This window comes from Perca fluviatilis, chromosome 1 (assembly GCF_010015445.1).
Source record: "Perca fluviatilis chromosome 1, GENO_Pfluv_1.0, whole genome shotgun sequence".
Classification (NCBI taxonomy): domain Eukaryota; kingdom Metazoa; phylum Chordata; class Actinopteri; order Perciformes; family Percidae; genus Perca; species Perca fluviatilis.
In genome coordinates this window covers 34,131,982-34,204,070 of record NC_053112.1, presented here as the reverse complement: position 1 = coordinate 34,204,070, position 72,089 = coordinate 34,131,982, and the positions used below count along the sequence as shown (strand labels likewise).

General features: G+C 40.8%; 1 protein-coding gene across 1 annotated transcript; it reads right to left on the bottom strand.

Annotated features, from left to right (window-relative positions):
* Window positions 1-21,979: 21,979 nt before the first annotated feature.
* Window positions 21,980-69,243, bottom strand: mtnr1aa (melatonin receptor 1A a). The gene is made up of 2 exons (XM_039817092.1): window positions 68,774-69,243; window positions 21,980-23,496 (listed from the first exon to the last, which is right to left on the bottom strand). Exons 1-2 carry the CDS (start codon window positions 68,943-68,945, stop codon window positions 22,628-22,630), a joined length of 1,041 nt encoding a protein of 346 aa, XP_039673026.1. The 5' UTR covers window positions 68,946-69,243; the 3' UTR covers window positions 21,980-22,627.
* Between the last annotated feature and the right edge of the window lie 2,846 nt (window positions 69,244-72,089).

Genomic DNA, 72,089 nt, shown 5'->3' with positions numbered 1-72,089 from the left:
AAACACAGCTAAGATACTTTTTATAAATTGTTGCCAAGTCATGGCAGATTACCTCACACATCTAAAGACACAAAGACTGGGCACTTTGGTCCCTACAAGGAGCTACAGGGATTATCAAAGTCCTGGCACTCCTACAGCATCAGCTATCAAAAGTTGAACACAAGTTGGGCCAGATATGCATCTGGACATGCAATCTATATGGTCAAAGAGCTTTTTTTGGTTGTAATTTTTGACATTTTTTTTTTTAAACAAAAATAGCTGCATCAATTAACCTGCAATCAAAAGGGTAACTTAAGTTTTAATTTTTTTACTCTGGACCCTATTTTCCAATGGTTTTGTGTCTATGTGACTGTTAGTAAAAACTATTTTAGAAATTGGTCCAGTATTGAGAAAGACCACTGCATCAGCAGTGACGAAACAAGCTGCAATTTAACTTTAATGCATAACTGTTATTCTTATTTTTGTTAAAGAGCAAGATTCTTTTTGTGAAAACATTAAACATTCCCAAATCGCTATCGCAAAACCCACCAGACTCCATTTAAATAAACAGTTTTTTCAAATTGTTATCATTGTAAAACACACTTCATTCAAAGTTGACAGTAACCAAACATCAAAAGTCTTCTTGGTTTGTCAGTTCACTGTTCCAACAATCACCACCTTAATTTGGTTAAAATTATGCTGGCTCTACACACTAAAAGTATTGTTGTAGGGCTCCTTTCTATAATGATGTCAGACACTGTATAACAATCTGAGCCTGTCAAAAAAAACAACAGCACTTTTAGTGGACGCAAATTGACGATGCACATTTGCCCTATATGATTACATTGCAGCCCGGTTAGCAGCTGCCAGTTAGTGTGTTCTTGCTCAATACTACACCAATTTAAATTTTCATCGACACCAATTTTTGTTCACATAGTCATGTGACTTACAGTAGACACCAATGCACAGGAAAATATGGTCCAAGTAAAAAAAAAAAAAAGTAATCACATTTTATTTATGTTTTCTTTATCCCATCCACTATTTGTCAAGAACCTTAGAAAGCCTGCATTTTCTCTCCAACCAAGTGGCCTTCCACTTTCATCTTCCCATTTCTATTTTTAGATCTGTTCCGTGTTGTCCAGCATAGCCTTTCCTTCCAGCGGCTTGTTACTTAGAGCTGGTGGGATCTGGGCATATGTGTCCCTGTTTGTTTCCGATGTATTTTCAGAGAGGTTAATGCGTGCTGACATCACATAAATGTCCTCTCATCCAACTGAGAATATGCCAACCATGCAGCAGCAAGCTGACTGCACACATGCACACACACTCACACTCTTCTATCACTCTGTCCTTACCTCCCATCTGAGTTGATCTTTCTTCTTTCAACAACACTCTGATCCCATCTCCCTTCTACACAAGTCTGTTTATGTGTTTTTGAAAATACAACTGCATATGTGAATGAAAAGTTGCATAAAGCCTTTTGTTGCTTCTGAGGGAGAGATAAGTCTTATAATGCTGGGTGGGGCTTAAGACTACAAATTTGAAAATTAAAAAGGGTCTGGGATGTGAGTTTTCCTCATCTCTGCCTTGAGGCCAGCAGCTCGAGGCTACATTAGCCGCTACTATCATAACACCCCCGAATCTCCAACCAAAGAGATTCCATTTTTGTTAGCGTTATTTCTGAACATACCTGTAGAGCAGACTATCCTCACCTAGAAAACAATAATGTAGCCTATGAATTTCCATGAGCACAATTCTAAGATGTACGAGACATAAAGGCTTCTGGGATCGGGTAATAACTCAAAATTGCCGAGAGCCTAGACACCCGTTTGATTACATTAGACTTGAGCGGTTGCACGGTTGTATTTGGTCTCGTTCAGTAGCCTAGTGCGCGGTCTCCTCATGACAGCCCACCTACCATGCAGCCTGCAACATTCACTTCTCTAACATTTAACTTAACATAACTACCAAGATAGTACTTGATTCTCCCGGTTCAGTGACACGACTCAGGTTAATTAACCGGCTCGTCGGTCAGTTTGTCAACACTACTCATAACGATCCACAATTATGTTTCTTGTTAGGCGGCGACCTCTGTAGCAATTGTGGTGTTTCTATGAAATAATTTAGTATTTCTTTGAAATAGTATTTTCTTTGTCTCTCAGGGAAAATACTTGTCAAATTGTAAATACTTATGCCAAACAAAATGTTGTACATAGCCATCTTGACAAACAAGCACATGTCAAGCAACAGAGTGCTTTATGTTGAAGGTGATTCTTAATCTTTGTATTTCCTTTTCTGCCACTTGTGTCAGGGCCAGACATACAGGGTTGTCTGAGCCTGAGGTGCAGCTACAATGAGGCTGCAAATAGACAGAGACGAACAATGAGACTCAAACTTTTCGCCCACTGCACTAAGGGCCCTATCTTGCACCCCACGCAATTGACTTTGTACACCGACGCATGTATCATTCCTATATTGCACCCGACACACAGCGGACTTTTCCCTCCACAGACACACGTCGGTAAATTAGGGAATGAATTTGCGCTCCCGGGGGAAGTTCAGCGAAAAGAGGAGGCGTGTTCAGGCGCAAACGTTCCCTGGTGCTATTTTGCAGTTTCAGAAAACAATTCCGCCACTGACCAGGAAAAACCTGGTCTAAAGTCAGTGGCGCTAGTCTAAAGTCAGTAGCGCGTTATTCAGATGCTATTTTAGGGGCGCGTGTTTGGCCATAATGTAGCGTGTGCACAACGCGCATACACCTTGCTTCCCTCATCTACAAGGACGCAGCAGTTCCCATTTTTGCAAACCATACATAATTACAAGGGAAAATATTACTGAAAATGCATGTGTTTGGATAGATCAGGAGGCACTTTACAGTACAGTCCTCAAAAAGTCGCAGCATTCTTTGTGGCTTTGAATCATTAGATCATGGATGTGTTGACATAAATGAGGAAATATTAGAGGACTTAAGGAGACGTGATGTTGAACTACGGTGGGATTGGACACTTGAGGGTCCGGGAGTGGCAATGCTCAATGTGCTCCTTCCTGATGGAGCGGGTGGACGGAGATGGAGTTGGGGGAGGAGGAAGGGACACAACAGGTGCAGGTGGTGCGTTTGGAGGCCCACGCTCCATGGCTGCAGCAATCCTCTCCAGACTTGAGGAGATGCGCCCGAGAGGCCGCAGCAACATCGACGGGCATTTATTACTTTGCCGCATCCCGGACAGCTCCCGGTGGCGTGCGCCAGGCAAATCCGCCGTCATAATAGCAATCCGCCATGGAACAAGGGAATGTGAGATGACGCTCTGATTGGTTTATTGCTCGTTACGCCCAAACCACACCTAGCTACTTCAGACCAACCCATTTTAGATTTGCGTCGGGTGCAAGACTCATTTATCCCGCCTGTATAATAGCAACAGCGCCAGAGATCCGCCCACAAAGCTACTTGCGTTTTGCGTTTCATACTTGCATTTCAGATCGTTAAAATAGGGCCCTTTATGTGTATAGGTGTATCACATTCTTTCCATTTCTGCAGAGATGGATTGACAGTTTAACATAAGCATAGTGCAAAGTCAACATCACCTCGCAACACAAAAGGACAAATCAGGTAACATATTCTGTCAAAAGATTTTTTTTTAATAGACTGGAAAGCAACAAGTCGTCTAAACCATACAACATTATAGGTTGTTTATTCCTACCCTCTAATATGAGCATTCCATAAATTAGCACCTCTAGTGATGGCAGACAATACAACCCACAGGAGCGTTTTCTGTCAACATACCTAAACCTAACGGTCACAGTTTGAAACACGTAATTTACATTGGTGCAGTTTGGTTTGGTTTAAGCAACAAAACTACTTAGTTAAGTTTAGAAAAAGATTGTGGTTTTGGTTAAAATCAGTACATTTGTAACAGTACTTCACTTCCGGTTACGCACATGATGCAGAACGTGATGTGGTTCATTTTCTTCCGTCTTCAGAGTCTCTAGGAAAACCAACATCCCCTGTTGTTTAAATTTACAATGTCTCCCAGAAAAACTTAATCAGTGTTAAAGCAGCATTGTTGACATGCTCCTGAAGAAGAGGGGACAATTATCTCTGACAAAAATTTGCTTGCATTGTTAGCATTCTCTTATTGTACATGTATCTTGGTATCTTGGTCAGACAAGCTCATTTTACCCCATCACATCATTACAATGAAATCTCAGATACAAACATTAATTAGCTCACCCTGTGGCAAAATAATGAGATATAATATCAAGTTAGCTCGCCCCATGTCTCACACTATCATACTCAGATAGTACAAACCACTGGACTTCTTTGTCTAAAAGAATACCGTACTTAAAACTGTTAAGTGGTCTCTTGACTTAACGTGTACTTGTTCCCTTGACAGCCGTGGTAATCTACTGCAATTAAACATGAAAGAAGCCATGACCATTTTCATCATATCAGACAGCCCAAAATTATTAAATGAAGTGCTGCTTCCACATATTATGGCTGGAAAAGTGGGCTCTTTCAGATAAACATAATGCCTTTTTGTCATGTAGTCACTTTAGTTAACTATGACCTTCTTAATATAATTTGACACAGTAGAGTCATTAAAGTTATTGCACAAATCAACAGTACATTACTTTGGGTTGTTCGCACACATAGACACATACAGGAATATTTACACACAGGAGCACAACACACTAACCTTTGAAGTGTCACCATTCACAATGGGGTATTATGGCAGATAGAGCCACCTGGACAAAGGAGGGGTTCTCTTGCTTCTCCAAGCAAGGGAAGGCATATGTCCTGTACAACACAGTTCATTAACTGCATATGTTACAATCCGAGCAGCACACCACATACCAGCAGTGTGCAGTAGCTCAGGTTCGATGATTAAAACAACTTTTCTTACACACAAAGTTTGTAACAACAAAATATTTGCATATCATTGAATTTGCTACTTTGTGGTTTTTATTTTGCGGTACAACAACCCAAGTCTGAACTTTACATGTACAGTATGCTGGCAAGTATCCTTTCAGCCAAAGTGAAAAAATCTAAGCCCCTATTACATCCAAGGATTCTGTCGCCGACTGGTTATTATAGTGGGATTTGGCGTATTAACATTTACAAGATTCAGTAGACAATGTTGTCAAGATTCTGACAAGTGAAGCTAGGGCAAATGTCATTATGATTTGACAATGTTGAATCGCAAAAGCTGCAAAGATATTCTATTCACATTCACAGATTTTGAAGGCATTTTATTTCCAGTGAGGCAGGCAAGGCAAGGCAATGCAGCATTATTTGTATAGCACATTTCAGCAACAGGGCAATTCAAAGTGCTTTACATAAAACATTAAAGAGCAGTTAGAAGACAATTAAAAACAATTTAAAAACATTAATAAACAAATTAAAAACATTAAAAGACAAGAATAAAATTGATAGTGCAGTATAAGAATAAAAGTTAACGTGCAGTATACGAAATTAAAGTTAATAAAATCGATTATTTAAAGAAAAGCAACATCAAAAAGATAAGTCTTTAGCTTAGATTTAAAAGAACTGAGAGTTGCAGCGGACCTACAGGTTTCTGGGAGTTTGTTCCAAAGATGTGGCGCATAAAAACTGAACGCTGCTTCCCCCTGTTTAGTTCTGACTCTGGGGACAACAAGTAGACCTGTCCCAGATGACCTGAGAGGTCTGGGTGGGTCATAATGTAGTAGCAGATCAGAAATGTATTTTGGCCCTAAACCGTTTAGTGAGGTCAGTATCCGGTAATAAGAGTAACCGTGAGAGAGCGGATACAGTGATATGAGCTCGGAATAAAATGACAGAATATTTCTTCTACTTAGCATGACAGATAAAAAGGTAGCAGTTTGAGCAGCAGATATAGCAGCACTAACATGGTATTGAAACAATTTAAAGTCACAAAAGATTGTGCCAAGTTGAGACAAGGTGACTTTGGATTTGGCAGCCACACTGGTATTCTACCCCCTTGAGAAATGATCTTGTATGTTACTCTGACAGGGGTACAATGCTATTTTGTTTGTTTCCTCAACATTTTTTTAACAGATGTGTGGTCATTTGTGTTGTATTTTTTCTTTGCCTACCTTGTCTGTAATTGATCATAGAAGGTGTTCATGTGCCATGCACTCCTCAGGGTGACTGTCTGGAGGTTACTCAAGAGTAGATTGTAGTGGATTTTAGGTAGTAATTTTTTTTATTGTGGACGCTTACAAGTTTAGTCCGTGCCGAGTTTGTGAAACTGTTGTTCACATCTGACTTCTAGCTTTCACATTTTTATTGACAATAAATCAAACTACACACAGGAATCAGTAACAAAAATTTGAAATTGGAATTCTCCTCACTTTTTGTGCAAGGAAATTTATATTATGATGTGCTGTCAACTTCAGAATGGAGCACATCGTACAGCCTATTAATGTTGATACAAGACCTTTTTCTCCCCCTTTTTGAACAAGCCTATATAGCAAAAAGATTTTAAACATCTGACCCAAATAAAAATGCAAAAACACAATTGTCAAGCTGTCAAGAGCATGCCAAACCAACAGGCAGAGATATAACCCTAAAGCCATGTTGGCCAATCAAAAGCCTGAAAAAAAGCTCCTACCAGCGCATCAATAGCTCCATAGCGCCTCTATTTCTCAATATGGTGGAAGAGTAACTGCACATGTATGTGTGAACATGTTAAAGGTGCTGTTTGCAAGGTTAGAACCAGCACTATTTTGGCCACGTCTGCCATTGCACGAAATGTTGCCTCATTTGTGACGCCTCACTAGGGAGATAACACTGACGTTACAAGCCAAAACTCTCTCCCTGTCTACATGTCAACACTAAAAACAGAATTTCTGAAAATCTACACCCTTTACACTTGGCTCACACTTAAATGAGGACAACATAATGACTGCCAATGAAGACATAATGAGCCAAAGTATCTTCAATTATAACTCAGCAGCAGTATTGTTTTAAAGATTATTATTTTTGTAGGCCTTTATTTGACAGGACAGCTTGGACTTGAAATGGGAGAGAGAGGAGGAATGACATGCAGCCAGGGGTCGCAGGTCGGAATTGAACCCACAACTGCTGTGGCAAGGACCGACCCTCTGTACATGGGGTGCACGCTCTACCAGGTGAGCTAACCAGGTGCCCCTCAGCGGCCCTACATTTCACAGATTGTAATTCCATATTCGTACGGCAGCTTCTGTTTGCTGATCATTACCCACCATGACAGTTTGAAAGATTGTTAAGTCAAGGTGAAGAAATTACCACATACCGTACATGTCCATCTTTGCTTTAGATAGCGGATATTTAGAAAATAAAGCTGAACTGTAGGTTACATTGTAACCATTTTCTGAGTGAAAAGACTCTCTCTCCACCAGCTACAAATTCCATACGGCACCTTGTGCATATGGAATATGTACCTTGGTGGAGAGACAGTCTCGATAAGAACTGAAAGAGAAATGAAAAATGTGGTTGTTTATGGGGTGCCGTTTGTAAAGCGGCTCGCGCTGAAAATAACAGCAAAATTTTGTCACATTTAGCTTCAAACAATGTTTAAAAAACTAGTATGAATTTTTGAGGGTCACTTTTTTGCACATTTACAATATTTGTCAACTTTATAACTTTATATATTTTAAATAGTTAAATCCAAATATTACATGTTACACCTAAATGTTGAATGTTAAATGTTAAATGTTAAATCTAAATGCTAAATCTACATCTAAATCCATCCATCCATCTTCTTCCGCTTATCCGGTGTCGGGTCACGGGGGGAGCAGCTCCAGCAGGGGACCCCAAACTTCCCTTTCCCGAGCCACATTAACCAGCTCTGACTGGGGGATCCCAAGGCGTTCCCAGGCCAGGTTGGAGATATAATCCCTCCACCTAGTCCTGGGTCTTCCCCGAGGCCTCCTCCCAGCAGAGGCCCAGGGGGCATCCTTACCAGATGCCCGAACCACCTCAACTGGCTCCTTTCGATGCGACATGTAAATGTTAAATTTAAATCTAAATCTAAATGTTAAATCTAAATATTAAATCTAAATCTAATTGTTAAATCTAAATGTTAAATCTAAATTTAAATGTTAAATCTAAATCTAAATTTAAATGTTAAATCTAAATGTTAAATCTAAACTTAAATGTTAAATCTAAATCTAAATGTTGAATCTAAATGTTAAATGTTAAATCTAAATGTTTCGAGATGCATTTTGAATTTGCATATTAGTTAAGTATTTAGTTTAACCCAAAACATTTAGATTTAACATTTAACATTTAGATTCAACAGTTAGATTTAGATTTAACGTTTAGATTTAACATTTAAATTTAGATTTAACATTTAGATTTAGATTTAATATTTAGATTTAACATTTAGATTTAGATTTAAATTTAACATTTAGATTTAGCATTTAGATTTAACATTTAGTAACATTTAATATTTGGATTTAACTATTTCAAATATCTCTAAGTTGACAAATGTTGTAAATGTGCAAAAGAGTAACCCTCAAAAATTCATACCAGTTTTTTAAACATTGTTTGAAACTAAATGTGACAAAATGTTGCTGTTATTTTCAGCGTGAGCCGCTTTACAAACAGCACCCCATAGTTGTTGAGGTATGTACAGTATAAATGTGTGTGTGCAAGACTTCCACAAAGAGAGAAAGATAGCCATATTATGGAGGATATTCTCCTCCAGCTAGCCCAGTTAACACTATTAATGGCTTCCCAGCATGTCCGAAAACTGTCTTTCTCCCTAATTAGGAGAAAGTGTCACTGCCTGGACCTTTGCTAAAAGGGACCCCGGCTGTGAACTGAAACAGTGCAGACCATGATCTCTTACTGGGGCTGCCCTTGAGCATTTCTCTCTCTCTCTCTCTCTCTCTCTCTCTCTCTCTCTCTCTCTCTCTCTCTCTCTCTCTCTCACCTCACTATCTTTCTTTGTCTCTCAACCCATCTTTTAATTTCTTTTCCTGTTTTATCCAGGACCCGAGGAGGACTTAATTAGTGCAGTCATTAAAAGTAAAAAATCGTACAAAGACGCTGTGGAGGCATGCGCTAATTCCACATTCAGACACCATCATCCCTCTGTCGAAGGGATAGATTGGTTGGTCTGAATATGCCACTTCATAATGAAAAGAGCTAAAAATAACTACCAAGTCATTTTTAATAATGTGATTTATCCATTTGAAAAACCACCAAGACTTCCTTAATTCTCTTTGAGATGTCAATGCACTTATCTGTATCTGTTTAATGTGGTTTCTGAAGACACGTGGGAAGAGATGAACTGGTGGGGACTTGCTGTGAAGACAAGACTCCAGGAAGTCACTTTGCCCAACTGTTGATTTTCATAAAATACAGTTACAGCACGTAACTCTCCCTAAAACCACAAATTACATTTCTGTTTGTGTACAGGTTAAATAAACAAGCTTTCATTAGACACTTTTAGAGATTTGCTCAGACAGTGCACAATGCAAGGTTTTTGATGTGGAGTGATTGCATACAAAGTCAATGACAAGACGTGAAGAACTTCCAGGCATTGCATCAAATACTGAGCAATTTCTATTCTATTGAGATGCACGAACATCACTGTACAGTACAGTACATCACAACAGTAACAAACAGTAACAAAACGCAAGGCCCTGCAAAGAGTGGTTCAATTGGCGACAACTAATAACTAATAGGCGCTGCCCTACCCTGTGTGTGTGTGTGTATGTGTGTGTGTGTGTGTGTGTGTGTGTGTGTGTGTGTGTGTGTGTGTGTGTGTGTGTGTGCGCGCGCAATGGCTTGTATCTGAATAGCTAATTTAATTCCGGCTAAATTACCCACTTATGAGCTAATAGCAGTAATTGTCTTTTTGGCTTCAGTGTGATGATGGCCTTTGCAGTTGGCTTCCAAGCCTGTACTGGCACTATGTCTGCATGTATTTGAATATTATAAAACACTGTTAAATAGCCCTAAAGAATGAATGCCCTATTTCAGTTACTGAACAAGCATGAATAGGGCATGGAACGTAACTGCTGTCTTTGTTAAAGCCTAGAAAGCAAAACAGACCGTTGCGTTCATGTGCTTTTGTGACTTGCCAAAAACAGAGTCAGCTGACGATAAGCTATCAATACCTTGTCTTCAGTTTATTATAGTTCTCAGGCAATGTGATTGCTTCATGCATGCTATGTGGATATTTTGGTATGGATATTGAAAAGAATATAGACATCTTAAGCAGTGCATATGTAATTTCCCAAACTTCTCATCAAAAGGTGTTGTTCATTGTTCTTTATAGGAGACAATAATTCACATGTGTAACAACACCAGTGCCCTTAGTGTAATCCCACCAGTTCCACTCACCTGATTCTTACACCTATCTGCACATCTGCTTCCTATCACCTAGTTAGTCTCTGTTGAAGTTAAAAAAGTTAAAACATTGGTGATGTTTTAGAGAAATATACTTTTAGGTTAAAAATGTAACCTATTTTATGTAAACTGCTGTGAGACTGAGTGACACTGAAGCTGATCCGAAAATTATTGTTTCAATACTGATTAAGCCTAATCAGCGTTCGACTGCCTCACCCCAACCCTGGCTTCTAAAGAATTGAATAAGTCATGTCTGTTATTTAGCATAGAGGTAGAAGCTCTAGAAGACCTATTGTTTAAACAACTTTGAGAGCCATCCCCTGTTGGGCCAGACTTGATTAGGACAAAGAATGAGTATTCCTGTAGTTTGGAAACAATTGACACCGACTTGGTAAGATCCTGTGAACGGGTGTGGCCTCAAGACACATTGATTGGGAAATAACACCTTTTCATTTGAAGACATCTGACCAATAAGGAGGGATTTAATTTGAGGAACCACCCAGGTGTAGGGAATAAATGGGAGATCGAATGACTCAGGACTGTTTTTATGTGACCCTCACAAGGGGAAGCATCCTTTCAGTCCACTGCTGGCAGTGTTTAATGTTTTATTGTTGTATTGTTTTTGTCATGTCGTTTTCATCATTCTGTTTTATTAAATCTCTTATTTAACTTTCAATTGGACCAAGCCTCTCCTTCCTCCTCAAATCAAACGAACACGTCGTTAAAATTTCTTAACATCTCCCAGAGGGCATTAAAGGAGAATTCCGTCCCATTTTTACGTTAATCTTGATCGCTATAAATATGCAAGTACTTTCAATTGAAAAAAACCCGACCTGAATCGGTCCTAGCAAACTGGAGTTGCTGCAGCTACCTCTACGAGCTTCCACTGAGCTAAAACAGCAGTTGTCGGGGCAGGTTTTAAAGTGCCTTTGTGCCTCTTAACAGACACAAAATGCAATTAAAATGTCTGTGCAACATGAACAGGGCCCTTACGTGACAACACAATGCGTTTTCAACTCAGACGTTGTTTAAATTCACTTACCCTGTCTCGATCCTGCCGGTGGGTAGCTCGCCCTGTTAGCTGCTAGCTGCCGCCCATGATAAGTGTGTTCAGCCAGGCTTCTGTGAAAATCATCATGCAGCAGTTCTGTGTGTATTTGTAGCTCATCCATTTTGTGTGTGATCAATCTGGTGTTGGTGAGTAGGAGGCTTGGCATTGTCAATCTGTAGTTCCTTTAGCCGCGCTAGCAGGCCAGACCGGGATTCTATAAATAAAATTGAATTGAATTGAATTAAGAGTAGGGCTGTCCCAGACGATTATTTTTTAAACTATTAATATAGCGATTATTTTTTTCGATTAGTTGACTAATGTAACGATTAATTTTTCGATTAATCTAACGATTAATTTTTTGATTAGCGATTATTTTCCCATTTCTCAATTATTAACAATTTACACAAAACAAATTTCAATAAGGTTCAAATTTCTATTTATTAAAACTGTTTAACACTGCACTGTTCAAGTAAAATTAATTTTTAGTGCAACCTGAAGCCAGATACAAAAATAAAAACTTAAAGTAAACAGAGCAAGTGCAAAAAGAGTAGCCTGTATTTACTTTTTTTAACAGTAGTAGGTAAAATAATGAATAAGCTCTTGTTTAACATCCAAGCTCTTCTTCCTTTAATTTAACTTTAATTATTTGTATCTAAAGGCTGGGTAAGCACTGTAGGGAGAAGTTGGACAGTTTTATTTTGTCTCGTTCCAGTGATTGGCACATCTTGGTGATGCTGTTGGATATGTGTTAGTGTGTTAGATGTATTTCCACTCACACACCCAACAACTGCTGAACAACGCCGACACACAGTCCTCGTCTTATCCACCACTCTCTCGCCTGTAGCCTACTACAGGAACTGACCCGAAGACCGACATTTTCGAGGCGGGGCGGCGTGAGATGAGAAGGCATGACACGGGAGGCTCCAGGCTGCAGCCATACAGTCTCAAAGTTTTCCCAAACTTGCGATCTTAAAGAGGCCGGCGGGGAACTCTTGTGGGTCGCAACCACTCGCCATACTCGTCCTTTCGTGCTGCTATCTCTGACTCACTCACTGGACCGTCGACCTGATAAAAAACTGCACGTAGGCGGAGGAGCTCGGCTAGCTTCAGAGCTAAGGCGGGGCTACAGTTTAGGTGTCCCTAGAACCTGCGTATCTAACAGTAGTTCCACATTACATTAGTTCCGCATTACATTAATTAATTTGCACGCAAGTTTTATTTATTTATTTTATTTAGTGACGCGTTGAAGCAAATTATTTTTGTCGACGCATTTACGTAATCGATGACGTCGACTATGTCAACGAATTGTCCCAGCCCTAGTTAAGAGGCACAAAGGCACTCTAAAACCTGCCCCGACAACTACTGTTTTAGCTCAGTGGAAGCTCGTAGAGGTAGCTGCAGCAACTCCAGTTTGCTAGGACCGATTCAGGTCGGTTTTTTTTCAATCGAAAGTACTCGCATATTTATAGCGATCAAGATTAATGTAAAAATTGGCCGGAATTCTCCTTTCACTACAGACGCAGTGAAGTTGAGAAAAAGGCTTTGCTGATGGCAAACCATAAAACAGATTTTTGTGCTTTAATTTTGGCTGACTATTTTACCCAAAAACCTCCTTGCCAGAGAACCGCAGTGTGAACCAAGTGTGTTCACAGTGTTTCCCTTGACTTGTTTATTACAAAGTTCTTCAATTTGCATAAAAGTTACTGACCGTAGCAAATGCAGTTGCATATTGGTAGTGTTGGTACCTACGGTAGTATTCGCTGCTGCCCCTCCCCAATGAGTGTTTTTAGAAGTTTTATTGCTTTTATTTGAGTCCAAGAGCCTGATCTCTGACCTGTTTGAGCAACTCTACTATCTCATTCAGTAGGGTGACCATGTTTTGATTTCCAAAAAAGAGGACACTCGGCCCAGCCTCGAGACAAATCCAGACAGGCTTCACAGAGGTTAATGAACATGCTTTATTATGCCTCAATGGTGCAAAAATAACTTCTAATAAAATAAAATAAAATAAAATCTGTAACAACCTGTAACAAAATAATAGCTCTCTTTTAAAATAAATAAATAATATGAAATAATGTTCTAAATATGACCTCTTCTGTGTTAGAAAATCCAGCTTCAACAAAATATCTCTTAATACCTTTTCAATGTAATAATATAAATAATAAAGACACTAAAACATATGTGCCAGCTTTGCACACGGGGCACTCCGCCTCCCACTTGTCCGGTCCCGACCAGGGCGGTACGTGGGACATTTTTTTTGCCGTTCAACTGTGAAGCTGCACTAGCTTGTTTTAGTCACAGAGCAAGGGAGAAGTGAGAGTGACGGCGAGCGAGTACGACTCTAGAGTCATAGTGAGAGAAACAAATTGTCTCCCTTGTGTTTTCTGACCATGGTGGAAAATCTTTAGCAGGAAACGCTTCGGCATTTTGTGTGCAATGCTGCTCCGCTGTCTGCTCTGGTCCCCTGTGTATGTGTGCGTCGCAGAGCCGCCCATAAGGCAGCCTCTCGGGAATTACGTCACACAACAAAGTACCGTAGTATTGTGTGCAAAGTGCCAGTCAGTTTAAGTACAAGCTTAATGGTCCCATGAAAAACAGTGAAAACCGGACATTTTCATGAATTTATAAACCCCCACCCCCACCCGGATGCCCCGGACAGTAAGAAGTGGACATGTCCGGGCAAAAGAGGACATTTGGTCACCCTATCATTCAGTGATTTGGACCGTGGTAAGACGGTGTCAGCTCCAACCAACCATTACATAAACATACTCGTGGGTGCACCCAACCAACAAAACCTATCCAGGCAGCAAGGCCTGCCTGGACTCAGTTGAACTTACACTTCAGGTACATTAAATAGAACAGGCATTCTATTGTGTTTCTCATTTTAACACAAGATAGACAATCAACCGTGTTAGAGTGCCTGGTAAATGTGTTTTCTGGCTTCCATTATTTACACCCTGCAGTGTCTTTTTTACATTTACCAGTGACTAATAAACTGTGCAATACAATGTGGTCAAATTATATTTTCGGACTTTATAAGATCATGATGTTTAAGCATTTACAACAGACCTGTTCGCGATGGATTATGGGAGCTTGGGGACACCACTTGTGCAAAATAAGCATTTCTGCATCTGTGGTTGCCTTTGGAGGAAATGGGACTGAAATGGGACAGTCCTTGTCGACCTGATATGATGTTTTCAGTCCAGAAATGGGGACTTATGATGATCTAGCCTCTGAATTGGAACACAGCCTATGCACATATGGAAGGGATGGAAACTCCTGACTTTGCAATTTCAGAAGGAACCTGCTGTTCCTGCCATGATTTAGTGTATTATAAGAGTACAAACATTAATTCATCTCAGCAAATTCATTCGACATCGACAGCACTTCAGTCAGAAAAAAAGATACGTTTTCTTTGCCTTGTCACAAGGCAGTCAATTACTTTAAGCTCAAAGTGAGTTCATCAGATTTTGTAATGATATGTTCTCTTAACTGTCCAGCATCAACATCTGTCAATTTTACATTGCTGAAACTATGGGTCTCTATCAGCTTGTCTATGTCTCACGCAAAAACACACACACACACACACACACACACACACACACATACACTCTTTTTTTTTTTTCAAAAAGCTTAAAATATTCTCACACAATTCATGTGAGGCATCAGTAAAATGAGAGAAGGAGGGGGTAGTGACCGAGTCCATAACTTTGAATAAAATTCTAGGGTTGGAATGATTAGCTAAAATTAAGTTAGAAAAGAACAAAGCTCTTGTCTCTTACTATTTTGAAAAAATGGAAAGGTTTTTCAAAACACAACACACAATTAGCACAACCTGAAATAATACTGAAAATACAGTACAGAAAATACTAGACTTACCTGCTGCATTTTTATAGTGCTTAAACCTGATTGGTGTGTCTACAAATAAGCAATCATGTGTTTGTGTACCTGATGGCTGTGTGTGGTTGGCTCCTAGGTGTGGTAATTTGACAGTCAGTGCTTTGGAATTGCAAGGAAGTGACATCATGATATACTTGTGGGTCTAATGTATACAAGTGTGTTTACTGTTTTGCAAATCACTGTGTGTATTGTTTTGCAAAAAGCGTGAGGCTGACATTGTGCTTATAGTGGTGCACATCTGGGCTGATGTTTTGCTCCTTGAGTGTAAGGTTTTGATAATTGTGTAATACGTTTGATTTCAGTGTGTAAGCAATCATCAAAAACTGTAAACTGCCTTTTGATAGTTGATCATCGCATCTTTCCAGAGTTCATGAAATACATTTAAACCATTTTTGTTCTCCGTTGATGTTCCTGTCTTCTACAGACTCTTTTTAAATCTTGGGTGGACTCGTTTAACCACGCCTGGTGTGATATCTTCGGCCTTTTCTCCTATATAGGGGGCAAGATAGACATCTAAACTACCATGCTGTTTGTACATTCAGAGCTACATACTTTTTTATTTCCATTTGATTCACTGATGTTATTGAGGTTTCAAACCTGTTGTAAATACTATGAAAAACAACATTTTACCATGGCATGGATACTTTGGATTTTTTAAATGTTATACAGAATATTTAACATCCTTTTGGACTAGTTCAGTAAAACAGTACATGATTCACCCACTTTAAAAGTAAAAATTTGGTAAGATGTTACGCATTATAGGAGATGCTGCAGACATAAGGCACTGTAGTGCCCTCCATAGTTCAATATCAAAACAGCCATCGTGCTTGCAATCCAGGAAAAGAGGGGAAGTCCTGTGAATGCTTATTTACTGTACTAATTCAATAAGGTGAATTTTTCTGCAGATTCTTCAGACTTTGTTTTTTTTCTCTGGTTGTGGGGGTTGCTTGGCACTACAGATAGTCTGGTGTAGTGGTGAACTACACTGCCTCCAGAATCCTGTAGAATCATGGGACTATATCTCAGCAGAGTTAAGAGAAATCTGAAACACACAAAAACAAACAATATATCTGGATTCATTTTGTTATTGTTATTTCTATATCTGCTAAGTCATGCATCATGATATTGATGTTGATTAAATGCATGTATACAGAGTTAATTCAACCAAAAGGGGCTTAATGAGATAAAAGAAATAAGGATTAGTCATCTCCATTAACAGTGCAAGAAGCCCTAGTGTGTTCACTGGAACATGCTTCCCTGGGATGCTTATGTGCATCTCTGAGAAGCATATCCAGCTGTCATGATAATCACAGATTGCCTATATTGGATTTAATTAGGCTACCCTGTCATGCAGAGGTACATACTTAAAAAAAACTAAAACTAAAAAATATTGGAAAATGAGTACAAGTTGAATTGTTCCAGCCGAACTAGGGAACCCACGCTATAGACACCGGGGGAAAGAGGCAGGTGTAGAATTTGTAAGAAGATATATTTACAACCTTAAAACCTAAAATGAAACAGTCACACAGGAATAAAAAAAAAAACTGAGCAGACGGAATCAGCGAGAGCAACTTTCTGTCAGTATGAGTGTGGCAGTGCTGAGTTCTTGTAGCCAGATTTCATAGTAGAATGGGAGGAAGCTGGTGAAGCGCCACTCAGAACCGGCACACCTGACTCTGCTTGGGTAATCATAGCCACATACACACACACACTGAGAGAGAGGGGAAAGGTTAAGCAGTGGTGGAGGCCATGACATGAATGGATGATATCATTTTATTAAATTGGGATGTTAGGATTTTTCTGGGACTTTCTGTACAGACTGTGAATAAGAGACAAACAGTGTATTGCTTGCTTTTTGTCACCGCTCCCTGCTGCTGCCACCAATAGATCTCGTCCGCTGACAGAAGAGCGATTTGTTCATGTAATTAGTAACACCTGGGCTTTTGAGTAAAAAAAGTAAAATGTAAACTGCTGTGAGACAAAAAAAAAATTCTGTATATACTGTATATCTGAGTGTGTGTTGTGTGTGTGTGTGTGTGTGTGTGTGTGTGTGTGAGTGTTTCATGGCAGATAATGACGTCGCCTAAAAGGTGATTGTTTAAATAAAATCTAATTATCTCGCAAAGTAAAAGTAGTATCACACTAATTAGGGCACACACATGTCACCTCACTCTATTAAGATGTCAGCCTCACACTCCCCTGGCAAGTGTTTCTTAAGAACACTAAAGGTGGCTGAACGGCTTCATTATCACAGTAGCATGCACATATGACTGGAGCAGCGAAGTCGTGTCCATTGAAACAGGTACCGCACAGGATGTTTAAATTCTCAAAGTAATAACAAAAAGGATTAGGACTAGAAAGAATGTCAGTATTGTAAGAGCCAATTGAAACATGATTCATCTTCGTGCCTTTCCTGGCAGTATCCTCTGATAAAATAACCCAGTGCTCACACACAATATTGTACACTCATACAAATAAAAAAGAATATGCTTGCTTAATGCCAACTACTCCTACCTAAATATAGCTCCAATTTGAAACCTATCCTCCCTCTCAAAGTAATATTTCCTACAATATCTAATATCTTCTGATATCTGTCTCTGCATAGATTTCTCATTCTGAACTCTCAAATGTCACTGTAGCTCATATTGAAATCATATAAGAGTTAAATGTGTCCCATAGAATTTTAACAATCCCAAATAGTTGTGGGTAATTAAACCAAAACAATCAGATGCAATGGTGCGTTCAGAGGCCTGTAGGCCTACTATAAGCAAGATTTGGCATTAACGAGCTAACTTCAGGTTCAACCCAAGGTTTTCTGTACCACGAAGGTGGATTAGTTGTTATCGGGTTCAATCGCCGTGGTAACTCATGCTGAACACCTAACCTGGTCGGGAGCAGGTTAAGTTGGAGATTAGAGACCCGGTGTTAAAGCACCGCCTACTGACCAATCAATACTCGATTGATAACGGCGTCACCGCTCGGTGCGAGGGGAGAGAGAGAGAGAGAGAGAGAGGGGAGGGGGAGAGGGGGAGAGGGGTGCACTCATAAAAGTTAAAACATTTAGAGGCCGACAACCCCGTTAACATTCACTGATGGGATCTTTATGAAAGATATAGATTTTAAGAGGAGGGAATTACATATAGGCTATTTGTCGGCTTCTTTAGCCGTGTGTCGCCAATACGCACATCGGTTAGAATTATGTTTTGATATTTTTTTATTTTCTCTCACGATCGCTTACCACTGCCAGGGTTTCAACTGAAATAAAAGGCTAAAGCAACGACAGTTCATGGAAAGCAAAAGTGTAATTATGGTCAGATCTTGTGCCTGACTGATGGGGAAGTGACCAGTGTAGTCTAATGTAGGCTATTATAGTGGGTATACTGTAGCCTACTGTATATTGGCCAGAATCTGCCTTTGGGGCAGGAGGGGGGCATATCATAGTGGGGGGGCCTGGGTTTCCTTCCCCAGGGAAGTTTTAAGCATCAACGACTTCATTTCCTGCATTCCGATACACTTTAATGCACCAATTTACAGTAAAAATACCTTTATTCAGCCTATAGATGTTAAGAAAAAAGCACGGACGACAATTCAAAATGTATCAAAAATATAATTGAAAGTAGCCTATGTTGTTACGTGTCATTGGGCATTTTTAAGTGGGCAGCCTATATAGAAATCCTGGAGCTTACTATCACGTAGACTACGCCACTGGAAGAGATATTGATAGGATAAGCGTTGTGATTTACGTAAAACAGCATCGGCTTTGCCTGTAAAACCGTGTTTGTGTTCTTCATATTTATGTAGAATTATAGTTTGCTCTTCTTGTTTAAAATATGCGACTCTGGTAGATGTTTTTGATTGGTCGTGGTGCGCAAACACCACCTCTTTTATGTGAACGCACGCGCCACTGGATTGGGAAACCCTGAGTTGACTGAACTAGTTGTTAACCACCGTCGTGACACGGGTTATGCGGGACCGCGGCTGTTAGGGTTAGTGAAGCCGGATAACTGAAAGAAATCCAGGGCCTGTTGATCTGGATTCGTAGTACAGGCCTCTGCTCTGCACCCGCTATTAAACTTGGGCGAGTACTGCAACGCAAATTTACGTCATGTCCTGATGCATTTTATTTGATCTTTTTTGTCTATAACTCAAAACGTTTAATTATGAAATATTGAATACAAATTGGTGATTGCTTAAAGGTTCATTGCTGAGACTTTGTTTTGTAGTTTTTATGTAGGTAAAAAAAAAATGTGTGTCTTTGGATATTGTGTAAGGTCAGTTTACAAAGAAGAGTTACATTTGTGCTACAAACAACGAAAATGGTCTCATAAATCAGTCATGAAATAACTTAATATAACAGTAAAAAAACAGATCGTCCTCACCCAGAAAACGACCGTATGGGTCAATTGTGCAAGAAGTTCATAACCACCCATAATTACATTTCTTGTTAGGCGGCCACCTCTCATGGCTGAAGTAATTATCCAACCTGTCCTCGACCTGAAAAACATAACTTTGGTGATAAAGGGTAGTTGTGTATGGCTTGAGACTGCAACAGGGGTGGTCACCCCCCTTAGCCAGCAAGTAAACCTTGAGTTTAAAATATTTTATCATAGTTACTGTGTGTTATCAAAGTCAAGACTAATTTAAGCTCAAATTAACACATTTTCCCACTCACTCTTGTGTAATGTAGTCATGAAGAGTAGTTTTGTTTTTTAAGAGATCTGCTGCTCAAAAGTGAATAAAGGCCCTAAAATTGACCCCTGGGGGACAACACAAGTCAACGACGTTGATGAAGTTTCCAATGAAAAATAAAAAAGCTCCTGTCTTGTAAAGGCGCTCAAGGCAGTGTGGTCTTTGTTGTGTTCTGCTTTTCAAAGGATTTGTTCTGCTAGAGCTTTGATCTATGGCCTTGCCACAGTAAAGCACACATTCTTTGTTCTTTTCTTGGTATCAAATCAGTAATGGAAGATGGGCCTAAGTCAGTGACATTGGTCATGTAACACCTGACTTTTCTCTACTTTATTGTTGTACATCCTGGGCTATAAAGATATGTGGGCCCAGATTACAGTATAACTGTTTGGGGGCAGTGTAAATCCCTGTAATTTTTTACATTTGGTCATCCACAACACTTTCAGTCATTTTATAACCCCACACAGCTCTTGGGATTAAGCAGATAGAGAAGGGGGGAAGGGAGTCTGCTGGGAGCTGGCTCTTTCAGCTTTTTGCTTTGAGGATGATGTTCAGCGGCCGTTATATAAGCCAAGTGGATTTCAAATACATAGTTGGGCCGTTCTCCTCTGTGATGCATGATGCTTTTGTCTGTGTTAGACTAACTGGGTTGCCTATGCATGCTATGCAACACACATGCAAAAGATGATGAGAAGTGCTTCCTATGCAGTAGAGTTTCCATAGTACACTGGCGCCCAACACCTATATATGTTCACCTTGAAATTTGCTTGCAGGCAGAACGTGATAGCTTCAGTGTTATCCTACCACAAATACGAGACATGCAAAACAGAGGAAAAATGTCTGACATCAGCCCTATTATATTCATTTGTTGTGTTCCATTTTGGATAAAATCACATTACTCAGGCAGATTTGTTGCAGAGCTGTCATAGTTAATCCTTGGCATAATTATGAATCTAGAGGATCAGCCAGACAACATAATTTAGGTATTCAGTGAAGGCCTAAGATAAAATTTTGAAATAATTTTTGTACTCTTAAATTATTTATTTATTTATGTATTTATTTTTCTGTTTTTATTCACTGAAATGATAGTAATAATATCTAGATAATTGTTAACTCACTTATTTTTGGTGGTTCAATATAACGGTCGTGGAAATGGACCAATCACAATTTTTCTTCTGTTGGTATCTGGGTGAAGGCAGGGCCTTCAGTAGCTGGACCGAATGCCTGTGTAATGCAAGTGAATGGGGGCATGCATTTGATAGGGACAGGTGTCTTAGCCAATCATATTTTGATGAGTCGTGGGTGGGATGATTTTCTCGCATCTTCCGGGCATTCGCGAATACCTTCCACTAGTTGAAGCGGCCCGCGAAAGTTGTCAGCGAGTGAGGAAGAAGACTTCAGTTCATTCAACGATAGAGAGTATTGATAAACCGTTAGAGCAGTAAATGGTGGCAGGTAGCCAAGAAGACTGTGTGGCTGTATTAACTTCATTTTCAAGATCGCCTTTTCAGGAAAAACATCATCCAGAAAGGTCAACAATCACCTACTTTTCCAGGATTAGTGCAAACTATCAAGAGCTACGAGAGGCATTTTCAAGCTAGCAGCTAAAGTTACAGTCCCTATCCGTGGCTAACAGGCAGCCCCTGCACCTACAAGCTGTAAGGCTACTGCTGGGATTGCGGCCTATCAAAACTGTGGTGTTTAGAGACCACCTTCCTGGTTTAACTGTGATGTACTGTACTTGCTTACACATACAATTTCCATCTGCACTGAGTGGTTATTTTGTTTCAATGATCTAAGTTAGTTAGTATTTCTTGCCCCCACTGAAGTTCTTTTTAGTGAAGCTGTGTACCGAGATCTCAGGAATTGCTTTGGAGAGTACATTGTTATGATAATGGTTAGGAGTAATGGTTAAAAATATGAAAAAGACCAAAGTTATAATCCAGAAATACTGCATGCATTTACAGATTTGCAATAAACTTGAATTTGTGAGTACATTAGACACAGGACTTAAACAGATACTCCATCAATATAAGGTTTTATTTTGTATATGAACAATTCCTGCATATCCATGCATACAGTATAATGAGCTCACAAGGTGGCAGCGCGCGTGAGAGAGAGAGAGAGAGAGAGAGAGAGAGAGAGAGAGAGAGAGAGAGAGAGGCTAAAATATATATTCCACTTATGTATTACAGGGTATAATACGACAGCAGCAACCCACATTGCAGTCCATTGGTAAAAATGTATGTATGTCTGTGTATATTTTCAATCAAGTTTTGTAGAATGTTTCTATTGGCCTGATATAATGTTGTCTTCATTTAACTGGAACCTGATGTATCTTACCATATATCTACATGACATGTTATACAAAATAAATACTTATATAATGTATAATACATTTATATCATCACTGTAAACGGGAAAACAAAACGTACGTCATATTTACTGTACTACAGTCAAACAAGAGACAAAGATAATATGCACCCCTGTTTTTACTGTGATTGTTCAGAGGTCCAATAGCACCATATGAACGTCTGTAGACAGCTCAGAGTATAGAAGCTGTTTTATATTAATATTTGGTAGTTTTTCTCACTCTGCCTTTTTCTTTTTTTTACTCTCAGTCACAGCACATCTTTTAATGTCCGCTCAGTATTCCTCTGAGTTCTGGATCAGACAGAGTCCACCTTGACCTGGTTATTGTTGGTCATGAGGGGTGACGGTTTACACTTGAGCCTCTCCCCTGCATCGTTGGAGCTGTCCTGGAAGAAGATGCGTGCTGTGCACACTGACACTACAATGCGCTTGTACTCCCGCCTGAAGTTCTGGTTCAGCACACCATACACAATGGCATTAAGGCAGCTGTTGAAGTAGGCCATAAAGTAGCTAGCCACAAATAACCACTCTGGGATGAGGGGAACCACCACCTCTGGTTTGATCGCTACGGCCAGACCGATGAAGTTGAGCGGTGCCCAGCAAACGGCGAAGAGCACAAACACTACAAACATGGTGATAAAGTTTCTAACATCATGTGGTGTTAGCTTGGGCCGGTTGTCCGGCTTGACTCGTCTCCTCACCTGTATGACCAGTATCCAAATGCGCAGGTAGCAGTATGTGACAATCATGATGGGTAAAATAAAGTGAAAGAAAACCACTGCGATAGTGTACGCTGAGCTGGCTGACTGCTCGAATGTGCAGGAATAAACCCGTGGGTCATACTGAAGTGAACCCACAAACAGGTTGGGCACGATGGCCACCACAGTCAGCGCCCAGATTAACATCACATAGCAGACTGAGTTTTTGTCACTGTACAGTTTATCATACTTGAGGCTGTGGCAGATATAACAGTATCGGTTGATGGCAATGCCGGTGATGTTGAAGATGGAGCCGATGACGCTGACGCCCATAAGGAAGCCGCTGATCTGGCAGTGAACGTAGCCCAGGTTCCAGCCATTGTTGAAGATGGAGGTGAGGACCAGAGGGTACGGGTAGATGGCCACCACAAGGTCTGCCACTGCCAGGCTCACCACAAATATGTTCCCTACAGACAAAACACACACCCACAGAGAGACAATGGAGGACAACATGAGTCATTGGCAACAGAAGCAGAGTGGATTGGTCATCCAAATGAACAAGACAGAGAGAGCATGAGTGACTGTACCAAAATAATGCCAATTTATTCATTCAAATTGGAATTGTCTGCCTGATAAAAAGGACTGTACCAATATTTTGGTTTCATATATAATAGTTTTAGCATATTTGCTTTCCTACCCCTTATTGGCAGCCCTTTATTTCAGTATGGAGAAAGCTATAGTACAAAAAGTATAGAACAAATGTCAACTTACAGAAGACATAGTAGAAAACATGATCATAGAAAAAACATCTGTAATGTCACCAAGGTGTTTTCTGACATGACAATTTCAAGCTTGGGTTAAGCTGTATTGCCATCTTTGTCAGATATCTTAAGCCAAAAACTCCTAATTTGGGAAATAAAGTGGAGTGGTAACTGCATTATCACAGAGCAATAACTTTAACAAATGTAAAACTTTCACACGTTTCATGTGATGATCTAAATCAATGTTCAAGGCTCTTTGGTTTAAAATAAAAGCACTGACATTTAAAAGCAAAAGCTTCCAGGCAGGAAGGGCAGTCCTTTGGAAATCCAAAAGCTATGATATGGCTGGCAGAAATTTAAGTATACATGATTTGTAAATATGCTAAAACATAATACCAGCACCTTTTGATACATCCATTTGTTTTTGTTGCTACTTAGTTACATAAGCCACAGGGAAAGGGTCTCAAGGCTGGATGTTGAGAGGAAATGCATCTTCAAAATTTGTCTTGCTTATGCGTATGTGCGCTTGTGTGAATGTATAAACACATTTGGTGGTTTTCTTTTGCGGGGTGCAACTGTTCCACCAAAAATAAAAAGTTCCTGCCCAAGACTATATTGCAGAGCCACTGTCGCTGCGTCCAGAGCTTAGCGCGACCCAAGGGGATTGTGATTGGTTCAATGAAATTCAAAAAGCTCAGAGCTTTTTATTTTCCTATCTTTCAATGTATGTGTGGTGTAGCCAGACCTTACGCCACAGCGCTGTGGAGATAGGTCTGGCAATGCAGGACTACTAAATAATGCATATTTGTAATTGCCAGCAAGGACATCATCTACAGGCCGGTTGGTATTTAAGGGCTCACAAGTGTATTCTTTCTTCCCAAGCTGATGGGGAAATTAGACACGGCTTGTTGGAGAACACACTGTTGCACATGGAAATACATGGCATGCCTTTAAGAGACAAAAGAGTAAAAACTCTGTGGAAACAGCCTCACGTTTGTGTGTGGGCATACACTGCTTTGTGTCTCCAGCTTTCCTTCATTATGCAGACCATTTTAGCATTATTTACCGTTGAGTGGCCTGTCATGATGATGTTGGAGGATCCTAACATCGATTTTCACAGCTGTCACTTATATATTAGGGTAAATTGTTGTATGTATAGAAGTGAGTACCATATTATAGTGCCTAATGACAAGTCCAGACCTAGTTGCCTATGTGACAACACCCTGTCAAAGATGACAAGATGCATTTACTGCATGTCAAATGGAAACTAAGCGCATCGTATATCTCTGCAATCACTGCACAGTCCCTCCAGCAGTTTGTGGCCTTTTTTTGAGATTGTTGCGGCCCAAAATGCCTGATTTTGCAGAAGCTTTTGTAATAAATTGCGATAAAAGTTGCAATGTCTTTTGTATTTTTGTTGCAATGAAGTTGCGATTTTTTTTTTTTGGTATAATTCTTGAAAAATATTTTTGTTGGTAAATATCAGATGTTCTTGGTCAGTGGCTCTCAGCGTCACATACTGACGCAAGGTCTGGCACGTGGGACTGCTGTGATTGGTTGAAGTCACGGGAAACTCCGGTAATTGGTCAAATTTGCGGTATAGTTGCAGTGAATGGTCAAAATTGCGAGTCACGCTGAATTCACAATGATTGGTTGAATTTGCGTTAATTGTTGCGATCACGACATCGCAAATTCCTGGAGGGACTGACTGCAGTGCAAGAGGCAATTTCATTTCTGTGCTGATGGACTGTCAGTATCAGACACACTCCCCCGACCTGCAGACAGACCTGTCATTCTCTCCTGAGCATGAGAAGCACTCTACTGATAAGCCCCATTGGGCTCCCATTGAACATACCAACCAGTCTACTGCCAGGGATCATAGGGGGCTATTCATTAAGTTTTGTCTTTTTATATCTGTCATTCAGCTGCCCTCTATAGGGTAATAGGTGCACTTGCTGTTGACACAAAATCCCATGTCTACTAGAGAGCTTTACTGTATGCATGTGTGTGCTTTTATTTTCATTTAATTTAATGTATTATATTTACAATGACAACCAGGGGCGGAGCCAGAAGTCATAAACATTGGGGGCTCAGCCCAAACCTAGGGGACACCAGGGCATGCTCACCCAGGGACATTTTCTTCTTCTCATTTAGGGCAGCTATATGCACAATTTTTAAGCTATTTGAGATATTAATGGAATAAAAGAATACCTAGAAATCTTACTATTTTTAAGTTACATAAGATAGGTATGGTAGGAATTTGGCGTAAACTGCATTACTAATCTTAAAACCTTTTTTGTTATATTATGCTGGAGTAGAGTTCACAGAATGAATGTTTAGCTGACAAATCTGCTACATTTGAATCCATCCCATAATAATCTGGACTGCTCTAATTGTGAATAAATGATCCCAAAAAGAACATTTACTCAATTATATTAGATCACTTTAGGGAATAGCATAGTAGTAGCATAGAACAATTGAAGGTATTTTTTCATTTTTATTCATGGTTTTTGAAAAAAACATTCAGAGCTATCTTTGTGAGGACCTTAGGAGTGACACCACTTTTTTCCTATTTAAGGGTTAAACACACCCTATGGAGTTGTCTTGTCTCCCCTGTGCTCATGTATGTACATGTAGTTGTAGAACGTGTGTGGGAGTAATAAACAAGATATACACAAAAAACATCATCAATACACTACTCTATAGTGCCACTACTGGCGAAAAAAGGCTACCTCTAAGACCTCTAAGATTATGGATATAATAATCTTTAGGTTAATAGTTGTGTAGGATTTAGGCATTTAATTGTGATGGTTGAAACAGATTTAGATTTTTTTCAGACAACTGGATCCAGCGAAAAACAAGCTGTAAACACAACACTGACATATATATCACCTTGTAAGGTTAACATACATGTTAGCTACCAGTTGCCTATTTACACATCCAGCAAACACAAAGGAACGATAACAAACAAAGGAATGATAACATTTATTTGAAGTAAGTCACTCTCCTTGTAGCTCGGTATTTGGTCTCCACCAACTTCAAATGGAAATATTTGGCACTTCAGTAGCTAAATGTTCCTATATATGTTCAACAGCCAGTCACTAACTTTGTCTATCTGGCATTTAGTGGCATACTGTGGGTTTAACAGGTTATTTTTGCTGAAACAGCTGCCTGATGTGACTGGAAACAATACGTCACATGCTACAGAACCAGTGTTGCCACAGTTACTTTGAAAAAGTAACTTAGTTACTTTACAGATTACTTGATTTTAAAAGTAATTTAGTTACTTTACAGATTACTTGATTTTAAAAGTAACGAAGTTAGATTACAAGTTACTTTATTAGTTACATTCAGCAACTGCCGACAACACCCCCACAGCCTCAACATAAAAATGACAACCGGTTTACTGTGAGGCAGCTCGGCATTGCCAGTAGTAGGGATCTGGTTTATTATGGCACGAAAGAGAGCCAGTCAACGGTATTTAAGGGCAGCATTTCCTCTACAACATAATGCCCGACCTACTTCAACTCTCCCCCACTTACTGGTTTTGCACCGAAGTCCAGCTTTTGTTGTTCGGGTGGTGGGGGGACCTCCTGATCTGTGCTTTGCACCACCTGGTGGGACTTGCTCTGTAAGTTTGACTGCAGCGCTGCGACTCCAAATGTTTCTTCAAATTTGACGTAGTGTTTTTGTAGCTAGGTAGCACTTTGTCGCCACCAGCACAGAGGGCTAGATTTACTAACACTAGCGCAGTTTGCGCTGCGTCCGTTTATGCGAGTTCGTTAATAGCGCACGCTATGCTTCCACATTTTGCGTAGTATTTATCAACCCTGACACCCATCAGGCAATCAGCGTCTTTCTCCGCCCACTATACCGTAAATTGCGCTGTAGCAAAGCGGTACTGGTGCTATGATATGGCTGAGTGCAGACTGCGATATTCCCACTGCTGATGCTATGACTGTTTGAAATGATCCTGATGCCAATATTTGTAATGTAGCGAGGAGTTTAACAACTGCTGGAATGGGATGTGAACGCTGAGTGGGAGATTCAATTTCATCTTTGATTTCTTCCAGTAACTCTAATATTGCATGTCTGCTTGATCTGTAACGCTAAATTATGTTGTGTTCACTGACAAAGTGTGATTCTTCTGTTAAAAATATTTTCAGCCTCGCCTATGTCTTCGTCTTGCTCAAATTGCTGTTGCCATTTCACCAGCGGCATAAAGGTCTACGAGGAAACTCGATTGCGGCTGGTTTAGACCTGCTTTTAAGAGGCGGAGAATTTCCCCCGCAGAATAGAGGCGCGCTCTTACTGACAGTCTTTGTAAATACCACGGAATATATAATTAGGTGCACTTTGGCGCTTATCCTCCCACCTTTTTGGGTGGAACTCCCACTTTCCCCACGACTCCCACGAACGCATATTGAAAGCGCAACTTGTCTCTTCTCGTTCATGTGGCAGACAATCTGCGATTTTACCCAAGTGCGCCCTGTTTGTAAATAGCCCGCATCGGTTACGTCCGTCTTTGCGACCAATTAGCGCCTGGAAACAGGCGCAAACGGCTTGATAAATCTAGCCCAGAGTGTACAACGAACCTTAATACTGCCGAATTTAGCTGACACAAACTCAAAATAGTGACTGTATTTCCAGCTAGAAAGCGCGCATCGCTCTCCTCCCTCCATTGTTGTTTACGTTTGTGTCGCTGTGTGGTACACATGAACTGTCGTCAGACACAAGAAGAAAGCTAAAATATATATTTTTACTAAGGAAAATGACAAAAATAGTAACGCACAGTGACTTGGATAAGTAACTTTAATCTGATTACTGGTTTGGAAAGAGTAACGCGTTAGATTACTCGTTACTGAAAAAAGTGGTCAGATTAGCGTTAAGTGGCATCACTGTATAGAACCTAGCTATAACACTCCCTTAAGCTGAAGGAAACTGCAGAATCAGGTGATAATCTTTTGTGGGTTATCACGACAGAGACCCCTTTCACATTACCAATAACCATTTGGTCTGCTAACATAAAAATATAAATATTGCAGCTTTATGTGCAAATGTGTGTAAGTCTCACCTTGTTTTATCAACCTTGTGGGGACCACAGTCTCACATTGACAATATGACAGCTTAACATCATAGACAAACCATAACATTTGATGGTTAAGGGTTGGTTATTGGTAAAGCTTAGGGATGGGGATCTAGTGATTATAGTTAGGGTTAGACTAGGAATTAATTTAAGTCAGAGCAAGGTCCTCCTAAATGACAAAAACAAGTAAATGTGTGTGTAAACTCATGCATACAGCCCAATGAGAACATGCCTTCCATGTTCAAAGAAGGTGTTCACACCCTCTAACCCTAACCCAACGTGTAAACTGCCATCTTTAAGGGGCTCCCTTCTCTTTCCTTGGCTATTCACTACTGTAAGATATATTTTACAGGATTTTAAACTCAATTCACACAGTATTAACAGCCTTGACCTTGAAAAGGTCATGTCATGAAAGGCCTACAGGCAGCTGGCTCTTTTGGCTGTTGGACTATCTCCCTCACTGTCTCTGTCATTTGTCCTGTGATTGACACATCACTCTGAGTTTTCATTTGGCTTGAGGAGAGATATGGCCTGGTGCTGTGTCCCTTTTTCCATTTCTGCAATCCCACACTTTCAACCGATTTAGGTCCAAGTGAAGCCCATCTGAGCATTTTGCCCACTGTAGCTCGTAATGAATTGGGACTTTACTGGCTAGCTGAAAAGATATACAGTGCATTTGGACAGTATCCAGCCAGTTCAACTTTGTTCACAATTCATGGTGTGGCAGCATAATCTCTAAAATGGAATATGGTGGGGGATTTTTGGGCTACTGTAACTACGTTTTGTGGTCTCTGTTCATGCTTTTAAGAAGTAGCTGAAGACTCACTTGTTTAAACTTGCTTTTTTCGCGTGTTTGTAAGTTTGTGTTTTTAATTCTTTTGAATTTTTATTTCCATTGGTATTTTATTTCTTTTTTGCTTGCTCATTTTACTGCTATGGGTCTTGTTTTAACAATTTAAGTAACGACACCTCTGAGTCTGTATCAGCCTGTCCTCCCATTTTTTCAGAGCATAGTTACTCCGGTTCAGTCAAGTGTAAAGTGAAGCGTCTGTGAGCAGCTGTACTGAGGTCTTTCCACAGACTTTCCAAAGGGATTTAAGACCTGGCTTTTACTGGGTCATACCAGGACTGTCACTTTCTTGTCCTGAAGACAATGCAGTGATATGGAAGGGCTTCAATTTCATATGGAGCTTACCGTAAGTGCAGTCAGGGGAGACTTCTGCTTTAATTGTTTATTGACTACTTTCATCTAATCATTAAGCTTCACCTTTTGGCTCTGCTATATTCACACATTTTACTTAAAAAAATAAAATCAGTTAACCACCTTTCCACTCATTATATCCACACAGAAACCACTCACTAAATCAGTGTACTTTAATTTCCCCCAATCAGCTGCTCCTGCGCTTCCATCTCACAATACAAACACTGGCAAAGCCACAGGGCTGACTAATCATCCTGTTATTCCCCATAATTGTGAATTAACCCCAAATTAAGTTAAAAACAAGAACTGAGCTTAATTTAATAAGACTGTGGATGCATAGTCATGATTGAATTGACTGTATATCCCTCCAGTGGGAACACAAACTTCAGGGTAGACATTTGGCTGCTTTTCTTTATCCAACCTCACAAGTCCTGTCCATCTGTGCTGAAAACAGCACCCATAGCAAGAGACTGCCACCGTCACGCTTTACAGCAGAAATGTTGTTAGACTGCTTGTAAGCTGTTTGTTTTCTCCAGTCTGCTTTGGATTACAGCTGATGAGTTAAATTTTTTATTATATCAGATAAATGTTTTGCTGCCAAGCAAGTGCTGCTCTGACTGTTTCGAAAGGCGCCATCTCAGCAAACTCTGTTCTGTCAGTGGTCCTTGGATTCCTTGTCACCTCTCTGACTGGGGCTCTCATGCCCAGTTGTTCAGTTTTGCAAGAATTATAGAATATATTAGCCTTGTATTTCAATCAGGAGAGAATTCCTTGAAATTATGAACATATTTATTGTACAGACAAACATGTAAAAGTCTCTGGAGATTGGACTCCATCGAAACCAAACGTCCTAAAGGGTTAAGGAAACCCAAACATATCCCCCGATGGAGTCCAGACACTGGTGGTGGTGAAAGAGCAGAGGAACCATCGACAGCCAAGCGCAGACGAAACCCAAGTCCGAGGGCTTGACCACCGGTGGCAGAAGGGGAGGAGGCGGGACGCACTCTATTTCCTGAAACGACAACTGCCAACCGCGGAAGAGAGAGCAGATTTAAAGCAGGATATCATGCTGTGATAGGCTGGTGACAAATGGCCGACCCTGATTGGTTTATCTAACAACGACACAGCTGGATCTGATTACTACTGACAAGTGACGCACCATGAAACAGCTGATCATTACGAGTGATGGAAAAGGTATATGAAGTCTTCCTTTAAGAATTTACGCTGAGCTTCATTAGATGTTATTAGATGTCTTTTTCTCAGAAATGCTCATTTATTGTTGAACTACAGTCTATTTTTTCTAAAATCTCTCAACACATGTTTTGTAACCATCCTACCTCAGATCTACACATTCCACTTTTCTACAAAAAACAATCCAATTCAGATCCTGTTTTCAAGTCCAGACAAAATCAAATAAAACTTAAAGCTTAACAAACCGTCTATGTATGTTTAGGGTCCTTTTTCCTTCCAAAGTTGTGCAAATATGTGTATTTCCTAAAGAAATCGAAGTCAAACTTCAGAAAGTCACTTAAACTAAACTTATACTTTAATCCCATTTAGTATGAATGTGACGCTTCTTCTTAAAGTGGAAGGAACAAGTTCTGATAATATTTTATCTGTAAGGAGAATGTTGGTGTTCAGTTTAATTTAAGATTTTGAGCAGTGTAGCATGCTGTAAGACTGAGGCTCCATGTGAGAAAAACCACCCCAGGAATATGAATACATTTCAATGTGTCAGGAATACATACAATTTATTATGACACTACATGTAGAGTCGAATGAACATCTCATTTTATGAATTTCAATTCCAAATGGCTCTACTTACATGGCAGTGCAAAGAATGGTGCTATAAGACAAAGATGTGGGTATTTTCCTGACCTTGAAATGTACTATGGTGCCAGGGATCAACAGTAACGGTTCCCCGGTTGCCCTTGGCAATAAGATTGAGTCAATTGGCAACTGTTTGTGGCCTCTGGTTGCCCCCTTTGGCAACCACCTGTTCAATATTTGTGTTTATTTCTGTTCACGTTAACGGTGCATCTTAAAATCTGGTGATAATATGGCACCGGTGCCCGGTATCTACCAGACAGAATAGCCACGCGGATTTCGGTGCCGCATTACGGTGCCACCTAAATGTCTGTGCTGCTCTCTGATGCTCCGAAAGACGTTAAAGGCAACAGAAGCATTGCTGCATGTCATGCTAGTAAACAATAATAACATGTTACACTTGGCAGCAGGTAACGTTAGCCTACCGTTAGCTACAGTAGAAACACGGTTACAGCTAACAGCTGACAGCTAAACGGTGTAAAATTGTGACTGTATTTCACTGTAGAGGATTCCAACAGCGGGACGTACAACCGTCTGCCGCTAAAGCTATGAGCTAAAAAACACAAACTAGCACTGGTCACTGCTGTTGTCAGAAAGACAACACAGACGGGACTAAATGTTGCGTTTATTGGTAAACTGGTAAACCTCGTGGTGCATTCAAAGTTATTGTAAAATACCCTTTTCTCATCTGTTTTTGTCTTTTAACAGCAATTTACTGGTGAAATAAGTAATTATTGTTTTTTGTGCTGATCTGAAAATGTATCTGATCCGTGACTCAAAATCGTAATCCGATCTGTGAGTTTTGTGATCCATTGCACCCCTATTTGAGAGGGATGGGAAATTAAATTGCAACATTATTAAAATGTGTTTAATAATGTGTAGTAACATAAGAAATGAATTGCTCCAAATATAGGAAGTTTAAAACATGGCAACCGTATTGTCAATTTCGGCAACGAAAAGCTGAAAGCTGACCACTTTGGCGTTGAGCCCTGGGTGCTTTGGTATAGTCACACCCAGTGCTTTGCAAATGATGGAAGAAGTGGCAGGAAGAGAGGGCAGTTCCAAGCAGACGAGGCAGCACAAGGCGAGGCATTTATGTTGCTTAAAATGGGTCTTTTATGCTGAAAGATGTCACGGCAAAGTTCAGTGTTATTGCACATGGTAATTTATTGTTTTCCTTATTAAAGCCCCAGACTGCTGCAAAATAACTACAAAAACGTTCAACGTTTCAGTGCACATCAAAATGTATAACCTGTTATTCTCCTGGTTAATTCATCTCGCCACTCTGAACCTCAAAGAACAAAACAAGTTGTTTCCTACTTGGATGTTTATCTCCATTTGGTGAGACCTCTTTCATCATGCACCACTGTCATCGACACAGCAGTTTAAATGGTATGACACAAGGAATGTGACTGACTGAGAGCGTAAAAATAAATCTCCACACCCATCCATTTGTGCATACCGCTGCACCTTTTTGAACATAAATAGCAGATGCACTTGGATAAACATGTTAAACTCAGAGCCCTTAATGATTTTTTTTTTTTTTACCTTTCTGCACCTTTTCTTTCCTTCTAAGAAATCATTCTTGGAAATTTTCTTTCATCATTACTTAGCTACTGACTGATTCAGCCATCAGCAACTGTGCGAACAAATTCGAAAGCCTTGAATAAATATATATGGATATAATGTGTTTTTGTGTGACTGTGACTTAGTGTTGGGGGAATTTATTGAGGTATTATGGAATTCACTCAAAATATATCCCAGCTACAGATCGGATTATCATGGCACCTTCGGGGTGTGTACACAAATGTGACAAAATGCACACAAAACAACAACTGTGATGTTGGAATTTTACTTGAACTGCATTAATAATAATCCAAAGAGAAAGAGGTAGAGACATGCAGAATAAAAACAGAGAGAGAGGGAGAGGCATGGATAATTGACTCTCGCCAGGTTTAATCTCCACCTTCTCTTACAGAAGCTATTCCAAGTGTCTAGGATTAAGTACAAAAACACAGAGCGTACAATACATTAATAACAAAACGTGTACAGTATGCTGGAAGACAAAATACTTCAAAAGACTTCTCCATTATTGTATGAACAAAGTATTTTCAGCTGCTGAGAGAATAGTGAAAAAGGAAGCATTTTTGACATGGAAATGAAAAGCAGCATTAGCACTGCAAATGTGGTTCTAGCTCGCATCAAGCATCACGGCTGTTTTCATAAAGCAGGTGGACACAAGTAGCCTGGAGATAATTTAAATGTCAGAATCACGTTTTAATCAGAACGGTTTGTTTTTCAAAGAATGACCCATGTTTAAATTGAAGGTTATGTCCTGACTCCTGACATCCATAATGTGCTCTTGTGTCATTATGTCATCAGAGGGAGAAGGTTTTCCCATTGGGTTGGAGATTCCTTCGAGATACTCCTAGGTTGGTGCACAAGTGTCCTTTGTCCAGCACACATTTTGAAACATTGGTGCATTTTCTGTCACCAATAAGAAAGGAGTTTTGCTAACATCTACACATTTCAGATCTCAAGTTAGTATTTTGTCTTTGCTTTATTTAAGGAAAGAATAATGAGCTTCTCTTCTAATTGGCAGTGTTATGATGTCCTGTGGGTGTTAGCACTAGAAAGCGAGTGAGATTTTAACAACATCTAAGATCCAGTGAGGTTTACCGCCAAACTGGCCAACCTTGTCAGCTTACCTTAAAAAAACCTAACGAAGCAGTCTCAATCCTAAATTGCCGGGCCGTTTTCTTACAGCCACCACTGCTATGTTGAGGATCATGTGTTGTGAAAATACCTGTCCGCCACACTTAATTTCTCTGGTAAGGGAGCAGAGATGACAAAACACCAAGGGTGGTGTCAAACTGGATGTCAGCCAGGCCCCCACAGCTGGTGGCCTGACACAGCCTGACAGGTCCAGTCACTTCTTCCAGATAAAGCCCCCTAGACAAGTTGTCCAATGTCATGTTGTCAATCTGATTACACAGTTGTGTCATTAACTAGTGACAAAACAGGATATTCAAAATCTACAAATGTTTGTCAGACCAGGCATGGAAATTAACTATATTTGCAACTCTGATATCTGTGTTAATCACCAGTATTGTCATATATGTACAAACATTTATCTTTCCGTCACACTGATCTTGATGATGGGGGTACTGTACTTTAGATCCCCTGAGGAGCTGTGGGTTGGGTGAACCATGTGGCCACAGCTCTTGTAGCTGCTGGTGCTGCTAAGGTTTACAGTACTCCAGCTGCTCCCAAGTGAGCCACACTCTGTGGTTCAGCTACAGCATGCGTTATAAAGTAGAGAAAAACTATTCATAGACAATGCAGCATATTCTGTCTTCTTTTCACTGTCTAAGATTACAAACAGGAGGACATAAAGTAGGACAATGCAGCAGAAACCGCTGTTTGAATAAAGGTATTTCTGCAGAGTTCCAGTCACATCAAACTATCATTAATGTGGCAGGTGCAGGTTATTTTGCTGACGCTAGTCTCAAGAGTGAATTTAACTTCTTTCATACCGAGGACATGTGAATGACGTGGGTCTTCTTAGTCACGTTTTCCCCCATGTACACCAGACTGCTGCTGCAGATTAATTTCTGGTTGTCATTGTATCATGTATTACTTTTCTTAACTCTGTAATTCTACTGCTTTTGTACATCTGTTTATGTGTAATCTAAACATTTCAAATATATGGCATTTTGGTGCAATTTCTCTCTCTTGTGCACTAAAATTAGAGTTATTACTCACTTTTTGACAGGTTTAGTGTACATAATCTACATGATTTCTGATACCACTTTAAAAGGTACAAACAGACCATTACTTCAGGAGGATTTTAGATTTTCCAGTCCTCCTGTGGAAGGTAATTTGTTTCTGATGTTGGTGTACAGTGTGACTAAGTACCTGGAATCTTTGGTTGCACAATTAATAAGTTGGGTTTTCTTTACAGTTTATTGATTCTGTCTCTTATTTGTGCTGAAACGGTTAGTCAATTAATCCATTAGTCGCTGCCAGATGGGTAAACTGGGAGAACATTTCTAAATTAACATCTCTATTTGTGTTTAAATTAATTTGAATTTGTCTTAGGTCTAATTTGTTCAAACATTTTGAAAACGCAACAGCCTCACTACTGATTACCTTTGTGATTTAAGACCGACTTTGTCCATTTTGATGACATTTCTTTGCACAAATACCACATTTTACAATCTTTGTACTGTGTTTTGTGAAGCTTAGCTTAGGGATTGACCGATACTCTTTTTTTTTAAGGCCAATACCGATACCGATTATTAGTAGTTAATGAAACCGATAACCGATATTTGGAACCGATATGCATTTACAGACAAAATGAAGATCTTGGAATGAAGTCAAAATTAAGATTTTGGAATGTTACAAACTCCAACACAAAACTTTGTTTAAATGCTTTGAGCAATTATTTAATGAATTAGAAACTTTCAACAAAATACACAATAAAAGATAGTCAAATAGTGTTGTGGGACATTAAGTCAGACTCAGTGGTGGGTGAAACCAAAGCAAAGGGACAGACACAGAGCTGTAGCGGAGCCAAAGTAGCGCACTTTTTAAATTAATTAACTATCGGTTATTAGGCAAATAAAACGCCAATACAGATAATCTGCAAACTACCAAAAAACGGCCCGATAATCGTCCAGCGCCGATAGTCGGTACATCCCTTGCTTAGCTTAGCTTTGAAAGCACGTTTTCTTCAAAAATTCCAAAAAAGCACCATTTCTTAAAACCAAATCGTAGTTAAAAAAATTGACAAAGCATCATTGTTGCAAAACAAGCCTTTACACATACAAACACAGAAACATGCACACACCGTTACAACCACAAAAATAAAGGCTAGCAGTTCAATCTTACATGCTTACATCCCTTCAAACATACAAAGAACAAACTGGAAGCAGAGCACGGCTGAACAGTATACAGACAAATTATCTGCTGAAAACAGATTTTTGAGGCTGTTCTGACCCCACCATGAAAAGGTACTTTTTAACCCCCTTCCATCCTGCCTCAGTTTTCCACAAGTGATTCCAGTCTGAATAGTAGAGTGGCTGTCTGAAAGGCAGACCAGTGCAGAGCGTGGTGGGGGGCTGATGGGTTGACCCAGATAGAGGGAGACAGATTTAAAGTTCAACCAGGACACACAGGATAGGTCTGAGTACAGTGTAATGGTGACCACTGCTTTTTTTCTCTTTCTGTATCTCTGCACACAACCAAAAACCGGTCTCCTTTAAAAAAAAAAAACACACCAATCACCGTGAAAATTTGATCTACAGTTCATACAGCAACACACCTCAGATTTGCAGTTTTGATTGTTTGCCTGCTCGCCACAGTAATTTAAGCTTCAAGCTTCAACAGATTTAATCTTCATCTCAACAGAAAAACTCAAACCTCGTCTGGTCTTCATTTCCAGATAGTGCTTCATTTCCCAACGACAAAGTGAAAATTGATGAGAAAGACAACAAAGTCATGTCAATTATGCAGGACTATACACATATCCAGCTCTGCAGACAGAGGGCTACTGTATGCATGAACAGAGGTACTGTCTGCAAAAGGTCACATGGAGGGTGTTGAAACTCCTGATTATGCTCGTAGTTGTGCTGAAACTCCAGCAGGTTAGTAGATAACAACACAGAGCCTTCGAATATTACACAGAGCCATGTTTGATGGCTGAAATGATAAAGTGAAGCCTGAAACTATTGCGGTACAGTACATCTGATCTGGTGTGGCCATATCACCTGACACTTTGACATTTTAAGTCAAGAACACATTAACAATGCGGTTTAAAGGAAGATCCCCTAAGGAACTATGTAATCAATTGTGATTTTGTCAATAAAAGCTATGAATACTTTTTGTATCACTTGTTTCATTATACAAATGGAACAACAGCTTAATACCTTGTAACAAAAACTGTGACAAAACTGAACAAATGTTCAGTCAGTCGTAAACAGGTAAATAGAGCAAGCTCTAGCATACAGGTGATAACTATTGTGTAGTGTTTGGATGTGTGAAGTGGGTGTGTGTTGAGGTCCATAGTCAGTGTAGTAGCTATAGTAGATGGCAGTCAGCACATCCCCGGTGTGGAGAAACAGACAGGAGTACTGCCACGGAAAGTAAGCAATGTACTGCTATGGACAGGGGCAACAGCAAAACGTAATTTAGCCACCTAAAAAAAAGGCGCACCTAAATAAACTATATTGGTTTGAGTGTACACTATATTAAGAATATTTTCACAGTTTTACCTTGCCTTTAGACAGACTTGTCTGACAGCCCTTTCCATCTATGGTCTCTTCGAAGCCACAAGAATCCTTTGGCAAATACAGTAATTTTACATGACATTTTCTTTTGCGGGGTGCAAATGTTCCACCAAATCAAGATCCTTCCAGAGTTCATTTTGCAGAGCCACCGTTGCCGTGTTCAGAGCTTAGCGCTGCCCAAGGTGATTGTGATTGGTTTAAAGAAATGCATACAACGCAGAGCCTTTTTTTCTCCTATGCCAGAATGTGTGGAGTGGCAAGAACTTAAACCTTGGGCTGTGGAGATAGGTCTGGCAATGCGAGTCTACCCTTGAGTGAATTCACTGATTGTGTATAATGCTGGCATGACTGGGCTGTGTTTTACAGTACAGCAATTTAAATCAACTATAGACATAAATGTATCCAAACCTTTACATTGCATTACATTACATTTAGCCAACGCTTTTATATTTCATATTATTTTTTTTTTTTGATTTGTCTTGCTGAGGGACACATTGGTTGATGTATCGCTTACAAACTCGCAGCAACTTAAATTGGGTGGCTTGGATTCCCATTTGCAATTACCAAGCAGCTTGATCCCATTACAAGATTGGATTGATCCCATTTATGTAATTTAGGTCCATGGAAGGCAAGTATTTAAGGAGTTATTGCCACTTATTATAAAATGAGCAGACTATGATTCAAGGTTATTGAGGTTATTCCAACCTGAAAAGCCAAACTAAACTGCAATAAAATCCTGGATGTTATTAAAATTAAAACATTAATTATGCATACATTATACACATACACACTGTAGATTTTAAATGGTTTTAACTCATTTTCATTTAAGTACAGTACATGTATTTTACTCTAGTGCTGACAGAAATGAAAAACACACTTTCAGTTACTCCCAAATTTATAAAATAAAGAAAAGGAACTAGCTATAAAATTATTTTATGAAATTATTTTAAAGCATTTTTGCATTGCATGTTAAAATGAAATAAAAAAAACCTTTTTCATGTTTTCAAAACAAGTAAATAAAGGTATTAAACAACAGGACCATTGTTCTGTTATTTATTACACTATTAAAGCAATAAAAACTGAATAAAAGGAATTCTGCAATATAATTTGATTTATTTGAAAAAAAGAACATTAAACTATAAAGAGCAGGGGCCTCGCCTTGTATTGCTTCCTGAATTAGGGAAAAAACAGATCACAATTAAATGAACTACTGGTAAGAGACAGGAAGAGAACATGCACTGATATCATATATGATGACTGATATGGGTGGCTCAGTGGTTGTCCACATATTTGCGTGGGTTTCCTCCCACCATAAAGACATGCATGATAGATAACTCATGCCATTGCCATTGAGGAAGGTACTGGCATTACAACTGGAGTTGGTTCCCGGGAGCCGGACTATGGCTGCCCACTGCCTCTAATTAGTTAGGATTAGGGGTGTAAATCACACGTTTTATTACGATACGATTTCATATCGATTATTTGGACAACAATACGATATTTACTGATATCACAAAGTCTGCCACAATTCAATTCAGAGGCCTGTGACCCTTACGATACAAAAGCCCATTTAACACAACCTATACATTTATAAATATTTACAAAAAGCAAATAAAATATGATTAGTCAATTTCTTTACTGAGCTCTTCCAGACATTTTAATTAAAATAATTAATAAAAAGAAGAAATATAAAGTGGGGAATTTCAAAATAAAGGCGCATCTTAAAGATGACGATATGTATCGATATTTTCACTTTGTATCGATGATATTGAATCAATGAGGATTTCATCGACATGTTGATCCAGATCGGTGTATCATTAGACCCCTAGTTAGGATGGGTAAAATGCAGAAGATACATTCCTCATATGTGTAAATATACTTGACAAATAAAGGAAATATTATATATAATTATATCAAAGACCAAGCATTAGTACAGCTTATGAATGCCCATCAACCTCCCTGACCTTCACTTAGCTGTCTGAACCTCAATACTTTCCTAACTGACAGTGAACTTGGCCACATATTGGAAAACACTAATGCAGGGCAGCTGCATATAGGGCTGGGAAGTGTGACTTAAATTTATATCACCATATATTTTGTATATTAGAGTAATGATTTACAATATATCACCATAAAATGTGATTTAAAGTACAAGTACAAATATTTATGCCTGGATTTAAAGTTATTTTCAGTTATACTTTACAGTGGTTGTGGAGGCAATCTCATACATGGTGGAAGTTACTGTAAGAGCTTATCACACTAGACAGCTGATTCCGTGCGTGTGTGTGTGTGTGTGTGTGTGTGTGTGTGTGTGTGTGTGTGTGTGTGTGTGTGTGTGTGTGTGTGTGTGCGCGCGCATGTCTGTGTGCTGTTTGCTCCACTTTCTCACAACAGCTGCTGTGCAATTTCAGGGTTTTGTTTTGGGTGAAACACTTCCAGCTTGATATTAGAAACCATGAATCCAGGGTTTTACCAGTACAGTACCTCAAAGCCATCTGTTGCCACAGCCAGGGGCGGACTGGGACAAAATTCAACCCTGGCACCGTAGCCACACCAGCCCACATTACCAAGCCCATGGAGCCCCACCCACGGACACGTGCATTCACTAATTACATTTGTGTACAGGTGGTGAAATAATATAAGCAGTACCTTATGTAACAGATTTTTAAACATTTAATATAAGTAACAAGGCAACGAAAATCACAAAATTCTGGTGGCAGGTAACAATTCAAAATACAAAATATAATGGAATATTATTATATTCAGTAGTCCAGTAAGGGGGCTTTCACATCTGGGACATGGGCCAGATACGACAACACTTGACCCCAAGGTCCAGTTATTTAAAATAGCATGAAAAGGGCTTTATGGTAACATTTTTTTGCTCCCAAGTTGAAAAATACAGGATTGACTTACATAGGCTACTGCTTTTACTGCTAAATTGTACAATAACACAAACATGTTATGGATACAAAACGTTGGGAAGTGTAATGTTTTCTACATTCTATTGATCAAAAATTATCAGTGATGTTGAATATAGCCTGCAGTGTAAAGGACCACCACAGTTTATGCATACATGTGAACCGCAGATTAATTGCAGAGTTAAACCTACATAGTGTAAAACTAAACACTATGTGAATGGGGCACAGCAGAAAGACGGAGCAGAACGACGCTGCTTGTTCAGGGTTTTCATGTGTAGGCTACTCCTATAGGCCTACACTTCGCATCAGCCGTTAAAACCAAAGGTACAACAAAATGTTTATTACCGTCTCAATTTAATAGGCTACTGATGCAGACAGCAGTCGGAGCTCCGGCGAAGCTCTGCGCCCGTCAGCAGCGGCTTCTCGCTGCGCAGCCGGTACATGGATGTAGCAGCATGATCACCGGGAGGGTCCGGTACAGCCTGAATCCTGCAAACGGAGATCCCGTTTGAAGGCGATGTGCTTGATGTTGACTGAACGTCCCAATTTGAGTAACCTCTGGATGGTTCGGTCGGCCCATCTCGGTACCAGGCTAGCCGTTTCCGACTGGCCAAATGCTTAATATGTAGCCCTATTATTATTATTAATATGACCGAAATCGTGCAAGCGAAAACCCGTCCTATGCGCTGTCAGCCTGTAAAGACAATTTATTTGTATATTAAAAATAAATAAATCTGAACGGCCCACATTTAAAAAAAATGGTCCGGCCCCTCTGGCATTTGGCAGAATTGCCAGGCATTTGAGAAAGTTGAGCAATGCATCCCCACTATTCAATTAGGGGGAGCAAAGTTCGTAATACAGTCTCCGCATTTAGTAGTAGACTATATTTAAGTAGATCGTTTGCCACAGCAAGCTTTGCTGTCAGTCACAGTCTGTCAATCAATTTCTTAGCATGTAAATATTAATTTAATTTATCATAAAAGGGAAGAGTACGCTGACAAGTTTCTGTTGACCTATAAGTAAGTAAGTAGTAGTAAATAGTCTATGTCTGAGGATGGATACCCGACCCAAGCCCGACGGGACCGACGGGCTTGGGTCGGGTTCAGACAGATATTTAGAAATGATGTTCGGGTTCGGGTCGGGCTCGACAGAGATAGAGAAAGAGGAAGCAGATGTGTAGATGCGACCGAAGCAGAGTTGGTGGAATAAGTTTTAAGTTTTGTACACAGTGTGTGCGGTGTCCGAAATAAACCCCAGACTGAAAGCCAAGTTCATTCATTTGCTCACCAGAAACGGGATTTGAACCCCAACGTTATTCATTTTATAATGTCGGCCCTGGAGGTAACCAGTCTCCCCTGGTTTTCTGACCATGGTCGGAAACAAAGCAATCAGGAAAGGTTAACACATTGGACATTTTAAATTAATCAGCTTATTAACGTGCGCTTGTTGCCCCGTGTGCGCTAATGCGCTCATCTGTTGACATTTCCGAATGCCTTCCTACAGTTGCTTAAAAAAGCAGGCTTTCCACACAAACAAACATACATGCATCATTAGTATGAGAAAAAAATGAGATTTTAACTGTGTTAAGATCGGACATAAATCTCTTAATGCCTGTCGGGCTTGGGTCGGGTTCGGTTACTGCTCTGTTGGACGCGGGCTGGGCTCGGACAGAAACATGCGGCCCTATCCCCTCTATAGTGTATATACACGACGTTCCACTTCCGGGATTGCTCCAGTGCCGTCAGAAATTCCGCCGGATGTACCTCATTTAGGCCGAATATCCGCTACCTTGGACTTTCTTTGTGTTGGCATTTTAAAGTCTGATCGATTTCTGAGGACTATGGTTAACTGCTCCTCAGATCTCTGCAGGGTAAATCCAGACAGCTAGCTAGACTATCTGTCCAATCTGAGTTTTCTGTTGCACGACTAAAACAACCTTTGAACGTACACATGTTCCACCAAAACAAGTTCCTTCCCGAGGCTATGTTGCAGAGGCGCCGTTGCTCCGTATGGAGCATAGCTCCACCCAAGACGATTGTGATTGGTTTAAAGAAATGCCAATAAACCAGTGCATCTTTTTCTGCTGTGTGGACTAGCCAGACCCTCCTCCGCAGTGCTGTGGAGGAAGGTCTGGCAAAGCGAGACTAGCCTATAAATGACACTGCCTATGTTAACAGCTTTACTGGTTAGCATGCAGTAGGTTAGGGGGTTGGTGCAGTATAGTTGCAGTACATTTTAATTGGCAATTAAAACCCATGATACACCTCTCTACTGTTTGTCAGAATAACATGAAAAAATGTATATGCATAAATGTATGATAGTTTTAGGTGATGAATATATAATGTAATGAGTTACATAACTGTCCTAAAGCCAACAAGCCTTTGTATATTTTGATATAATGTTGCCGTTCCCATGGAAAATTGAGGTCGTAGCAGAGCTTTAGCATCTGTTAAGCTTTATTAGATATGATTGGTTTGTGCAGCAGTTATTTCCATCATCTGACCCCAATTGACCTGAAAGAGCTCAATGTAATCTCTTTATACCATAGTTGGAATTCTTTCTGCATTTTTTGAATGTCATCTTTTGACTGTGTTTTCAGACTTACATACCAAAAAGTTGAGGGCTTTAAATAGTAGAGCCATATTTTATTGCTGTGGTTAACGGCTTATCTTACCTTTTATTTTTTTTGAGTGTCACTCTGAGCATAAGCTTTGGACACAGTCTCTAATTTCCTATTTACTGCATGTAACAGCTCTGCTTCAAAGTCACATACAGGGCAGCCAGAATGTCATGTTCTCACTAATCCCCATATTAAAAACCCACTATCTTATTTTTGCATCACTAGTATTTTCAATATTCATGTGTCTCTCAACCTCGCATCACATCCTGTGCAGCCATTTCCATTATATTTATGATGAAAAGTTCACTTAAACATGAGTTATACAGTGTGTATACAGTCACACAATCCTATGCATAAAGAAACTGTGTGGGAAGAAGCTTCATGGGCCGACAGTACACACACAGAAAAATAAGCAGCATGTGTAAACACGCTTTTATCATCAAGTTTTCGGATGACACTGCCATCCTGGGATTAATGGACACAGACGCCGACATCTCAGTATACAGTTCAGAGGTCAAAACATGCAACAACAGTGTGATGACCATCATCTCCTTGTTAATGCAAAGAAAACTGAGGTAATAATTTTTGATCCAGGTCAACTATGAGATCACTCTTCACTACTAATTCAGGATAATTTTTACAAATAATTGGGGGTACATATTGACTCTAATCTGTCCTGGGATATCCATTTGAATTCTGTGTGCAATAGGATCCAATTGCGACTTCACTTTTTGCAAGTACTCAGGGTGTTTGTTTATCATGCTCATGTTCATCAAAGGCCCCCCTCCTTTTCTCTCTCTATTTACTCCCACTTGGCTCCATACATAGGAAGAGCACGGCATTTCATTCCATTGTTATGCAGATGACAGTCAGATTTATGTGCCTCTTAAAATGAAAGATGCATACTCTGTCAGTTTGCTACTCAAGTGTCTTGACGACATAAAGGCCTGGCCTCTGAACTTTTTAAATTTTAATGATGATAAGACAGTGGTGATGGTTTTTGGTGGCACCACTGGGACCCCCCCTGTAGATCTGGGTTCCTTGGGAAGGTATATTAAACCTAGCATCAAAAACCTAGGGGTTAAAATGGACTCAGAGCTTAAGTTGAGCAGTCAGATCAAGGCTGTTGTCAAATCTGTTGACAATACTGTCATGACAAAATTTTGAGACGGTAATCCACGCCTTTGTTACCACTCGGCTGGATTACTGTAATGCACTTTATGTCGGGGTAAGTGGGTCCTCAATCACCCGTACCCAGATGGTACAGAATGCTGCTGCACGTCTTTTAACTGGCACACTTAAACATGAGCCCATTTCCCCCATCTTAGCCTCACTCCACTGGCTGCCTATTCAATTTAGGATCCATTTTAAAATTCTTTTATTCGCTTTTAAATCCTTGAATGGTCTTGCCACCCCCTACCTCTCGGAGCTTCTATGCCCTTATGTCCCCACTCGCTCGCTCAGGTCAGAGGATCAGCTGCTCCTGAGTGTGCCTAAAACTAAGCGGAAGCTCAGAGGAGACCGTGCCTTTTCTGTGGCGGCTCCTAAATTATGGAATGATCTGCCTCTGCACGTTAAACAGGCCTCTTCTGTGTCTGTTTTTAAATCCCGTCTTAAAACCCTCTCTGTGGCCTTTGACACCTAGTATGATGTTGACTTGTTGGGCTTTTTTTTTTTATTATTTGGATTGCTTGTTTTTCATTGCGCAACTAATATTTTGTATTCATGTTATATTGTTATGTATTTTATTTATGATGTTTGATTTATTTTTCTGTACAGCACTTTGTTCAACTTTGGTTGTTTAAAGCGCTTAACAAATAAAGTTGGATTGGATTGGATTGGACTGTGATTAAGAGCATACTAAGATGTCCTAAATACTAATTATCTCAGCTTGGTTTGGGAATCTAACGGTGAAACTGAAATCAGAATTAAACAGAGTAGTCCGTACAGCACTAAAGTGATGGGGGTTAGGGAGCATCCAACCCTCCAACAGCTCTTTGAGGAGACAGTAGTCAGACAGGTAAGGCATTACTGCTGACCCCCTCACATGTCCTACCCTATCAATATAATCTGCTTCCATCAAATCAATGTTACAGTCCCAATTAACAAAAGATCAACTAACTGATGTGTAATGTGAAAAGGGAATTTCAGAGGGACAAACAAGCAGAGAATTATGAGCAGACTCTGCAGTTCCTGTCAGCTCTACAGAGTGTTTTAGGGTCTTTTAGCTCATTTTTTTGGTTTGACAGCCTGCAACTCGGCCGTTTGGTTCAGTCACTGCCACATTATCCTCATATCTAGTCGCAGCTTAAACAGCTCACTATAATTTACTGTATCAACTCACTGTACGCTTCCTGCCCAATACCAAACAGCAGACAGACAAAGTTAGTGACTATATGGTGCACATAGTGGAGCATTTAGCCAGATATATTTTTCTCAGGAGTTGGTGAAGTCCAAAACAGAGCAATGAGCACAGAAAGTATTGAACCTACTTTGCCAGGTGACTAGAAACATGACTCCAAAAATGCTACTGTTGCTCTGTGTCTGTTGGTTGTGTAAATAATAAGGTGTTTGCTAACAAGTTTGCCATATCAACTTTATAAATTGAGTTATGCACCCAAGTGGCCAAAAAAATGTTGACTGACTTATTGTTTTAGCACGACTGCAAAAACATAATTCACATCTTCGGTCTCAGAGAAATGAATACATTCACAACTGAGAGAGTAGACGTAAGTGTATGCCCAGACACACAAATACAGGGTCTTGATAGTGTTCATTATTTAGCCTGTAATCCTACCGTTAACCCTGAGCCCCACGTGTCTAACCTTAACCCTTAACCCAAAGTTAACCTAATCCACTCCTTATTCTTGTTATATTAGTCTAATCTCAGCTGTGAAGAAGTGAGGCTCGGTCGAAATGACCTCATTTAGCAAAAATGTCCTCAGTCTAAATATCAAATTTGCCTGAACCCCCCCACACACACACACACACACAACAACACAACCTAGAATTACAGCGCAGGGCAGTAATTTGGACTCTTGACAGGATGATTTAGCTCATGTAGGATTAATGGGCACAGATGATGAATTAATGATTAATTACTCATTTTGGATCTGATACTATTTAGGCCTCTGCACAGAATAATTGACAGCATCTGCTGCAGCCCGTTCTGAAACCTAAATGAAATACAAAAGGGGAGGACAGGCTCTCATTTTCTGCTTTCACCACAATTTGACGCACAGCTCTACAAACATTTTTCACCCTCAGCAGAAAAAAATGGTCACATCGACCAAAAACATCACCATCTCCCTGAAGGGCAAAAATGCATTCTCTCCTCACCAGTTCATGTAACGTTCCAGTCCCACGAGAACACTGTGGCCCAAAGGCTATTCCTATGTAGGCTATAACCATTTGATGTAACAGAAGTCTCCACTTTGGATACATCAAATCTAGTCCAGGGGATTTTTTTTACACAACCTTGGCCCCAAGACTGGAGATAATTTTATGTTGTTGCTGTGAAGACACCAACTTAACAGCCAACTCCTTCTCCTGCTATTTCAGTTGTAATATGATGATCTCATGGTACAGTATGGTTGCCGGTTCAGACCAACTTGCTTTATGAAGCAGCTGGGCAGCATCTGTCTAATCAGGTTTAAGGTATTTACTGGTTCACATCTACAAATTCTTAGATTGTTTCAAAGTTATTCAGTTGGCCATCTATAAGTTTGTACATGACAGTAGAGCTGAAACTCAGTTAATCATTTAAGTAATTTTTCTAGCAAAAATGCTGTTTGAGCGTCTGAAGTATGAGGATTTAGACTTTGTCGGTTTATATTGTTGTTGTTCTGATCGCTTGTCTTTTTTTGGAATAGCCAGTTCCCCGTGCACTGTGGTCCTTGTCACTGCTGTTGGCCTGCGGAGGTTGTTAACAGTCATATGACTCCTATGATACACTTGGATCACTATCCTTTCCTTTTACCTCCCTTCCCTATGATGCTAGGAACCGCCCGCATGCCTCTAATATCACATTCTAAAAGCACTAATTTTGGAAACACTGCATTTTTCTGTTGCTGTCCAGTTTGGTAAAATGCACCCAAAGGGTTGTATATATTTGTTTCTTTTCTGCCATTGCTTAAGTCTCAATTCCAGACATTAAAGCGAAATTAAGTTGTGATTTCTGAAATGAACAATGAACCAAACTAGGACCATGTAATGTGAGAAGGTTGCGAGTACTGCCGAACCCACACAGCTTTACAGCATTTTAGCCACAGCTGATGTAAACAACTGGCTGGTAAATAGGTAAAAAGTCAAGAATCTAGCAAGATACTGACCAAGTTGGTGGATCCACTGGGTGGACTTATTAAAAGATAGGGGTGGGGGAAAAAATCGATACAGCATAGTATCGCAATATTTTTCGTGGCAATACTGTATCGATACACAGATGCCAAGTATCGATCTTTTATGATTTATGTGTTGGTCAGTCTGTCTGCTTGACAATCCCATTTTGCAGCAATAAAATTGAAGTGAAGATGTTGACAAAATTTTCCTTTGGGGACATTATTTGAAATTGGGAAAAATTTGAAGTTGGAAAAAAGGTAATACATTGCAATATATCGCTGAATATTGCAATATGTTTAAAATCGCAATAATATCGTTTCGTGACATAGGTATCGTGATTATATCGTATCGTGAGGCCTCTGGTGATTCCCACCCCTATTAAAAGATAAGTAAATATTGAGCTTCGATCCATCAGGGGGCCAGAAACATAACTTAGATTAAATGTTTATGGCTGCTCTGTGTCTGATGGATGTTTAAGTAAGAAGTCATATACTAAGATGATGATCTCCGATGCTGTGTTGTGTGTTCCTGAATAAATATTTTTTGAAATCCCTTAATACAACTTTAAATCATTTTGGGCGATGGACAGACCTTGATAAAAGGAGCTGATAGCGTAAACAACAGAACAGCTGTAAATGGAAATAAATTATGGAATCCCATCCCTAATGACCTCACCCTAACATGCTCTTCCCATTGTGCACCACTATTAACGAATCCTCCCAGCCTCTCATTAGAGCTCAGAGCAGATATAGAGGATGATTCAGTGATGCATCTCCAGACGTCAAATAACCATTCAGTCCACTAAATCTCATCCCTTATAAATATGTAAGTATAAACAGAAGAAAGAAATTTGTTACACAGCTTTGTTGAATTCCAATTGGTCAATTACGGCATTCTACGGTCTGTTATTTCTGAATAGCAGGCCGCTAAGTAGGGCTGCACGATTGTGGCCAAAATGATAATCACGATAATTTTGATGAACATTGAGATCACGATTAATTATCACGATTCTTTGTTGATTTTTAACCAAAACAAATTGTATTGTCACATAGGCTAATTACAACTACTTTCACATCCATATTGTGCCACATTCCTGCCAATACATCCATATTGTGTTACATTCCTCCTTTGTTGAAGGATACTATGAAGCAGTATGCCATTTCAGCTGCTGTGCGACCGCTTTCCACACATGCGCGTTTGCCATGAAAAGATACAGGCAACGCAATTTTCTGTTCACGTTAACGGCGCATGTTAAAATCCGGTGCCAAAATCTACCAGACGAAATAGCAACGCGGATTACGGTGCCACTTAAATGTCTGCGTTGTGCTCTGATGCTCCAAAACAGACTTTAGAGGCAACAGAAACATCGCTGCATGTCACGCTAGTAAACACTAATAACACGTTACACAGCAGGTAACGTTAGCCTACCGTTAGCCACAGTAGTAACTGGATTAAACACGGCTAAAATGCTGACAGCTAAATGGTGTAGTGTGACTGTATTTCACTGTAGATGATTCCAACAGCGGGACGTACAACAATCTGCCGCTAAAGCTATGAGCTAAAAGACTCAAACTAGCACTGTTCACTGCTCTTGTCTGAAAAACAACAGACGGGATAAAATGTTGCATTTACTGGTAAACTGGTAAACCTCGTGAAGACTTATGACCGACTGCTATCTGTTGTGGAATTTTCCCCACGTTACTCTGTCCTCTGTGACTGTCTACATCTAAACTAAGCTACGCGGTGCAGTGAACAACTCTGATTGGCTCATGGAGGCACATGATCAGACAGTGGTTTACGGAGCTTTCAAAAAAAAAATTTGATACAAAGCGTTCTATGAACGGAATGACGCATTTTAAATCTCACTTGATCACGTGAATTTGATCGTGGGAAGCCAAAATCGTGATCGTGATTAAAATTTTATTAATTGTGCAGCCCTACTGCTAAGTTTAATTCACAATAATGACCCTCTTGCTCTACATTATCCCTTACATATGTCATCGTGTTTTGTCATGTGATTTGATGTCACTGACTAATTTGATGACAACTCAACTTCCCCTCAACTTGCTTCATCAATCAATACATTTTTTTTCAATTTATATTCATACGAGGTACAATTCTAGTATAGAAATATACTAATTATTATTATTATTATTAAAATAATAAATGTAATCCCATCAGTTCCTTCAACTTGTGCATGATTCATCATAGAATGTGGGGGCCTGAGGGTAGAAGCTCCACCTGAGCCTCTCAGTGCTGGCCTGATGTAACTGGTACCTTCTTTTCGACCTCAATGGAAGGGGGAGAAAAGGCTGTTACCCAGGTGGCTTTGATTTTTAATGATTCTCCTAGCCTTTTTCTTGCAGCGCCTGTTTTAAATATCCTTTAGGCACAGTAGGGCCTTTTATTCAATCACGATCCACTCTCAGCAGTGCCTTCCGGCCCTGTTCGGTGCTATCTCCATACCAGGATGTTCCCCGTCAGGACACTCTCTCCGTGATGCAGGAGAAGAAATTCCTCAGTATTTGAGGGGATACCTGGAATTTCCTCAGGTGTCCTTATCTACTCGTACTTAAGTCAGTAAACAGCAACCCCAACAAACAGAAATCTCTACTCTGGCGGGTTCCGCCATGCATTCCGACATACTCTACCCCCACTCCGACACTGACGTCTAATTGTCGGAGTGGCGTCACTTCCATTGCTTTCAAACGTCCCACCACTCCGACAATTTTTGTTTCCATTAGGGTTAGGGTTAGGGGTTAGAGGTTAGGGAATAGCAGCATGTCGGAATAGCGGCATGTCTGAATAGAAGGATGTCGCAGTGGCGGCATGTCGGACTGGCAGCATGTAACCTACTCTGGCGTAGAATCACGCACATCACTTCTAATAGAAATTTGATTTCTTAAGATATTACGTTGACTGTGGCAACAGAGACAGCAAAGAGTGTTTTAATAAACTTCCCCAAGCACCAATGAAATCATCCACATCTCCTCACATCTACAGTTTTATCAGAGTGCAATATTTCCCATCAAATATATCAGATTATTTCTTCATAATACGACATGGCACATGAGTTAATTCTCCTATGATCAGAGAAACTGAGGCTTAGGCTAGGTCACTGAGCAGCAAAAACATCTATCTTCCTATTGCTTTTGGACGGCACCCAAAGAACACTGGAATGAACCCAAGCGATGTGTGAGTGTGTCTGAAAGTGTAACAAAAGCCACTTATTTAGTCAAGAGATAGCATGTTTATGGGTCATTAAAGGAAAGCATACTGTGATGAGGAAATCTCACACACTAAGCTCTTGCTCATTACAGGGATACGCAGGACTCAACTGATTACTATAAAAACATGACAGACCATGACAGAATGCGTCATAAACCGCCTCTTGAGAATTAGTGTACACCTCCGTACTGCTAACTGTGATTTGTACTGAAAAAGGCTCTTTAAAAGCTATTTAAGCTATCTCTGTTCTCTGCAACTCTGCATACAGGTAAAAAAAAAAGTTTCACTAATGTGCTGTGTCCATAATAAGAGCCCTTTACAACTCAAGTCTTTACCATGGATCCATAACGTGGATATTATGTGTGATCTTAAATGATGCAAAACTGATACAAAATTAAACTAAATTGGCTGCATAATAGAGACCTAATAATGGGAATATTCATTGAATTCCAATTCATGCCAGAAGTCCAATATTCACTTTTAGCTCCTAAGGGAAATATCTGTCTCTTTACCTTTACACTGAAAACAGCTGCCTGCTGCTGGAAATAATGCTGATGAGAGCTGTCAGAGTGAATCAAGTTGTGGGACGTAAAACAATAAAAGTCGCTGTGAAGAGCTAAAAGGCACCTTTCACACAGCCATTTGATCTATTAGTAATATTACAGTGTTACCCCCCGCCCCCCCTGAAAAAATGACAAAATGATATAATTATGCTATGTTAAAAAAAAAAAAAGTTTTAAAACAGATGCACATTTTTTCACACATACAGGCCATTTGCTTCTCGTTCCTCGCCTTAAAAGTTCTACTCATTTTAACTTAAAGGTGCAGTAGGTAAGCCTTATAAAACTAACTTTCTGTCATATTTGCTGAAACTGACCCTATGTTCCAGTAGAACTACATGAAGCAGGTCATTAAAAAATAAATCATGCTCCTCTGGCACCACCTGCAGCCTGTAGTGCAATTTGCAAAAATCCACCGCTCCCTGTTCAGATGCACCAATCAGAGCCGGGGAGAGGGTAGGGGGGGGTGTCTAACTGCATGTCAATCACTGCTCATGCACACGCATTCATTCTCCCTTGTGGGGGGAGGGGCTTAGGAGACCGTTTTGGGCTTTAGCGGAAAGGGGGAGGGACTGAGAAGTTGTCAATGTTCAAATTTTTGGGCTAAGTCCTGGATCTTCCCAATCCTACCTACAGCACCTTTAAGGGCTGGCTACATTACACATGTAACGTATGCGGAGCGGACCATCCGACACTACGCTTTCACTATAATGAATGTAACTGCTCCACCGGGCAGAGAGCAGTGTGTAAGTGGTGCGTATGCTCTGCTGAGATCCGCTCTACAAGCGCAAAAATAGGACAGTCTTCTATTTATATTTTTTACCTGAGGTGTGTGCGGCCCTTTTACACAAAAATGGATCATAAAGTGTCATTATTTCTTATAAATGAAACTACCGATATACAGGAAACGACTTAATGACTGAATGAATGAATGAGTGAGTTTCATTTTGAGAGTTTCTGTTAGATACATTCTGCGGCGCATAAGCTCCCCAAACGATCCGCTAACATTCCACCCCTCAACAACTTTTTCGGGGGAGAGTCACTAGCCCCCTGGAAAAAATCGCAGGGGAAATAATTGTGAGTAAAAAATAGACTTATCCCGTGCGAATGTGCTACACGAAACACAGACCTGGTGGGGTTATTTCTCAATCACATGAGGTCTCATGGTAATACTAGTTTCGTGTAAATATAGGGTTTGAGATAACAAAGGAAATTGCCAATCATTTCTTTATGATTTTGCTGAAGATTGCTTCAGCTTCAACTAACTCAAATAACATATTGTACTTAACATCTTTTACTTTTTGTGGACCAATTAAAGTGTCCCTTTCTGATAAGCATTAGCAGTGACACTTTGTTTCAGTCTGCTCTGCAGTGAATGTAACACAGAACATTTCTGGTTTTTGCACAATGTAAAAGTTCACAGAAGGTTTAGAGGAAATTCAGCATGAATCTTCTTGTGCAGACTAAAGGAGAAATTGTGTGTCTCTGTGACAGCCTTAGGAAATACAGATTTTAATGGTCCAACTCGGTTCTTTTAAGGTATCCCTTGACAACCGAACAGTCTCTTACCATATAAACATCCTGTTTTCATTTTCTGACACCACTACACCAAAATTAGGAGATCATATCAAACAAAAGACTTGTTTTCCTATTTTAGACTTGGCTTTGTTGGAACCCTAGTTACTAATTTTACAGTGAAAACATGCATCTTTCTAACCTCACAGAACTGTTATTATTATGCCATCTCTTCATTGCTTTGTAGTCACTAAAATAGTTATTTTTATAATGGGGCAGTCATATGGCGTATACAGTATATGCAGAACAGCGATGTGTCTCAGTGAAAAACCACATAGCTGAACCCAGACACAGTGGTCTGAATGGAACAGTTGTTCACAGGGTTACATCAAATGGCATTTGTGTGTCTGCCATAATAATCATCATTACATGCCTTCAACTGAATCACACCGTTGACTCATAGAGAGCGACGAGGCTTTCTGATTGAGCTGTTTTCTTGTTAGTCCACTGGGTGATCCGTGCCCTGTTTTTAGACCCATTACTTTTAATAACAAAATAACAAAAATGACAGAGACAAGGGAGAAGGAATTTGTATAATAAGGATGTCAGTTTCTGTGTTTTTCCTTGTTTCCAAATTATATCTCGGGAGGATTGTCTGACCCTACATATTTTTCTTTTTTTCTCATCAGTGCCTTGCTTAAACAGTCATACAGTCTGACACATTCACAGCTGGAAGCTGCTGAGTCCAACTACAGTCTTCCACTGTTGGCCACTGAGTAGCAACGCTGGACTAAGTGCTTGGGATTCAATCTGGCACCCTTTCTCATCACCAGCCCAGCATCTCTAACCTCTGAGCTCTAGCCGCCTCGCGTATGTGTGTGTGTGTAATCAAATAGTTACCGCTTTACAGTAAGCACTCTACAGTATGCATGCAACAGCGAAGTATGCATGTGTTATGCACAGTTCCCTTTGGATGAGCATTAGGTTTTACTTGATCTCACAGCCCTAAGCTTCCCATGTGCGTCATCCCGAGCTCCTATCAAGCGGAAAGTAATTTTCATTGTAAAATATTGTAAATGATTATTTTATATACAGTGGAGCATGGAAAGAGGATGGGGGGTAGCTAGAGTGGTGGGGATGGAATCTTATGTAAAAATATTTATAGACTCATTTTTTTTCCTTTTGAAGTATAAAAAACATGCTTTCATTTGCAAGGGTGTGAGACAGAGACAGACAGAGACAGAAAGAGAACAAGAGAGAGAAAACACGCACAGGGGGGCGCGACGGAGCAGAGCAGATGCCAGACGCCTGCTTTAGTTAGATCCGATGTCAGGCTCTTCGTTGTTTAACACTTATCAAAATAACAAGCTCTATTCATTTTGCCCACTTGGCCATATAATCTGGAATCTACAGGGTTTGTGTGATAACCGTCTTGTTGCCTGACTGGCTTGATGCAAAGCACTATTGACATTCCTCTACAGGTATGCGGCCTGACAACATAACGTCCTTAGAGAACGGGGGGGGTGTTGGATCAGAGTGATGCAAACGGACAGGGTGTCATGGAATATGAAGCCTGGAAGGTCAAATAAATTTAAGTGAAGAAAAATGAGTGTGTGTGTTAGGGTGAGTAAGTTTGGGAGGAGGAGGAGTACAAAGAAGGTGGGAAACTGAGGCGCAGAACTTGGCAAGGGGAAGGCGTAACGCTACGCAGAATGTAAAGCAGAAAAATAAAGAAACAGAAAAGGTGTTTTCTCAGAGGAGAGGTGTGGAAAAACACAACCTACATTGTTGTCATCCTGCAGATGCACATCATATATACAGAATGGATAACCTCAGGGGGCTTTGTGTGTACACATAATCCTGCAAATATTAGAAAACCTTGTTAGAGAGTTGACTTGTCAAATGACCACTTGCTGGGTCAATTTTTCTTTCTCAGATGACCCTGGAAAGAGGCCCAAACCCAGCAGGCCAAAGTGGCACCTGCCAAGACTAAAATAGTGTGGTCAAATCCAGAAAAACAGAGCAATGTTCCCATGATTGTTGCTATTACTGTTACAAAAACAGCAGCCCAGTTGCCCATGGCGGAAGCAACAAACTAACATGACATGTCTCTTGCACTGTATGTCTGCTTAGCTGCCTCCCTTTTCTTGTCTTTATCTCCATTACCATGTGCCGTCAAAGAGTGAATGGCAGCAGCAAACAAGCTGGATAAGGTTGGCAAGACAAACTGCGATAACATCATGCACACAATCCCAGCAGCAGAGCCACAGACAGACACATATATCTGATTCCTCATTAGATCTGTGTGACATGAAGGTTGAGTTTTTTAATCCTTGTGGAGAGTCAAAAAGCTACTGACAGATATATGTACAAAGAAGATCTGCAAGCCAGGTGTAATCAAAACCTTTAAAAGTATTTTACATGTTTTTGGACACACGGGAGCACTGAAAGAAACAGCTATTGCTGACTGTAAGTTATCAGGTGCAAGGCAGCCTGGATGGCTCCTTTTTGTGTTCGTGTCTTGGCTGACAGCAGGGACATTAACTAATCTATAGCTGGGCGATAAGTGCCTCATTAGTAAAAAAGAGGAGATCTGTATCCCCTCCCACTCAATGTTCATTTATTCAGCTTGGGCAAACTATAAATTAATTGCAAAGGCATGACCTGTTGGCTACTGTGGGTCCCCAATTAGTGTGTTTTTCAGTCCCTTTCTTACGGTTCTGATGTCGTTAAGCTGCTCCACCATACTGTGCCGCTCTGATGCTTATCACAGCCGTCACCACAGAAACTGACAAACCCAGTAGGCAGCTATGACTCCCGCGCCTGCACATATCTGTTAGAGATTGTAGGAATGATAGGACACCGTCTGCCAAATATGGGCTTTAATTAAGTAAAGTTGTCTATTAAATTACTGTTTGCATTACCTTGTGTTTTTCTTTGAATTAGAATAAACTCCAGGATAAACACTCAGGATGGTATCTAATTCAAATCTGATATTTCAATCATGATGAAAAGCCCCAAATATGTGAGTGCTCTCCGAGTGGGTTTATTTTATAAGGAGCGTAATTTGAAAATTTCTTGGCAAAAAACATAAAGTAGATCTTATGTCAACATCAGCATAGAGGCGTACTCTCTAACCTCTGGCCTTTTCAGTTATTGAAGGCCCCTTCAATAAATTGAGCTTTGAGGCCCACTTGAACTCACACAGGAGAGACATTAAAGATCCCCTCCCTATGTGTTTTATGACAAATACTGTATAACATACTCTGTTTGAATAATATTTTGTTTCTAATTTGGTTTTCATCCAATTACATCTACTCCTCCCTCATCGATACATCTGGAATGAATCTATATATGAGTATGCAAACATTTTTTCATTTCAAATGTTTAACTGCTGCACACAAGGTGTCTCCTACTTCACTGTCTGTTCTGTATGTGCACAACACAATGTCTGTAATTCGCACAGTGGACCACTAGTTTTGGGGTGAAAAATCACCCTTGACCGTACACATTTTAAACTCAGATTTAACGTTTTTAATACCAAACCCAATTTTTTTGATACCATTTATGGTTGGCATTTGTTGTTTACGGTTCACTCTATTTACACTGTGTCGGAGCTAAATTACTGCTAATGCAAACAGAACATCCTACTGCCACTGCTTCACATTGGCAAAGCTTTCACCTGGCACAGGACTGTAAATCTTAAGGATCACAACTTTAAGGTGGGCACAGAGAAATGATTCCAGCCTTCTAGTGTCAAACTCTGCACATACTACTCTGCTTGATACAACACATTTTACTACTTAAAGCTACAGGGGCCTTGATCAGAGAGCAGTCAAACTTCCTAGCCCCAGTTGCTATTCACTGAACACTCCTGTCACCTCAGTCACTGTGGGTGAAATTGTAGCGGTGTGAGCCAAAGGGTGGCCCAGCAGGGCTCACAATAGCCGCTTTCCGACCAGGTAGTTACAGGAACATAGTTATAAGAAAAGTCGCCTTCTAAGCAGTTCTACTAACTACTTTCCCCCAAAACTATTTTTTCTATTTGCATTCGCACTGGCCAGGTGGCCATAGGGACTATAGGAGGGGTAAGGGAGTAATGCAAGCACAGCAACAGTCTTTATAGCGTTAAAATCAGAAAACAAATACACCAAAAAAGTATGAACTACATACATACATACATCCTTCTTTTCTCCAACCGACGTGAGAGGACGCTGGCGCTGGTTATTCGCCGCTTCTCCGTCTGCTATTCATCTGCTATTCGTCTGCTATTCTCTTGTGTTTGTGTTCGCTGTACCCCCTACCTCTGGACAGCCTCTGTACCTCTGGACAGTCTCTCTGCTGGTTCCCGAAGCCGCCTGGGGCTCCTTGACCGGACTCTTGCCTCGTCGGTTAGCCGCTAGCTAGCTGCCCCCGTTCACCAAACGCGTGGCGGCAAATTCTAGCTTCGCCGGCTAACCCGATTGCGGACCTCCTCCTCATAGGCAACCTCCACCAGATGCGAGCGCGACCAAGACTAGACATTCCTCTCCTTCGGTCATGCTGTGGATCATTTTGGCAATCACCTCATTCATCCATCTCCACCTCCACCTCTGTGCTCCTAGCCCACGGCTAACCACTATCACGCAGCTCTCCGTCCCTCCGTCGGCATCATGATCAAATATTCAACTCTGCAACTGGTCCCATTCGTCAACTACTCCATTCCATCCTGCATCCCAGTCATCAAACAGCTCGGACTTCTACGTCGACGCCGTTACATCCACAGAAGCTCTCGCCGCAAGTTTGTTTTCTTCCACCGCGGACAATCCATTCCATCCATCTGGTCACCTGCACGCTCTGTTGCACCTGTCCCACGTCATCTGAATGCTTCACCCACTGGTTCACATAGGGCTGAACGCATCATCAGGCTACCAGAAAACCGGACCGGACTACAGTGCTTTCCCCACTTCACATACACTCAATCATACTCTCCAATCATTTGCAAAACGGCTCACTGTCCCCCTCAACTGCAATACCCCCACACCCCAACGACCACACGCACACTGCTAACCGGGACAACCTCAGATCTCTCCAGCCTGCCCCATCCCACCACCCTCTCACCATGCCAACTTTGCCCTCCTCAACACCCGATCGCTCAACAATAAAGCCCCTGTCCTCCATGAACTAATCCTCGACAACACTCTTGACTTCCTTCTGCTCACCGAAACCTGGGAACAACCCAACGACTTCTTCTCCCTCAACCAAGCATCCCCCGCCCAACTACATCTGCAAACCCCGCCCCTCCCACCGTGGAGGTGGCCTTCGCCATCAATTTTCAATCAGAACTTCCGGATCACAGAACTCACCCTCCCCCTCAGTATCATCGTTTGAATATCTTCGCCTTCAAAACTCTTTCCTCCATGACAGTCATCCTCATTTACCGGCCACCTAAACCAATCCCTCCTTCCTCTCTGATTTTACTGAACTCCTCACACTAGCCTCATCTCTCTCTCCACGTCTGCTGCTACTCGGTGACTTAAACATCCACATGGACTCCCCACTATGCAAGCTCTCATCAGAATTCAAAATTTTACTGGATAACTTCTCTCTCACCCAACATGTCACATTCCCCACCCATGAAAAGGTCACATCCTCGACCTGGTCTGCTCCACCAACCAACCAGGCTTCGACCTCCATCCATGCCTCTTTCCCCTCTCTGATCACAAACTGATACGGTTCACCATCCCTTCTCCAACCCCGCCCCCGCCTCCTCAGAGAAATCACCTTCCGCAACCCCAAATCTATCAATCCCCACCATCTCTCTGACCTGCTCTCCACCACTCTCCACCTGGACTCAACCCTCACCTCACCCGATGACCTCACAGACCACCTCAACTCCACCTTGTCTACCTCCCTCAACACCCTGGCCCCCCAAAACAAAACTCGTCACTTTTAACACCTCTTCACCCTGGTACACACCTGCACTCCCAAAATGAAACAAACTGGCCGCAAACGGAACGTCTGACAAAGAAATCATCCCTCACAGTCCATCATGAAGCCTATAAATCCCATCTCATCGCCTACAAAGATGCCCTCCATTGCTGCCAAATCTGCCTACCTCTCCACCATCCTTACCGACCCCTGCCAAAACCCGAGTATCCCGCTCCACATTGACAACCTCATCAAGCCTCGGACCAACAGCCTCCTTACCTCTACTCCGGATCTCTGCAACTCATTCCTCCACTTTTTCACTGACAAAATCAATCTCATTTACAAATCCCTATCCCCTGTATCTGACCTTCCAGGATCTACTCCAGCACCTACCTTGGACCCTCCTCTCTCCATCCCTCCAGACCTCCCGACCCCTCCTCCACACTTCCTCCTCTCCCAGTTTAACCCAGTCACTCCTCCTGAAATCTCCAAACTCATCAGCTCTTCCAAACCCACTACCTGCTCCCTTGACCCCCTCCCTACTCCACTTCTGAAGTCCTGCCTCCCGGTCCTATGCCCCTACCTCACTAACCTCTTCAACTCCTCACTGTCCCTTGGAACTGTCCCCTCTGCTTTCAAAACTGCCGCTGTCACCCCAATCCTTAAAAAACCTGGTCTGGATCCCTCCTCTCTCAACAACTACCGCCCAATATCCAACCTCCCCTTTCTGTCTAAAACCCTGGAACGCATAGTCGCCTCACAACTACAAACCCATCTTCTTGCCAATAACCTATTCGAACCTCTCCAATCTGGTTTTCGCCCCCTACACAGCACAGAAACCGCTCTCCTCAAAGTCCTCAACGACCTCCTCACCTTTGCTGACACCGGTTCCCTCAACATCCTCATCCTCCTCGACCTGAGTGCAGCCTTCGATACTGTGAGCCATAACATCCTGCTCACCAGACTCAAAGACCTCGGTATCGACGGTACTGCACTCAGCTGGCTCCACTCCTACCTTTCCAACAGATCCCATTTCATCTCTCTCCACAACCACACCTCTGCCACAGCCACAGTCACTCAAGGTGTTCCCCAAGGCTCCGTACTTGGCCCCCTCCTCTTCATCATCTACATCCTCCCTCTTGGTCAGATACTCCGCCACTTCAACCTGGACTTCCACTGCTATGCTGACGACACCCAGATCTACCTCAGCCCAAATCCCCCCACAATCCTCCCCTCTCCCACATCAACTCCTGTCTGTCAGCTATTAAAACCTGGATGCAACACAACTTCCTCAAACTCAACAGCGACAAAACAGAATTCCTTCTGATCGGCTCCAAATCCACACTCAGCAAAACCAATAACCCCACTCTCACCATCGACGGCACCATTGTCTCCCCATCTCCCCAGGCCCGCAACCTTGGCGTTATCTTTGATTCCACCCTCTCCCTTGAGCCTCACATCCGTCAAGTCATTAAAACCTCCTTCTTTCACCTCCGCAACATCGCCAAAATCAGACCCTCTCTCACACCCCCCGCTGCTGAAAGACTCATTCACGCCTTCATCTCCTCCCGACTGGACTACTGCAACTCACTTCTCCTCGGCATCAGCTCTACCAACATCAACCGACTCCAACTGGTCCAGAACTCAGCCACCCGCCTCATTACCTGCTCCAAATCCTGGCACCACATCACTCCAGTCCTAAAACAACTCCACTGGCTTCCCATTTCCCACCGGATCACCTACAAAATCCTGGTCCTCACCTATAAAGCCCTCCACCATCTGGCCCCCTCATACCTCACTGACCTCCTCTCCCCTTACCAACCCTCACGGTCCCTCAGATCCACCTCAGCCGGTCTCCTCTCCATCCAAAAGTCCAACCTGCGCTGTTTTGGGGACAGAGCCTTCTCCAGAGCAGCTCCCAGGCTCTGGAACTCCCTCCCCCAAGAGATCCGCACCTCTGAGTCCCTCACCATCTTCCAGTCCCGCCTCAAGACCCATCTCTTCACCTCAGCCTACCCATAGTCCACCTGCCCCCCTCCCTTTTTCATCTGTATCTTGTTTTGTTCTACTTGTTTTGTTTGCTCGTTTTGTTTTGTTATGTTTTTATAATCTACCCTGCCCTGTAAAGCGACTTTGAGTCCATGAAAAGCGCTATATAAATTCAATTTATTATTATTATTATACTAAATCTAATGTATATAGCATATTTGTCATAAATTAAACAAGTCTCCCGAAGAGAAACGGGTATTTCTCACTCCCCCACCTCTGCCGGCTGCGTTGTGGACGTGTGTGTGAGTGAGTGAGACGGCCGGACAGCGAGGTTGTCAAGCCCGCAGGGCACGCTTGTGGAGTTTAACTCTGAAAAGACAGTTAACCACAGGTTTCCGTTAATCTTATGATGGACGTGATGGATGTGTTGTGATATTTAAACAAACGATCCGTCAACGGCCAAATAACAGCCTATTATTTACGAGAGCAGTCTGAGAGACCTCCAGCTGACAGCGGGGTTTCTGAGCAGGACATGGCCGAGCGGCGAGCTTGCGGGCGGGGCAGGCGCCTGCCAACTGTCGCTTTCCAACTGTCACCTCACTTCATGGAGCTTCTCACCTCCGAAAACTTTGAAGCAAATTGTCAATTCGGCATCAATTTTCGCAAGACTGCCGATATTCGAAATGTTAACAGTTCATTTCTCGCCTAAAATGTTGTCAGAAGTGAATTTAGTGATGAATAAGATGCCGAAAATTGTTAAAATTGACCCGTTGTTGGTCTGTCTGTACCGGAAACTCGACCCTCGTTGATCTAGGTCCCTGTGCTGAAAAGGGAATAGCGAAAAGACCCTGCCCTGAAGTAGGAGCTGAAAGAGTTACAGGAACTGCAGCCAGAGGAACTTAAAAATCCCCAAATTGGTCCAGTCAGAATTTTAAAGGACATAAGAAAGAACATAAAGGAATTTTATGTTCTAGGAACTGCAAAAATCCCTCCAGTCGGAAAGTGGCTAAAGAGGCAGCCTTGTAATCCCAGGTAGGAACACATGATACAGCCACCCGATATTGATACTGCTGGCAGAGGACACATTAGGCATGTAGCTCCACAATGCCTGCAACCTTTTTTTAAAGACACGTGTTGTCATCTAGACTTTTCATGAAGTCTTTTTCTTGGTGTTTCAGAGAGTGCAATAAGTAGTAAAGATAGCGATTCCAGCAGGCAGCATTGCATGAATTGAGACAATGATTTTTAGAAGAAAAGCACCAAATGCTTGCTCTTGGGAGGAACTGTTGGGTTTTTGTAAATTATAGTGTGGTCTAGACCTACTCTATCTGTAAAGTATCTTGAGATAACTCCTCTTATGATTTGACGTAAATAAAAATTGAACTGTAAATTGAATTGAACATAGACATAGCTAGGTACTGTATTTCACATGCAAGTGAAACATTAAGGCAAAGTTAAACAAAAAAAGGTTCCCAATTTTAACTCGGCAAAGTGACCTTTAACCAACTTTTTCAATTGAATAAAAAAAAAAAAAAAAATATGTATTCATAAGAGACATGAGAACATTCTTTCCTTTAGCTGTGATCTGGCATAACAAACTCAACCCAAGATACTTGTCGCTCCCCAGTTTAATCACAATACAGATAAAGCTCCCCTCATGCTAAAAATAAAACAGGATGCTATGAGATCAACATCGACTACTTCGTACAACGTCGACAGAAGAGGATTTGTTTTCTTTTCACAGTCATCTCTTTATTAAGCTCCACAGCGCTGAGGCAATTTCCTTTTTCAATTTCCCTACAAAGCCAATGGATATTTAGAAACCTAAAACATTCCATTTAATTGGAGACACAGGCAAATGCCACCTAAGTCTGCATTAATGCCTCAAAATATTAATTACACTGAGAGCAATTACTGTAACAGATACTAAATGTGTAATGATCGGAAATAACATGGTGCCGGCACACAGCCAAGTTCACAAAGCCAAAAAGGGATAAAGTCTGTCACACTCAAAAGCAGACAGCCCGGCTTCAATGTGGAGCCCTACCCGAACCTAAAGTATCAGCACAGCGAGGCTTGTCTTTGTCTGTCACTTCAGACATTAGGTGAGTTTAAACCTCTGGTGCTGTTAAACCTGTACCTTTTCTGCCTTGAGAACAATCAGTAAAAAACAAAGAAAGATGATGTGACACGAATACCCCTTTTTAGATATTCTACAGCCATCTCGCACCTCTCATCCGCTAACTGTAACTGACAACACGTGAGTGGAAAAGAGCATGACGCCATTGTTGTCCTGTAAAGACACCCAACCTTGCAAGGGACGCTACATTAGCCATCAAGGACTCCCCAGATTTTCCACTTTGCCAGTATGCGTCAAAATGCTTTATAGTTAGTTAGTTAGTTAGTTAGTTAGTTAGTTAGTTATGTTTTATTTCTGTGTCATGCCAAACATTTTGGCCCATCCCACATGGGATTACAAGACACCACAAATTTACTTATTTAACAAACCTCTTCCTGTCGCATATACAAATCATTTGGAGAAATACATGAATACAAATATATACATATCCACATACATATATGTATATACACATACACACATACACACACACCACACACAAACAACAAATTCTCATCTACAATTCGTCTCGATAAAGAGCTTTTTCCTCTTCTCCCAAGCTATCTAGATAATTAGCTAATTTATATGTTTCAAATTTGAACAGCCATCTCAGTTGTCAACCTATTTGCATCCATATCTAATAGACGATTTATATATGCGTTAGCCCATTTTCTCAGCGTGTCAAATCAACACAATGCTTTCTTTAAGATACAATATATAACATTTGGAGAAGCGAAGAGTGTTGAACAAAAGAAGAAAGAAATCAACACAATCTACCGTATGAAAAGGCACTGCAAGGAATTGTGTCAGCATTCACACAGGGCGACCATAAAACCATATCACGTTATATCCCATGTTCTAATGGTCACTCTACATAAACAGCTGGTCAAAACTGTCAGTTGAGACAGTTCCTTTTGGCATCTTTTGTTTTTTCTTCAGCATGAATAAAAAAATAAAAATAAAAAATCCTTTATCTACAACAGAACAGCTTCATTTAATATGAATAATTGGCTTTGAGCTGAGCTCACAGCACTGATTCTGTATCCAGCCATGCAGCTCTAACTGCTCACCATGTGTTGTTGGCTTCACATTTAAATCGCTCACTGGCCATTTTGTGCACTGATGTTGGGTTTGGCCATGCAGAGACAGCACTGCTGCTGCCTGCAATATGTGACTACAACGCCTGCCAGGTTCTCCACTGAGTATATTTCATTACTGGTTATTTAATTTATCCCCTTGTTGTTCGACTGCTGTGCAATCGCTAACAACACTTAGTTCACACCATGAAAATGTATGCCTACTTGCATTTCCGTAGAGGAGATTCAATCTATTCAAACAACAGGAAATTTTTATCTTTGTGGACCACAAATTTGGGAGTTAAAATCCCACTCCTCAAAATTTTGATTGGTGCTCAGTCCGAGTGAACTTTGTGGCTGCGTGTCAAACAATCATCGGTGGCATCAAATTCCCACCATTAAGGGACAGGAAGACAAACAGTAACAGCCCACTTGTAGAGGTGCATGATATATCGACTCAATATCGTTATCGCGATATCACGTTGCGCAATATTATATCGAAAGTGTCGCAATAAGTAAGCATTATTTTGTTTATTTTGGGGAGCGATGCGTCCCGTCCGTTGGCGGTGTGGCTTAGTTGTGTTTAGAGCCCGCTTGAAACGCTATAATGATCATGTTTCATTGGCCAGTTACCGTGCCACTTGCACGTTAGTGCACATCAGCGCACGGGGCCACTATGTGACAAACCCTATGGAGCGAACCACCACGTGATGCGTGTGCATATTACGACAGAGTGACAGTGTATGTGAAGAAACAGAGACAACAAAACGGAACGAATCAGAGAAGGACCTAAAGAGAGGGCGAAGGGAGTCAGTGGAGCAAAAGCAGAAGAAGAGCAAGAGGCAATACAACAAACCTATTTTTTTATATCAAAATTAATATTGATATTGCAATATTCATAATCGATATCGCAAGATCACATTTTGTCAATATCGTGCAACACTACCCACTTGTCATCAAAACATTCCAAGAGTGGTGAAAGTATGAATGGAAAAGATATCAATCAATGTGTCTGCCAACTTGCATAAAATTTGCCAATGGCTTGTTGAACAGAAGATTGTACGAGCCCTAAGTTAGGCATGCACAAATTCAGATCTTAAATGGAAAGTAGCAAATACGCTTCAAAGGCATGAACCTGAGGAACCACGTCATCAGTCTGCGTAGGACTTGTTAGTATTCAAGGACAGTTTTGCGAAACACAATTAAGCTGAGGGTTTTTTCATCAGCTCCTTTTGATCTTCAAACTTTGGACTTTTTTTCCCCCAGGATACTTCATCGAAGTTTAGCGTGGAAAGAAAACTGAATTGTCCAATGAGCTGAATAAATAAATGGTGATTCCAGCTAAAATTCAACCACATACAACATTAAAATGTTGAATATGCAGATAATATAAGTTAACTATTGGTAGCTGCAACTTTTCGGTCACACGGACAGATTATGTACGGCATTCCTCGAACCCGTACTGTGTTTGGTGAAAGTGCTTTTAAAGTTGTTGCTCCGTCATCTTGGGTGTGAGCTACAAAATCACGGTAAAACTAGATTATTGTATTAGCATTGACGATTTTAAAAACAGGATTAAGGACTTTCTGACCACGGAACGCACACGTCCTCTGATCAATGATTGTTTGATATAATTTGTTTGTTTTTATGTTGAAATTTATTATGCTGCTGTCTTGGCCAGAACTCCCTTGTAAAAGAGACTCTGAAACTCACTAAGAATATTCCTGCTAAAATGCTGCACGATATGGGGGAATTATGCGATAATGTTGTAGAATGGGTAAACCCAGCCCGATCTGCCGGGGATTTGATTTCGCCCTGCAGCTCAGGCTGGAAACCTGTACGTTTATCTATCCTGCTTCCGTTACAAATTTTTGGGGACCAATCACAAATTGACATATACACCTGGCGCGCTATTGCCGGGTTTAACACAATGACAATAGAGAAGCGAAGGCAAGCAGCTTTTTCTTTACATTCAACATAGCGGCCACCGAAGTGCAGCAACCCGTTGATGCCGCTGTCGCTGCTGTTTTAAAAGATTTCAAAAGGCAAGTTTTCTCTGAAAACGGAACAGAAATTTGCCCTGGGCCAATTCCTACAATAGAAGGATGTGTTTGCCTTACTACCGACCGGCTTTTTTTTTTCTTCTTTTTTTCGCTCTCGCTTTTCGCTCTGCAAAGTACGTCACCCGGATCGTGGGTCTGATTGGTTGAAGGACTATCCAACTGCATACAGAGTCATTTGAACTATGCCCGTTGATCATGCCTCTTGTGCAGAGAAACTACAGAGCAGACTCCCCAGACTAATCTTAAAAGATTGAGCTTGGTCTTGCGATAGCCAGACTAATAATGTTGTTGAATATCGCGATAAATGCACAGATATTAAAGTGTACTCAGTTCTGCATTTCTGCTGCTTTCAGTATTCTGCTAAAATACAACAAAAATCTATTTTAAACAAATGAAAGGAAATCATTTCTGACATTCTTTAATTGACCAAATTGAACATTGAATTGAACACAAAAGGGACCACTAAAAGTAGTTACATTTTAAAGTGCAGTTTTCTACTGATATCGGTGTGTCTTTCGCGATATGTCGCAGCCTTTCGCGATGTGTATTTTGTGATAGATGATATCGCGATGAAAAAAAAAACCCGATATATTGTGCAGCCCTACCTCCTTACATACAATTATTCACATTAGTGGAATAACTTCAAAGATGAAGTTTCCTAAATGTATCTCTCCTCTTGTCCTGTACCTTGCATCACAATTCAACATGCAATAACGTTAATTTACAATGTTGGGTCACTCTTTTTTTTTCTACACATGATGTAAATCTATTCTGACCCTATAATTTCTGCGGTGAGTTAAAAGTAATGTCAGGAGTGTGCTTAGCAAATCGCCCTACGAAAAGCCTCCAAATGATGACAGCCATGATATGTGTGGCTGCCAGTCAGTGTGTGCAGACCATAGATAGCACGACAGGAACCCTCTTGGGTTTTCCCAGCAGCGCTCTGTCCTCTGATTATTACATTATGAGCGTTTTACCACCTTTACTGGAGCAAGACAAAGACTGCTGTGTCAATCTTGTGCGACCTTAGGGGGGGGCATAATTTAATTTAATCATAATTAAATTCACGATTTTCGATTAAGTGGAGTGCATAAAAGACACACACATGGCAAAAGTTTAATCATCGACCTAGTACTACATTACAAATGCTGAGGTCATCATTATGAATGAATTAAATCTCCTGGCTGGAGTAACATCGATAGTGGAAAAGCCCGGGGAAGCATTAGTCTAAGCAGTGCTGGGATGAGTACTTGGCTTCAGACTGTGTCAGTAATTGCTATAGTGTTCATCCTCGTTTTGCTCTCCTCTGAGCCTGCTTAGCTGTGACATTAGGCTATATCTGCTATAATATATATAGTAGGCTATAGGAAGTAAAGGTCGATTTGGTCCATTAGGCCACTATCAGCATCCCATTTAAGAGCAAGCATATAAGTCGTTGTATTTTAAAGTGATACAACAGGGGAGACATGTAACCTCCCTTAATGGGAGATGATATTGTGTGTTGACAAGGTTGTTATTATATATATCGCGAGCGCAGGCATCTTCATGGGGGCTCGGATTTGTAACGACCAGCTCGCCGCCAGAGATGAACAAGCATTACAAATGACAAAAATAAAAGGTGTCCTTCACTCGCTCGCTCGATGATGCTTTTTGACCCCAACTGCTCCTTCCAGGCAGCGCTGCGACCGCTGCCTTCAAGGCACCTAACCTTAGCCCTAACCCTAACCATAAGCAGTGCCTCCCAACGATGCCTCCCGGGCAGCGCTGCCTGGAAGGCACCGTTGGGGGCAACAACAAAAAAAAAACACAGATAAACCCTTCGCTCACAATAACACAGCTCCTAAGCAACAGGATATGTCACTCTGGAAACGCATTTTGATTAATACAACTGTATTTGTCTCAGCATCATTGTCTCAGCATCAGAATCAATGCCACCGACATAACCAATCACACTATTACAGACGATCCACTTAGCACCAACTGCAAAGTTTAATTTTAAATGAAGGTAGCCTACTGGCAGTCTGGCACACGTGGGTGCTCAGTATTTTCCGTGGGTGCTCGAGCTCCAGAGCACCCACGGTATCGGCGCCTATGTGTCTCAGCCTATAGGAGACTATTGTCACTTTAAGAAATTGACAAAGTTTTTTTTTTTTTTTTTTTAACGCGGCTGAGTTGAATCACGCGCGCACACCCGCTCCGTCGCCAAGCACGCACGCACACTCCCCCCTCCGATTTTGACTCACCTGCGTTTCTGAGCTTCTTGTTCCGATACACGGAGAAGATGACCAAGAGATTGCCCAGGATGTCCACAACGATAGTGAAGATGAGAAAGCAGCCCAAAGTTGTGGTAACCCACGGCGGACGGTCGCTGGGGTCTGGCGAGGAGCTGTTCAGGTGGGACCCATTTATAACCATTGTATAGGCTACGGTCGCCGAACTTTCTCAACTGGCCCAAATGACACGTGTCGTGATTCCCCGTGTGTCCTATAGTCTGGATTTGGAAGACGCCGGTGCTGGGATACTACAGCCTCCCTTGGCTTTCATCTTCATCCTCTCCACTCGCGCTTCTCCTCCTTTTTCTCTCTCCACCCCGCGCGGACTTCACTCCAGCCTTTACCTAGCTGCCGCGGACTGGTCGCCTCGGTGTCACTTCTGCGCCCGTGTGCCATTCACTTTGTCCGCGCGCATGTGTGATATAAAGCCGCAACTTCAAACCTTCCCAGCATGTGATCCAACAGCCCGGACAGGAGCGGGTTTTTATTTTGAGGGAGAAATGCTGTCACCTGGTGGCAGAAAGGTGCAACGTTACAGCAATGTAACGGCGCGGGGAAGGGACCTACTTTCTTTTCATCTACCCGGAGTCGTCCTCATTCATAGCTCCGCGGTCGCTCGCTTTGCTTTAAATCGGCAGCCCATTCACCACCATTCGGAAGAATCATTCATGTTTTATCTGTTTCAGGAAAACTCCATCATACTTCCTGCGCCTATAAGACAATACGGAGCTTCATTATTGTAACCTCAATGAATGTATGCTTAAGCGTGCTGGTGACTGAAGGGGATTTAAATTCCCCAGATTGCCAATAGTACATTTTCGATAATAATAATTTCATTTAATTAAGTCCCTTTTACAAAACAAAGTGAAAATAAGACCAAAAAACAGGAAATAACAGAACAAGCAATAAAAAAGAATAGAATAATAGAAATAAAATAAAAACAGTTATAAAAAACCTTAAAAAACATAAGACAAAGGCCAAGGAAGTGTTCCACAGTGTCAGAGCCACCACTTTAAAGGCACCTTTTGTACTGGACATGTAATTTAACACTGAATTTTATTCTGTTACACATAGGCATATATTACTTCAGTGAAACCCCTGAGCCTCCCACAATGCACACTTATAATCACTGACATACTAATCAAGTAGTAGTCAGTACCAACCATCACCCACACACACGGTCACCTTTTGTGCTGTAGATATACATGTAATTTAACACTGAATTTTATTCTGTTACACATAGGCATATATTACTTCAGTGAAACCCCTGACCCTCCCACAATGCACACTTATAATAGCCTCACCCACACACACTTCTGCAGCCCATTCTTGAGCTGTCTCAGAGACAGACAGTTTGTCATAATAAAATGTGGAAACTCTCATCTAAGGGTTTATTTTTAACTACACAACAGTGTTGTCTCTTCACTCGTCCCTGGTTGATTTCTGCTTGACTTTACTCGTATGCGTGTCTATTTAGTAAAAAAACGTGATGCAGACCTGATTTCAGTTTGTTTCAGTTCGTGTCCTGTCACGAGCCAGTCATGTCATGATTCATCACAATAAAAAAGCCTTGTTACATTATTTACTTGCTGCTAGTGCTAAGCTAGACATGTTGAGAGCTAAACACATAATTTGTAAAAGAAAAAGAAAAAATTGACTAAGGATGTTAATGATAAATCATTAACTGACAATAATTTTGACCCATTAATAATATCAGTTACAGTTAAACAGTTAAAAACAATATAATTCAAACTAAAATAAAAAAGGAATTACAAAAGATTTTTGCATAGTTAAAAACAATATTATTGAAACAAAAAAAAAGGTTTTTTTGCATTGTAAAAGAAAAATAGGCTGAACTATTTATTTCGTTGCTGCTGTTTAGTTGCTAGTGCAAATTTTGCGTTAGCAAGTTGCGTTTTAAGCGGCTCTTTTTTTCCGCTAAGTTTGTGGCTCTCTGCTAGACGGCGCTCACAGCCTAGAGCTACGTGATGCATGCCACTGTATGGATGAGGACTGGTGCGTTAAATGTCGGCCATAATATCAGCGTATGCCAGGCAGACACGCAGCGGACAACCTCGCAGGTGGATGCGGTGGACACAGGCTCGGACAGCTGTGGACAGCTTGCATCACAAAGTTGACAGCTAATTATTCCAGACACCATGAGGATACTTTTTTACGTAGTTAGGCCTGTCACAATTATTGCATAATTGTCTAATTGTCAATTCTTTTACATAATTTCGGTGTAACCGCAATCAATTGCTAACATTAGGCTACCTCAGATCTTAAGGCGTATGACTGGTAATTGTTGATTTTGTTTAGATATGCCAAATTGTAATTATATGAGTGATTATTGGTCGGACTATATCTTTTTTATTATTATTTCAATTGTTAGTTGTTTGCACTTGACCCTATACACGTTTATAACAACAAAAATGACAAGGGGGGATACAGTTAGTAAAACTGTTGTTTATTTTATAGGCTGTGTATTTGTATGTGTCACATAAGAGTTACAGTATATCACCGAAATACGTATCTTGGGACTTATTCAAAACTTTATTATGTTCAAAAAAAGTAATAAATAATCAAACCCTGACTTTGCTTTTTAGTCTCTCATCTTTCATCCCTTTCTGTGGCTCACAACATTATTATGTTACTACTCAACAACATCCCAAAAGTATTAGCCATAATAATCCTGAGATGCCTTCTAACTTCCATTATCCTCCATCCCATTGACTTGTGTCATATCATTTTAAAGTACAAAGAGCTCATTATTATAAAATGTTTGTGAATTGCTTTCATGCAAAATATGATCATTATCTCTCTATATTACATTTGCGGTCAGAACTGCTCTGCTAGCAGACATTGTTCAGCACACGCTGTAATCTGTAGTGCATTCAAAAAACACATTAGCTGCTGAATATCTAAAGAAAACTGAGGGAGGGACAAAAAAAACCCAGCAAGGACAGGTTTAGAATAATTGTAGCATTTAGTGGGACAGTACAGCAGACATATTGTAAGAAAGTAAATGAAGACTGAAGGCTGAATCTCTGTAATTTGCTGATGTTCAATCATTTCCATTTTGCCCGATGATAGAAGTAGCTTGAGCAGCATCAGCACAACAAGTGGAACATTTCCCATTCATCAGAGCTGCAATTTGTCTGCCAATCAACATCTACAGTTTGTGGAAAAAGTGTTGCCCTTTCTTTTACTGGAAATTAACTGGGTATATACAACCTTTATGGCTTACATGATTACCGGTTCATTGCTGCAATTAAACCCAGTTGTT

Excerpts from the sequence above, each read along its gene's own strand:
- mtnr1aa (XM_039817092.1), bottom strand. The coding sequence starts at position 68,945 with ATGGTTATAAATGGGTCCCACCTGAACAGCTCCTCGCCAGACCCCAGC. Across the intron at positions 23,497-68,773 it reads CAAGAAGCTCAGAAACGCAG|GGAACATATTTGTGGTGAGC; the intron begins GTGAGTCAAAAT and ends TTTTGTCTGTAG.